Source organism: Lygodium microphyllum, chromosome 13 (genome assembly GCF_053477565.2).
Source record: "Lygodium microphyllum isolate KBCC chromosome 13, Lygodium_microphyllum_v1.1.10, whole genome shotgun sequence".
NCBI lineage: Eukaryota > Viridiplantae > Streptophyta > Polypodiopsida > Schizaeales > Lygodiaceae > Lygodium > Lygodium microphyllum.
In genome coordinates this window covers 43,676,463-43,748,551 of record NC_141147.1, presented here as the reverse complement: position 1 = coordinate 43,748,551, position 72,089 = coordinate 43,676,463, and the positions used below count along the sequence as shown (strand labels likewise).

Sequence of the window (72,089 nt, the reverse complement as noted above, 5' to 3'; positions counted from 1 at the left end):
CAACTCTCTTGATATTGTGGGCATTGGTGATGTTAGGCTACAGTTTCCTTCTAGCAACAGTTTTTTTATGTAGGATGTACGTCATGTATCTGCTTTGACACACAGTCTCATGTCAGCTGGACAGCTTGATGACGCATGATATCATGTATGTTTTGGAGACTCTACATGGAAGATCACTCGTGGCAGACTTGTAATTGCAAGAGGTGCCAAGGCTGGCAGTCTCTATTTCTTGATTGTATCAGCTTCTTCCCTTGATCATGTTTTGTCTGTGGTTTCTATCCCACATATATCTCTTTGGCATGCTCGTTTGAGCCATATGTCTTTGAAGGGAATGAAAATGCTTTCTGGTTTGTAGTACTTACCGCCCCTTGATTATGCATGTTTTGATTCATGTGAGCATTGTCTTTATGGCAGGCAGCTAGGTCTACGCATAAGAAGTCTGGAAGGTCACACATGAGTGAGCCCTTGGCATTGGTACATTTGGATGTCTGTGGGCCCATGCCTTGTCAGTCTGTGGGGGTGGTGCAAAGTATTTTGTTACATTCATAGATGATTTTTCACGGAAAGTTTGAGCTATCCCATTAAGTTGAAATCCGATGTCTTGGATGTGTTTGAGAGATGGCTTACATTGGTTGAGAACCAATCTGGGTATAGGCTAAAATGCCTAAGGACAGATAATGGGGGTGAGTATGTCTCACGTGCTTTTGAGTAGTTATGTGATAAGAGGGGTATTAAGCATCAGTTGACCGCCCCCCCTATACCCCCCCAGAATGGTTTGGCTAAGCAGATAAATAGAATCATCCAGGAGTGTGTACGTAGTATGCTTAGCCATGCAGGCCTACCACATAGCTTTTGGGCTGAGGCAGTTAGTATAGCTATGCATGTCATAAACAGATCACCCTCTAGTGGTTTGGATTTCTAGGTTGTAGAGGAGGTATGGACTGGAAAACCTCCCTCTTATGTGCATCTCCGCGTCTTTGGATGTGAGGCATTTTGCCATGTGCCCAGGGACAAGAGAAGTAAGCTGGATCCCAAGAGTGTCAAATGCATTTTCCTTGGTTATGGGGATGCAGGCAAGATGGGTTACCGTCTCTAGGATCCGCAGGCACGGAAAGTCATCCGCAGTCATGATGTAGTCTTCCATGAAGACAAAATGCATAGGCATCCTGAGAGAGTTGTTGAGATCTGCAGGGTCATATTTCAGGAGGAGTCGAGAGCTTCCGCACAGCCAGTTGGACAGCCTACAGCTGCAATAGATGCTCATGGTCAGGGTGTTGGACAGGCAGCTGGGCAAGCAGCAGAGCCTGCCGTGAGACGGTCTACTAAAGACAGACGTCCACCTGATAGATTTCAGCCCTTGATGCATTATGTCTTGGTTAAAGATGCAAGATAGCCTTTCACCTATGATGAGGCTATGTGCAAGGGTGATAGTCACTCGTGGGAGAGGGCTATGTAGTCTGAGATAGACTCCCTACATAAGAATGACACTTGGGATTTGGTTTCCTTGCCTACAGGCAAGAAGGCTTTGCCATGAAAGTGGGTGTACAAGCTAAAAAGTACCCCTGGACACCCCAAGCCGACATACAAGGCTAGATTGGTAGCAAAGGGTTTTAAGCAGGAGCATGGTGTGGACTTAGACGAGGTCTTTTCTCCTGTGGTTAAGATGACCTTTGGTTGCTCAGCTTGACTTGGATTTATACTAGACGGATGTCAAGACGGCTTTCTTACATGGGGACTTGCATGATGAGATTTATATGGAGCAGCCTAAGGGCTTTGCAGAACTTGGCAAGCAGCACCTAGTGTGCAAATTGAAGAAAAGTCTTTATGGCTTGAAACAGGCACCTAGGGAGTGGTATCATAATTTTGATGCCTTTATGCAGTCACAACGTTACAGCCGGAGTGCTATGGATCCATGTCTTTACACGAAGAAAGCCCGTGATGGTTCTTTATTGATTTTGGTACTCTATGTGGATGATATGCTGATAGTAGGGAAAGCTCATGATGAGCTAGATGCTCTTAAGGCTCAGCTCAAGAAGAGCTTTGAGATGAAAGATTTGGGACAGGCCGCTCACATACTTGGTATGCGCATTAGACGTGACAGGCATCAAGGACTCCTCTACTTGTCACAGAGGGAGCACATTCATAAAGTCCTTGAGCACTTCAGCATGCAAAACGTAAAGCCAATTGGCTATCCATTGCCTTCTTATGTGAAGATATCACAGGCTGATTGTCCACAGAGAGATGAGCAGAGAGCCGAGATGGCCAAGATTCCCTATGCATCTGCAGTGGGCAGTCTTATGTATGCCATGATAGCCACTTGTCGAGAGATTTCCTTTGCAGTTGGTGTTGTGGCACGGTATATGGCTACACCTGGCAAGAAGCATTGGGATGCCGTGAAGGGTATCATGAGGTACCTGAAGGGCACTATAGATATGTCCATATGCTATGGGAGCCAGGATACAGGAGTTGTGGGGTACATTGACTCTGATTATGCAGGACATGCAGATAATAGGAAGTCCACTTTCGGCTATGTATTCACCTATGCTGGGGGTGCTGTTTCTTGGATGTCTAGGGTGCAAAAATGCATGGCCCTTTCTACTACAGAGGCCGAGTATGTTGCAGCTATTGAGGCTTGCAAGGAGGTCATTTGGTTGGGTCATTTAGTTGCTGACCTTGGTATTGATGCTATCCCTACACTGCATTCAGATTCTATGAGTGCTATTCAATTAGCCAAGAATCCGGTCTTCCATGCGAAGACGAAACACATTGAGGTGAGGTATCACTTCATACGTGGGGTCGTTGAGGACAAGTCTGTTGATCTTGTCAAGATCTCGACTGACCAGAATCCTGCAGATCTGCTCACGAAAAGCCTCTCTATAGAGCGCTTTGCCTTCCTCAGGAGGTTGATGGGCGTGGGATGAGATGGCGTCTTTCCTCATTCTATTGTACATGTGTACATGTTGTACTGTTTTTTTTCTTTTTCTTTTCACTCCTCACTGGGGCAGATTCGCCTTTAAGTGGGAGGTTGTTGGGGGTAAAGGTGCCTCTGCCTAGCCGCCTGTGTATTACTACACTGACAGTCACCGCCACTGCACACTGCAGGTGGCGGGTGCCCGTCATCGTCACCTTATTCTTTATTCTTTTACTGACTATTTGAATAAAAGGAAGGCTCGGTCACACATTGTGACTATTGGAGTTCCCATTTCTAGTCTCTCCCTTTCTTGCTCTTGCTCTCCTGCCATAGCTCTCGATTCCAACCTTCGATCCGTTGCTCCCTTTCAGCACACATTAAATTAACATGACACCTGAAAAGGATAGGCATCCCTGCCAACTTCTTGCACAAGGAATCCATCTTGTGTACGAGCCGCGGCAAATAAATATAGTTTTAGGAATCCATCGCAAAACCCCACGAAATCCACCGTGGAATAAAAACTCACGGGGAATCCACCGTGGAACATGCCTCATGACATCATACCCCCGGGGTGGGATAGCAATTGTCCTCAATTGCTATGAGCTCAATGTGTGGAGCTAGTAGTGAGGGGTAAGCACTTAGATCATGAGCGTGCATCCATTGGGCCTCTTCAACATGATGATTTTTAAACTTAACCAAATATCTAGAGTATCTATGGCCAGCTCTAGTGGTCAAAAAGTTAATGTCTAGAATAGTTTCGTGTTCAAGGATTTCAGTTTCTTCTTCTAACAAAAGAGGGTTTTCATAGAGATGGTGAATAGATAATTGGCCTCTAAAAGATCGTAACAAACTGATATTAAAAGTATTGTGGATTTTCTAGTATTGGGGTAATTGTAATTTAAATGCATTGTCATTGATTTTGTGAATGATTTTGAAAGGTCCATAAAATCTAGGGGCTAACTTAACAACAGGGTGTTTCTCAACACTTTGTAATCTTCTCTTTTCAATGCGTAACCAAACATAATCATCAACTTTGAAACTCATAGCTTTTCTTTTCTTGTTAGCTTGTTTAGTGTATGATTGTTGGGCTTTCGCAATCATGTCATTGACTTCAACAAAAATTATAGCATGCATATTGGCAATATTATCAGCAGCTTTAACTTTGTTTGACAATGATGTAACAGGTGTAGGCAATCTATTTCCATAAATGATTTTAAAAGGTGCTTTCTGTGTAGCTGTATGTGGTGTATTATTGTATGCGAACTGAAGTAAATGCAAGTGTGTATCCCATGTTTGTGGTTTTGAAATTGTGTATGCATGCAAAAGATCTACAATTGTACTATTAGTAGCTTCTCTTTGCCTATTTGTTTCGGGATGAAATGCATATGAAAAATCAACCTCTCTACCTAAATTAGCGAAAAAATTAGTCAAAAAATTATTACAAAATCTAGAATCACGGTAAAAAATAATACTTTTTGGCAAACCATGGTTAACGAAAACAATTTTCAAAAACAATTGAGTAGCTTGAGATGCAATTAATGTTTTCTTGCATGGAATGATATATGCTTGTTTTCTAAATCGATCTACAATAGTCCAAATCATATCATGATTAGCTTGGGTGTTAGGCAATGGGTGTTAGGCAAACCGGTAATAAAATCCTTTAAAATATGTTCCCATGGTCGTTCAGGAATCGGTAAGGGCATTAATAAACCATATTGCTTACCATGGTGTCGCTTAACTCTTTGAAAAATTAAACACTTAGATACAAAGTTAGAAACATCAAATTCCATCTATGGCCTGTAAAAATCTTCAACCAATGTACGCAAAGTAGAAATAATACCTCTACGACCTTGATATGGGGGACAATGAATTTCATGCAATACAAATGATCTAAATGGAACAGTTACACACAACCTTTTCTCATAAAACATAAATCCGTCAGAATAAGACAATGAATCTATTGGAATCCAGTTATTTGCATCTAATTTATTCCAATTATCTTGAAAATTGGGGTCTTGATCATAGGTATCTTTCATAGGAATAAGGGAATCAAAAGATATAACAGAGATATTATGGATAATTGGTCTTCTACTCAAGGTATCGGCAACAACATTCTCTTTTTCGGGTTGATATTGAATAAGTGGATGAAAACTTTGAATAAAAGTAGTCCATTTAATATGATAGTCAGAGATTTGTGGCTGACTAAGGAGATGTTTGATACTTTGTTGGTAAGTTTTGATCATGAATTCAGATCCCATTAAATAGTGTTTCCATTGGTGTAGAGATTATACTACAGCTAGCAATTCCTTGTCATAGGTAGACTACTTGAGTTCAGATGGTTTAAGTTTGCAGCTAGAGTAGGCTATGGGATGTGAATCTTGCATAAGGATAGCTCCTATTCCAAATCCACTAGCATCAGTAACTACTAGAAAGAATGGTCTATTAAAGTTAGGTAATTTCAATACAGGGGTATGTGTTAAGGCATGTTTTAATAAATCAAAAGACATTTGCTAATTATCAGACCGATGATACACAATACCTTTCTTTAATAATTTTGTCAAAGGCAATGTAAGCAATGAAAAATTTCTCACAAATTTTCTGTAAAAGCTAGCAAGACCTAAGAAAGAATGTAGTTCATGCACATTTTTAGGTATCGACCAATTCAGAATTGCTTCTATCTTTTTAGTATCAACTTTAATACCGTCAGATGAAACAATATATCCTAAGTATTCAATGTGGATTTAAAAAAAATCATTGTTTTTAGGATTAGCATATAATTGATTTTCTTTCAATAATTTGAAAACCAAAGATAAATGTTCATATATGTGGCAGGTGCATTAGTTAAACCAAGTTAAACCAAAAGGCATAACAAGGAATTCATAATGACCAAATTGAGTTCTAAATGTAGTTTTTAAAATAGTAGGTTTATCCAGTCGTACTTAATGATATCCAGATTTAAGATCTATCTTGCTAAATATTGTGTCCCCTTATAGCTTATCCATGAGGTCATCTACCCTAGGAATCTGATATCTATTCTTGACAGTGATCTTGTTTGGGGCACAATAATCAATACACATCCTATATGTGTTATTTTTCTTTTTAACTAATAGGACAAGTGCACCAAAAGGAGAACTACTGGGCCTAATGAGTCCTCGGGTTAATAATTCTTCAACTTGGGTTTATTTTTTTTTTTCTTTTCAATTTGATTATGTCGATAAGGTGCTTTACATGGTGGTTGTGAACTTGGAATTAAGTCTATTTTATGATCTTTAGGACATGTAGGTGTGTAAGCCAGGTAGTAAGTCAGCAGCAAAACAATCTTTAAATTATGAAAGGAATTGTGAGTGTCTAGGATGCATCTGATTTTTCTTATCTTCAATTTCATTCACCCATATTAAATAGGATTTGCTACCTTTTCTTAATGCACATTTAGCCTGTGTGTGACTAAGCAAAATGGAAAATTATCTAAAGTGTGCGAACCATGTAATGTGATTTGTTCCCATTAGAATGAATTTTCATTGAATGTGTGGAATAATCTATATCAGGATTATATTTATGACGCCAAGGCATTCCTAAAATAATGTCACTAGATGGCAAAGGCACAACTAAGAAATTTTTGTGCTCAACATAATCGCCAATTTTAATTTCTAAGCCATGAACTTCTTGTGTACCATTGTATCTAGTATCTAAGAATACAGCATTGATGTGATAATGAGTTGAAACAATATGTAAATTCAATTAGTTGACCAATTTTGCATAAATAAATCGTGTGTGCTCCCATCATCATGTAAACCAATCTTTTCTTTACCATGCACAAGACATTTCATCGTTAACAAAGAATGAGGATTTGGCATGCCTGGTAAAGTATCTAAAGTAATACCGATATCGTCATCGTCTTCCATGAAATCGAGCATTTCTTCATGGTCTTCATCTTCGGTTGCTCCCAAGTAATTGATGTGAACAATTGGCTTTTTCGATTGACAATTCACCGCTAGATGTCTAGGTTGATGGCACTTGTAGCAGACTATGGGTTTGGCTTTGGAAACATTATTGGTAATGGCTAGGAGTTTAGGTATGTTGGGATTTGGTTGGAAAGATGGCTTAGGATTTGTATTTGTGTTTGACGGTAAAGCAGGGGATCGTGTCCAAGATTTACAGAGAGAAGATGGAACAAAGAAATTTTGATTGAATCTTCAAAAGTTAGAATTGAATTGCTTTGTACCAAAGTTATCGTTAGTTGGGAAGTATTGTGGTCGCTTCTCTCGTCCTGGAATTTTGTCTTTAGCATCATGGGCCAAACAAATTGCATCCTCGAGGGTCGTTGGTTTGGACATGTTCACCTCCGCATAAAAGTGGCGAAGCAAACTAGACATAAACTAGCGCTTATGGATTGCCTAAGGTACATCTTCGAGTATTTGAAGTTGCAATAAGACATTCCAAAAATGCTCGGTATATTGTGAAATAGGATCGCGATCTCTTTGTTGCAGAAGATCCCATTGTTTGATTGCTTTTTCGTGGAATTAAGGTGGAAGAAAATTCTGTAAAATTTTCTTTTGAAAAGTCTCCCAAATAGTAGGAAAATCAATACTTTTGCGGATAACAATCCACCATAGCGATGCTCTGTCCACTAAATGGTTAGTGACAACTTGAGTTTGTATTTTTCAGCATACTGTTCGTCATGAAAATAATCATCAAACTAACTTATAAAAGTGAGAACAGTCTTTCCGTCATGTAACCCATTAAAAGTATAGAATTTGAAATTTCTTTTACTTATCTTAGCTTCTTTCCTGATAGATTGTGCTTTGAGTGTCGCATCGATTATACGTCGTATAACATCATTGGGTTGTGGTCCATCTTGTTTGACAGTAGATCGTTGAAGAGTGGCCAATTGAGCTTGCAAAGTTTAACGTGCCCTTCGTTTCTCTTGAAGTTGCATCATAATTAGGTCTAATTTTTGCTCCACCATTGGTTTTGGTAAATCACCTTCGGCCATAAAATCTTCCATATTTTGATCGGTCATCCTACAAAATTTCAAACAACCTTACACACTCGAAATCTTGTTAGTGAGATGAGCATAGTTCAAAGTTGGGTTTACAAGGCTTGCTTCTCTTTTTTAAGAAAAATGGCTTTTTGCGATCTTTCTTCTTTTTGCGGGTGCGTAAATTGATGAAGTCTTTCTTCCAACTAATATTTCGTTTGTGTAGACTGCGTATAGCAATCTGTTTACTGAAAATTGGCTCTGTCAGAGTGCATGTACAAACAAGGGCTTGCAGGGAGATAAGTTCGGGATTTAAAGACCTTACTTCCTCTATGTAGGAGATTTAAAGAGTAAGGTCTTTGAACATTAATAAATCTTAACCTTAACCTTAAGCTTTTTAGTAAAAATCTTTGACCTAACGAATTGGCTGCGACAGGACGTCAGGAGCTTTTTTATGTCGTCGTCAGCCTGCAGCATGTCCTCACACCGTAGTTGATGAGAATTGAAGAGCTTAAGTAAAGCTTAAGCTTTTATAAAGCTCTTAAGCTTATTCTTAATGAAATTTTTACTTTCTGTTACCTCTAAGAAGAAAAACGACTTTCAAAGAAACTTCTCGGGTGGTCGTCTGTCGACAGAGAGTGATCCTTCATGATCCAACATCATAGCAGGGGGTTCTTCACTGCCAGGAACACGCTGGTATTGACGAATCGTTGACTATAGAGCCCGTTCGTTCTAGAAGCTTCGCCTTCGTGCAAGATGGTAAACCATTGGAAGCCCTTGATCTCAGCTTTGCTCTAATACCATTGGTGTGCAAATCGGATGTTGGATGCATATGTAGCGAGCACCGGAAGGTCCCCAAGAACAAAGAACTCTACTTTAAGCTAAAAAAACAAGAGGATAAACTTGCACGCCATGATGCAAAAAGACCAATTGGGTATAATCTCCCCCCATGTCTTGTGTGAGCGCTTCACAAGGCATGTATTTATAAATTTATTCATCTCAAAGCTAAAAAATAGCCCAATTTTACAATAAGCATGCTTTAGGTTTTGTGTTTGCTTTTGTCTAAATAAAGAATAAAGCAGTTGGGTAGCCCAAGAGTCGGGATGTACCCAAATACAATGTCCAATAATAAAATATTTAAACAGTGTGCCTATGCATATACAAAATAATAAATATTTATCAAGCACTTCAATAAATAAGCGCGCCTAAATAAATATTAGTGCCACGCCTTTAATGATAAGATGCACGTCCATAAAAAATGATAATTCCTTCTAGATAATTTAAATACACGTTATCGTCGCCCATTGCTTTCCAATGCCACTGCCGCCTGCTCTACACATCAATTGAAGCATTTACAATTGTTAGAAAATAATAAAATTAAATTGACAAAAGTGAATACCTAGTAGTCTTTTATAGTTGCAAAATAAATAAATAGGTTGGAACTCTGTCCTAACCTTAATTTAATATGAGTGCACTATAAACTCATAAACGTCAATTAATTTAAATATGTATTTTGTGGAATCAACCACTGTGGAGTCACCCACATGCACATTAAATTAACATGACACCTGAAAAGGACAAGCGTCCCCGTCAACTTCTTGCACAAGGAATACATCTTGTGTATGAGCCCTAGCAAATAAATATAGTTTTACGAAATCCATCACAAAACCTCAAAAATGATACGCTCCCCCTTCAACTCTTTATCCAGAAGAAGCGGATCTGACACTTTAGCAAGGTCACCTAATGTAACAAGCACACACATTGCTCCACCATGTGTTGGTCAAACAAGTAAAGAAGCTTTGATTGCTTGATTAGCACCACCTTCTCTAAGCTAGATGTCACAGGTATTGCTCGAAAAATTCCACAAAGCTCGAATTTTCATGACTATTTCTTGATCTCATGGTGAGCAGTTCTTATGAAAGACCACCAGGTCTACAATAAGGTTTCCAATGTAGTCCTTCAGAGTTGAATTCTTTTGTCGATCCGCATGCCTAGCTCCTCCTTGCCTTGATGCAAACTCATCTATATATAGTATGTCCTGAATGACAAAGTCAAATCAAATAATATATTTAGCAACTAACCTAGAGTTATTAGAAAGCGACGAAACTTGATGGTAGGGTATGTTGGGTCCCCCAGAGTCCACTACTGAAACCTTGGTAAAAAATGATGCGTACAGCTACCCTATCCGAAGTCTAGTGTCTAGGGCCACTTTTTGGAAAATCTTGGCAAAAAATGATGCGTGCAGATAGCTGCCCTAAAGTCAAGCATCTAGGGCCACTTTTTGGTCCAAAAAGTGGCCCAGACACTTGACTTCGGACAGGGTAATTGCAGGCATCATTTTTTGTCAACATTTCTAGCGGTGGACTCCGGGGGACCGGACGTACCCTACCGTCAAGTTTTGTTGCATAAAAATATATGGTAGTTAGAAATCTCACCTTCTCCAGATCATCTTGTATCTTCATTTCCTTGTGTGTTAGCGAGGCACCTCTTTGGGTAGAGGGATCTACAAACTCCTTGGTAGGAAGTTGGGGCCTTGGTTCGAATAGATCATGCTACAGTGCTTCAAATTTGGCATCTGACACAAGGTAATATTCTTAAACCGAGGTAATATACTCCTGTGCTGCTATGATGGCACTCACTGTATCTAAGCTTGTGCCATCATATCTTCCAATCTCTACCATTGTCGGATGCATATCCATGTAATCATAATCGATCAGGTCTTCCATCGAATCCCTGACTAGGATGGAAAACATCTATTCTTCCTTTATTTCCAAGTATTGTAGCACACCTAATAGAAGCAAGTATTGTACACCATCTACTTCAATGGGCATCAAGGAGACAAGGTTGGGTTTGTCGACTTGTGGTTGATCTGAAGAAGATGGCACTGTGAGACCCAACCCTTGCTCTACCACCACCCCATGTTTCTCTTCAACATTTATGAGCTCTTCAATTGGTTCTTCTCCCGTGTATCTGATAGCAACAACCTGTGGAGTTGTATCTTCATCGCTCTCCTCCTCTAGGGGTATATCCAATGCAAGGAGGTAAATTGCCAATGCACAATCACACTCCATGAGATCCAAAGGTGCTCTATCTGGTGCATTGTCCATGGGAATAGTGCATACTCTGTGTAAAGGATCCACGTGGGCTAGACACCTATTCACCACTTTTTGGTTATTCTTCCTTGCCTGAAATACCATGACTGTTCTAGAGGCACCCAAGTCATGTCGTATCCCTCGATGGAGTATGTACAGGTAGCAATGGTGCTCACAAAGTCTTCCAAAACTTGAAGGGGGGGATCTAGGGATGAGAGCATGTTAACCGGTAGACGAACAAGGTGGAAAATATAGAAAAGCTAAAGCAGAAGACAAAGGCCAAGGCAAAGTGAAACAGAAGACAAAGGCGCACAAGGAAAATCTAAAAACACAAGAAGCGCAGAAAAGTCCTAAATAAGGGAGAAAGGCGCACAAGGAAAAGCGCAAGTCAACACTTTTGTAAAAGAGCGCAAGCGCATCATGATTTAATTTAAGGAGTGCCGGGCTCTCACCTGTGCAATTTGTAAAGGTAGATGGGTGGTAGGAAGAAAGCTAGGAAGATAGGAGGACAATCGGAAAAAGAGCCTAGGTCATGACCGGTCATGTAAAAAGGGGATAAGGGAATGACTGCCTAAAAGGGATTTAGGGTTTTGTATATAAAGTTGAAAAGTGAATGAGAAGGTCATTCTTGTGTGTGGCCAAAAGTGGGTCTCCTCTTCTTCTTCTTCTTCTTCTTGCTTGCTTGAGCTTGTGCTTGAGAGAGGGAGTGTGAGTGTGTGAGGGAGTGAGTGTGTGAGGGTGAGGAACCGAGGAGGAGAAGCTCTCCATCTTCCCCTCTTCTCTTCTCTTCTCTTCTCTTCTCTTCTCTTCTCTTCTCTTGCTCGCGGCAATGGAGCTTGGAGCGTGGAGCTTGAGGATGGAGCTTGCTTGAAGCTTGCACTTGGATCGTGGAGCTATCGGAGTGCGCGGGAGAGGAGGTAACTCGATCGGCATGGAAGTAAGCTCACTACACCTGTAGATATGAATGGCGCATCGGCTATGTGAGAGGTAGCCATTAGTGCTCGGCTTGGAACGCTTGAAGCAATAAGTGGTTTGTGGGTCTTGGCGGTTGAGCGAAAGCTCCCACATTTTGGTTTCGTTGCCGGGACAATGGATTCAAGCCTTGAGCACTTGCCACTTCGAATCAAGCATTGAAGTAGGGCTTTCCCCAAACTGGTGCTTGAGGTAGATAGGTAGGAAGTGAGGGAGTTTGAAGAGGTATTTGATCTCCGTAGCAAGTAGGATTTTGTTATTTTGGACTTGGGAAAGCATGATGGAGTAGTGTAGGTATTTTCCTTATAGTTTTTTCTTGCAGTTGGAAAGGATAGGAGAAAAATGTTGGAGCAAACAGTATGGTTTTCTGTTGCTGTATAACAGGTTGAAACAGGAAAAAGAAGGGCAAGAAATGAAATTTTGGGTTAAATGTTAGTAAGGGAAGCAAGATTAAGGTGAGTGCAGGCCTAGACAAGGTGATAAGGGGCCAAGAGTGGCAAGAAAGGCCACATTGTGCATTGCAGGGCCTCAGGAGAGCAGGAGAGAGGAAGAAAGCTTCGTTGAGTGGATCCACTTCGATCTGGCCATCCGAAAGTTATTTGCCCAGCCTATGTAATTCCACACCTTCCACTGCATGATTAGGTTGGATCTGGAGCTACTCGACCAGTAGGACGGTCTCCATCGCTTGGCGCGATGAATTTTTTGAAGTTCGACGAAAAAACGCGTCGCGTTTGGCCCGTCCAAGTAACCACTGATTTTGGGCTAGGTCCCAGAATCGGCCCTCGAACTACTTGGCCATTCGGCCCTCGGCCCTGCCGACTCGACCCACCTGACTCAGCCCACCTGACTCGACTCTCGGCCCACTTGGCCACTCAGCCCTTAGACAACCAAACTCGGACTGGCCGAATTTGACATTCGAACCAATTACATTCAGCCCCTTCAGATGGGCCGAATCGGGTAGTCGGCCCCTGCAATTCGGACCTGTTGGGCCGAATTTAGATTTTTTAAAATTTTAACGTGAAGACAGTGAAACTGACCAAGAGACCATATAGAGCCAAAATCATATCATAGATCGATCATTGGGCTGAAACTTAGAGCAAGTAGTTCAACATTTGGCTATAAACAGTCTTTCAAATCATGTATGGCATTTACCGTAATGGCTCTACCCCCTCCACACCTCCCCCAAGTAGATTGGAGAGAAAACGCGCGTTGTGACAGGTTCTCCAAATTAGACCCTAGTGTAGTAATGGCTCTACACGAGCATGGATTCTCACTTGTAAAAGAGCAACCAAAAGCCCATACCCAAACAGAAACAAGCAGAGACCCTAGAACCTCAAGGGGCCAATCTAGCCAACAATGGCAAAAAGGCCACACTACAAAAACACGTATGTGTTGCATTCAAATCGCATCTAGTCAAAGCGAAAATCAACAACATCAAGCTACAACTGCGAGGATGACTAGATATGATAGCCCTAACGATAGATACACCTTGAATAGCACTACACAGACGATCCAAGACATCAATGGAGAATCCACATCTGGTCATGCAGTTGGGGACCCAAGGGCATTTGTTAGAAGGATTAAATTTATAAGCCAAGACCCAGAAGATGAAGACATAGTACTACCTACTTATCTTAGGGTCAAACTCACTGCAAAAAGAGAGCACACTATCGATGCTCTGATTGATGAAGAAGCAAATTTTAATATCTTGACCTATGAAGCATGGACCCTACTAGGCCAACCAGAGCTCACACTGACTAATGCAACTCTTAGCCCTTACGAGGGACACCCACAAGCACTCATAGGGAAGTGCAAAATCCTTGCGATAATTGAAACTGAAAGCTTGCCTATCCTATTTCATGTTCCTCCAAATAGTGTTAATTGCGAGAAGGAAACCCTCCTAGGAAGACCCTTCAAAAGGGCGACCAAGTGTGAGGCCGACTATGTAGCACAGAGGATACACTTGATACTACCGGGTGTGAGGATAGTCACAACCTTTAGCAAGGGTGACCTCATCAAACCTTGAGGGAAAGGTAAGGAAGGTGTTGACATAACAGTCAAGCCTGCACGAGAGCAAGGACTTGTTGGAAGAGTTGATACAAGCACAGGTCGAACAATGAGAACTAGTGAGTGAGGCCATACTTGAAACAAGAAGGTCAAGAGACAATGCCAAGGACGGCCTTTGGACTTACAAATATCGTAGAAGACCCCAAAAGAAGCCCAAGCCTTATAGACGAAGGCATCGATGGAGGGTCAGCACAACACCGTGATGGATATCCAAAGCGTTGCTACATGCTCAAGGGTATTACGCAGGTAACTAATGGATTTGGGTGCCAAAACCCCCTGCTAAACCTCCTATGTCGATTGAAGGCCAGATCATATCAAGAGCAAAGAAGCATAGGAGGAGACCTAAATGAAAGACTAAGTCTCAAATCAAAAACATTGGAGTGACGGAGCCCCTCACCGTCGAAATCAAGAAACCAAACGGGACTAATCAGAGGGTAGATCCTCAGCCTAGCGTGCTTGACAAGCAGATATCAAATGTAATCGTTGAGGATACACAAAAGCCACTAGTGCCCAAGGAGCCTTTGATTCCCCAAGAGGATAATGAGCACTAGAGGCACAACGCTGCTCGTGAGAACAGCCAATGCCAAATCCACCTAAGAGTCCTAGATCTCCTACACCCTCTTTTCCCAAACGGATATAGGAAGCACAACAGCAGTCGTCAAGGGTGGCTACTCAATCCCAATCTCTATCTCCATCTAAGCTTCCAAATGTCCAAGAGGTGGGACATGACACCATCCGTAGCTCTCGGCCCAAGGATACCTGTGCAATCTAATGTGACTAGATCAACTCATGCTCGATCTACACAGGTGAATGCTCAAAGGGCAACAAAAGACACGACCACTTCCGATCGCCCTAGGGACTTGACACTGCAATCCACCAAGAGTAGCCAGCCCACTGGACTAGTCGCTACTACTTCCAATCAAGGATCATAGCAGTCACAACCCTTGGCCGTGACAATGCCCCTTGCGGAACATGTCCTTAGCAGTTCACCTGGGTAGGAGGTGCCGCAACCAGTATCCTTGACAACTCCAGCACTTCCAAAGCACCTAAAGCCTAGGCTTGAGGAGAGACCTCTCAAAGATGTGGCCAAGGAGATGGCACATCTGATCAATCAACCTAGCAAGGTTGTCCAGCAGGGTGCAGCTACGTCCCATGAGGATACACCAGAGAAGGGGAAAGCTCAGGCCTAACCAAGCACATCGATGGCTAACCTAGTTCAAGGTCCTGAGTCGTTAAGTTAAGCACCTTCACTGACCAAGAAAAAGACAAGAAAACAACAAAAACAACAACAGTTACAGGTGGTTGTGGACCCCAAGAACATTGAGACCAAGAGTGCTAGAGAGTTGAGGAATAAAGCATTGAGTCCATCCACCAATGAACCCATTGATGTCTCTCCTAATAGTGGTGAAACCTCAGACATATTCGTGTGCTCTGAAAAATCAAAGCAGCCGTTACCATCAACGATTGCTTTCAACACTCAATCCACCGACAACAGAAATCGCATTGACCAATCAAGAGTGGATACAACGCTATCACATCAGGGTGACAAATTTATACCAGTCACATCCAAGGAGAACCATGACGCAATAACAAAGCCTCAAGAGAAACATGGCAACCCCAAGAGCATAAGCAACCCTAGCATTGACCAATCTTGCTCATCTAGGGCCCGAGTCCCCCAGTTATGCTAAAGCCTAGGGAAAATCCTAGAACCTTGCATGACATAGCAATTGAGCAAGCCCTCGTTGAATATAGAAGTGTCGCAGAATGCTTAACTGAGTTGGATGCTAAGCTCAAAGTATTCGCATGTATCTATGTCCCAGACATGGGCGCATTCCCTAAGGAGCAGCTTGAAGAATACTTGCCATTTCTCTTATCCTGGGAAGAGCAAGAACATCTTGACGAGCACTATAACAAGCTCCTGCATGAACGCATGCGACTCACCTCTAACGAGGAAGCCGATGAACTACGCTTAATTGTAACATTCAATGATGTGCTCTGCCAACCAAATTTCTTAGGAATAGAGCAACTAAAGTGACAATTGGAGGGTCAAAGTCAATTTGAGAAACGTTGGTTTGAAAACCGTGTTGCAATGGGGCCGAACTAGGAGCCCAAATCATGACAGTCTCAAAAGAGCGATTGGCCAAATGGCGGTCTCAAAGAGACTCAACCTATGTGGCACCAACTTCTTTTCGAGTGCTAACTGCCATTCGGGGTACGCACTTAGCTGGAACTATCCAAGAGAACTCTTTGGCTAAGAAGGTTCTCACTGAGGAGGAGCTACATGTTGCAAGTAGACTCAGACAAGGTACCATGATACTTGACGTTGCAAAATACCTGATGTTATTAAGAAGGCTACCATGAGTACTAGATGCATGTGCCACACTCCAGTACAATCCTGAGTTCTACAATTGGTTTTTATCCTCGTGAAGTGACATGGATTCGTAAACATGTAGATAAATAAAAAATGAATTTTGTGACCTTGTATAGATAATATCAACACATACAAGCAATGATAGTCAAGCATGGGGAGAAGAGTTGGGTTTGACAGACTAAGCTCCTTAGGTCCTCCTCTCACCACACATTTAGAAGTCGTGTGACCATTCTTGCCTCCAATTGGAGGGCATCCAACCCTCATTATTGCCATAGGAAGCCTTGACAAACATCTTTGATGGTGTAGATGGGGCACCGTCCCTTTCTATACACCTTTTCCCTTTTTCGATCTATCCTTCTAGGGATGAGCCCTACTCCACTCCATGACAACCACTCTGTGCAACTTAGCATAAGCCAAGATCTAGTAATGGTTGGAGGCAAAACGAACATCAACAAGGGACTGCCCCTCTACAACAAACGCTGCATGCCTCACCTCACCCCTCCTCATCATATAAGCTTGATAACCCACTGTATAATCCCTTCCATGCGAATATTTTTATCTTGCCTCAAGGCCTAATCCTTGGTTCGCATCTTGTAGGCCCCCCTAAAGAGCATAAGGCACTAGCGCCCTGTCCAGAACGCTACGTGTCTAATCTAAAGAGGTGCGCACCGAAAAGAGGCCCCAAATGACACCGCCCAGGATGCAGGCCAAAAACCCCCTAAGCCAAGAGGACGAGGACTCAAGGGAGCACATGGGGTGTGGCAACACCAACCGTGCAGGCTCCGACCAGACGCTCGGACACCAGGTGCTTGAAAGAGGAGAGGGTAGCTCGAGACAAGCAGGAATTTGATACATTGTTTAAAAACATTCTAGGAACAGTTGTGGCCAGGGACTACACTATCCGGGTCGCGGCCGACATCTTCCCCACCCAGCCTCACTGGAGCCCCTCACCGACAGAGCCTCAATCACTCGACCACCCAAACTCGCCACGCCTCGTGCAAATAGAGTAGCCCCTGTGATATATAAGTAACTTAACAAAGGCCCTCCTGCCATAAATTTTTGTCTTTAAATGGTTAAAGGGGCAGGCTTCCCACCCGTATACACTTTCCTTACCTATTGCTAATATATGCCATGTCTTTAACAAGCACCAGAATATGCAGCGCAATCAGCATCATAGGATTTTGATCAAGTAATATCTTGACATGATTGCATTTTTTCATTGTACTTGATACATGCGACTTGCATATACTCTCATGAAGTGACAAGTGGATGTAGGATGACACATGTCTTTGTACAAATGTGTTCAATGCCCAAGTCACCGCAAGACCACCAACCTCACAAAGAACCTCAAAAGCAAAAATCACCCTTGCGAGTGTCCACGTCGCATGGCCCAAAGCATAATCTCAACCACTTCCTCTTTCTAGGTTACACTCTACCCCGGGCACTCACGGCAGTTGTTACCCCAATTGTACCAACATCGCACATTCCAAAGAGGGTTGCAATATCTCAAGTGTATCCCCCAATCTCAACGACTGCTTCTCTAACAATGAGGCTAGGGCACAATCATCCTTGTAATATCCATTTCCTGAGCCTTCGAAGCTTGACATTTTCCAACCCATTAAAAGGCTGATAGCCTCAACATATTACAATGGTTGTACTCAAGCAAGTCCAAAAAAGAAGAAGAAGAAGAAGAAGAAGAAGAAGAAGAAGAAGAAGAAGAAGAAGAAGAAGAAGAAGAAGAAGAAGAAGAAGAAGAAGAAGAAGAAGAAGAAGAAGAAGAAGAAGAAGAAGAAGAAGAAGAAGAAGAAGAAGAAGAAGAAGAAAGAAAGAAAGATAGATAGAAAGAAAAAAGAACGAGAAAAGGAAACGAAAAAAAAATGGAAAAGGAAAAAAGTAAAGTAAAGTAAAAATATCATAGATATAGAAGCAGAAACATTTGCTTCAAAGACTGTGGAAAAAGTGAGTGCCAAGGTCAGGAGTACCTTAACCGAAAGTGCTAGCTTGAAGCCATATATAAGGTCAAGGAGTGGGTAAGAGAAGCCCAAGAGCACTTGAAGCATGTTGAGCCCATCCTAGAAGATGAAACCGATGAGCTTTCTTCTAGTGTGAGCATGCTGGTTTCACCTACACAACTGAAGTCAAGAGACGCATTTGCACCTCAAGCAATATCACATAGACAAAGCTTAAGTGCCACGGGCCAGCAAAGTAGCCAGGTCCATTAGCCAAGAAGCATAGAATTAGGAGCGAAGCAAGCAAGTGTAGCAACCTTCTCATGACATTAATGACAACCCCTGTGACTTTGTGCTTATGAGACCTGCTTAGGTAACTCCCAACATTGTGGAAAGAGTTGAAGCAGTGGGTGGAATGACCAATTGAGTAAGGGGTAGTTGACTTCTCATTAACTTACATGACCACGATGTAGTGATTCAGATACCTAGCTTGACACTACACTTAGTGCCTAAGCCTTTACACGTTAATGCCTTCTAGGAAGGCAAAGAGATGCATGCAATCTTGCCAATCTTAGCACTAGGAGATGCTACCAGGAAAGGGATTGTGCACACGGGATTTGGAGTTAGTGTACTTAGTCATGTAGTGCTCTAGGCTTGGGGTAACCCGCATGTCAAGAGAACACTAGTTTTAATGTCACACTAGCCAATGGGAAGAAAGTTAGGCCATTCAGAGTGTTGAAGAATTGGCCATTGAAGATTGTAGGAATCTAGTTCTTAGTGGACTTCATCGTCGTGAAGGGTGTCAACTACGGCGTTCTACTAGGCCGACCCTATGGATGTGGAACACACGAGTTATAGAAGATTGGGACAACAGTCTGATCTTCTTGAGCAACCAAACGAAAGTAGTGAGAGTAGAGATGGACACCTGGAAGACAGTGCCAATCAACCTAAACGCCATCTCTTATGTTGAAGGGTGATGCTCAAGTTAGGAAATCTTACGGGCTGCTAACAAAATATATCCCTATCCGTGAGGATGAATGAGATTGGATGCACAAGCTAACCACCATCCATTTGCCATTCTCAGATAACAGAGGAGGAATACAAGCAAGCTATTAAGATAGTCAATGAGCCCACAAATAAGCCCTCTGTAGTACCACTATGTATGTTGGCCAGAAGCGCTTGTAGTCAAACACACTCCTATCACATTTCATGTCCCAAACAACAAGCTAGAGCTCCACGAGATCTTAGAGTACTAAATGGACAAGCTGGCTAGCAACCCATCGGCTAACCTTAAACTCCTCAGGGATCTCATGGATGAAACTAAGTGGAAGTGGACCAAGGTACATAATCTGAACCTGATGTACAATTGGGCCTTAGTCATAGATGAGAAAGAAGAGGAGCATAGAAACCTAGGAGCTGATGAGTAATTGGATGAGGATGATTCGGATGATAAGTACAAAGACTGATGTTCCCTCAATGAAGAGAGCAAAGAAGAGATTGACAGAATAGAGTACGACATTAGGGGGACACGTGATTGAGCAAATACGAGTAGATTCAAAATCGCAGAAGGGGAATACCTTTAAAATCAAGAGAGGAATCATGTGAATGGAATGCGATTGCATGTGGTTGGAACACTTAGGCGCAATTGATTACAAACAAGTAGGGGTTACCCAACCAAGTGTCGTACCACTATTTAAAACAAAATCTCCTTCAGAGCTATGACCTCCAGGAGAGACTCCCTCTTCTAGAGAAGATGGAGAACTCAATTCTAAGTCAAAAGTAAGCTTAGATAGTGATTGTAAAATACCCCAACCACCTAAGACCAAACACACCAAGGGAGACCTACCAATCCACCTAAGGTGTGGATGGCTGTTGAGGGAGGAGAGAAAGAGACAACCTAGGGAGTTGAAAGGTAAGGAGCAAAAAAATCTGCAAGATCTACCAAAGCAATTCACAAAATTCAAGAAGGTTGATAAAGTAGTGATCTTGCTAGGTGCCGAGAGGCAGGGACAAGCAAAAGAACCCATAGAAGGGCTTGCCAAAGTCAAGGAGGTTGACTTGGGGAAGGGGAGAATCCCTCACCTATCTTCATAGCTAGCACCTTGATCGAGCAAGAAGAAGAAAATCTCATCACACTCCCACAAGAGTACATAGATATATTTGCTTGGTCCCTCAGCAAGTTGAAAGGGGTAGATCTGAGTGTAGTGACTCATAGTATTCCCATGACACCAGAGCAACGCCAGTCAAGCAGTGACCATATCCCATAACACCAGAGCAACGCCGGTCAAGCAGTGACCATATCCGATGAATCCCAAGCATGCTTATGTAGTTAAGGAGGAGATAAACAAGCTATTAAGAGATGGATTCATCTATGAGATTGAGCATATGGACTGGGTTTCTCCCATCGTAATTGTCTTGAAGAAGAATGAAAAATCAGAATGTGCATCAATTATAAGAAAGTCAATGATGCTACAAAGAGAGACAACTATCCACTACTATACACTGAGCATATGCTCGATAGAGTGGTTGGCAAAGAAGCCTACAATTTCTTAGATGGCTTCTCAGGTTACAATCAGGTGCAAGTTCATCCTGATGATGACAGGCATAAGACTGAATTTGCTACCGGTGAGGCTTTTCTGGTTACAATTAGGTGCAAGTGCATCCCGATGAGACATGCATAAGATCGCATTTGCTACCGATGAGGTGTCCTTGCCTACATAGTCATGCCCTTCAGGCTAACAAACACACCAATCATGTTCCAACGGCTCATGTGTGCCATCTTCAAGAACATGCTTAGGCGTGAGCTAAAAGTGTTCATTGACGATCTGTGTGTGGACATGAATGACAGCCAATTTACTAGGTGTAGTCATCCATTTTTGTCAACAACTCCTTTGAATGTACGCATGAACCTAAAAGACTATATGCAAAGTAGAAACTTCCTTAGTAAATCGCGTAAGCCCCCAGCCTCCTCCTCTCACAATCTGGAATCCAAGGATTAACTCCTTGCGCACATTCAAAAAAAAATGGTGAGAAAGAGAATAAAATCAAAAAAAGAGAAAAAGTAAAAAAAAGTAAAATAATAAGGAAACAAAAAAAAAAGAGAATGAAAAGAGGAAAAAGAAAGACAAGAGCAAGAAGGGTTTCATGAACACTAATCTAGCTCTGTAACTTTTCTTAACTACTCACGTTTAAATCTGTTAGTGTGAATACACCTCTAATGTTGCGAGTTCCCAAAAGGCATCATGATGTTTCCTATCATGCATGCTAGAAGTTATAAAACTTATGTAACAGCACCAATAATATAAAATCAATCGCCTCTCTCCAATCATATTTGTTTTATGTTTTGTAAGAAAAGGGAGCCAATTGAAACAGGTGTCAAAAAGCAAACACTTTGGGGCTAGTGATGTTACAAAAAGAGAGGAATATACTTAGATTCTTACTTACGTGTCACTCATTGATTTGCCAAAAAATGTTACACAACTAGCTCTCAAGTGTATCCTTATCGCTTAAATTTATATTTTTAAAATTACATAAAATATTTTAAGAATAAAAATTTTCAATATTGGACTCATTCAATTCCTCTTCATATCCCCTACATGCTCATCTATTCAAATCTCAAAAAAACTACAAAATGTGAAATCCCCCCCCCAAAAAAATCTTTTCTCTTAGGTGTTCTATAGTTTGCTCCCTTATCCTACTGTTCTGTTTCTTCTTTTCTTGATTCATTCATGCTTTCCATGCTTTACTCTGACAACGCACATTGTATGAGAGACCTCACTATGGCCTGGGACCTTTTCCCCACCACTCATACAGAGGAAGATGATGCAAGGATGCCTGCAGATCTGGATGGGATTCCTGTAGCAGATGACAACACCCTCTCAAACGTTAACACATCAAGGGTGCCTACTCAAGGTGTTTAAAAAGTTTTCTACAAGGAGTATGGGTTTAGGATCCCCACACAAGGTCTTGAACTATGCTTTACTATGATGCACAAGTATGGGTTTAGGATCTCCACACAAGGTCTTTAATTATATTTTACTTATTTATGAGTAAAGTATGCACAATTACTCAAAATTCGGGGATGTTTGCTGCGACATACAAAAGTAAACCCATCCCAGTTTTATAAATGCAACGCCAGTCGTTGAAATTGATTGCATGGGCTGGCAGTACTTGACCTCATTTGGTGTGAGCTCATCCACATCCCATAGCTCTTGCCCTTAAGTTTGCTACCTTATCTCAAAAATTTTATTTTACTACTAAGCCCACAAAAAGCAAGGGTAACTTCATGCTCCCCTTGCTTATGGATCTCTTATGTCTTAGGGACATAGAAAAAGCCACACAATGAGAGAGGGAGGGAGGGAGGGAGGGGGAGAAATATGCATAAAAGAGGTTTTTGTGTTTAATAGCCACTATTTAAAGGGTATCAACTCAAAGTTGTTAAAACGAAATGTAAAGCTAAAGGGCAATTCAGATTATTGTTACTAAAACATCCAAAGCGAAGCATAATGAATCAAACAGTGTTTTGAATCCAATAAATAATCCACTAGTAATAGAGAAGTTTCTTTACTTGCATGTGGAATTTTGGAAGGTTGCATAAGCATGGGTCAAGGTGAATAATAGCTAGAAGAGCTATACCTTATGTCACTTATTTTTTCTTTTGTAAATTTTTTAATTAAAAAAACATTTTTGAGTCTTGCCGATCAAATTAAAACATTTAGACATCATCATATTAGGAAAAAGTATATGAAATTGTTTTCTTTCTCTCTATTTTTTGTTAGGATTGGCAAAAGGAAAGGGGAAGGGGGGAGGGGGTATGGTTTTATGTATGACGAACACTATCTTTTATGTACTCACTAAAGCTACATCTCTAAAGAAGATTGCATTATTGCACATTTAGGATGCCCCCTAGATAGATGGAATGAAGAAAAACAACAAGAACCATATGATCAAAATCACCAAGGACATTCAAAGCCATACGAGTTAGAAACCAAATTAAGGCCAGATCTAGAAGAAAAAGGATTCAAATGGAAGACACCATGGAAAATCGCTAAGGAAATAATCAAGCAACTTTGGATTTTGAAAACATGGCAAATGAAATAATAAAGTAACCAATATGATTGAGGACGACCAAAATACAAATCATAAATAAACTTATGCCAGCATAACTAGGAGCATGACAAGTGAAATCACCTGATGGAAACGATTAAAAAGGAGGCAAATTGGCATATCAAGGCGACAAAGCCATTATAGAGAAGTTTAGAAAGCCTAAGCATTAATTTACTTTAGGTTCATAATTCATTTAGCAACTTGTATAGCTTTTGTAATTAGTTTTTTTTTTTTTCTAGTGGTATCTCAAAGTGCATTTCTCAAAGTGCATTTCCATTTATATCATTAACAATCCAAAGTGAATTGTAACTAAAACCCTGATGTTCTCTTTGTCCTATACATATTTAAGGCATCTAAAAGCTCTCTCTCTCTCTCTCTCTCTCTCTCTCTCTCTCTCTCTCTCTCTCTCTCTCTCTCTCTCTCTCTCTCTCTCTCTCTCTCTCTCTCTCTCTCTCTCTCTCTCTCTCTCTCTCTCTCTCTCTCTCTCTCTCCCTCCCTCCTCTCCCTCCCTCCCTCCCTCCCTCCCTCCCTCTCTCTCTCTCTCTCTCTCTCTCTCTCTCTCTCTCTCTCTCTCTCTCTCTCTCTCTCTCTCTCTCTCTCTCTCTCTCTCTCTCTCTCTAGAAATAGGTGAGACAAGAAGAGAGCATGGGAGATGTTTCAAGAAAGGTAGTCGAGCACCACAATCACACCATGAGAGGCATGGTACATGCAAAGAACCTTTATGATGATGTGCAAGTCCAATCCCCTATATCCCCCTCGCAAGGGCCCCATCCATCTTGTAGTTCATACTTTACTATAGGGATGATGATAGATGCAATTCATAGATTGGACACTAGAGAGGCAAAGGTCATGATGGCCTTGTTGGGGAATATTTTATACATGCATGTGAAGTTCTTGCTCCCTTAATGATGCACAGTTTCAATCAAGCCATGTGTGAAGGCTTTCCGACGAGTTGGATAGAGCATATCATTTACCACTCTTTAAGAGCGAGGACTCTATGGTACCAAAGAATTCTAAGACAATACTGATCGGTACTACTTGGCCAAGATATATGGCTACATATTAGAGCATGAGCTTAGCACATGGGTATAGAGCACAAGGGTGGGCAAGCCTCAAGAGAGAGTTCACTATGCTTGATCCTATATTGACCTTCCTAGCTATTATAGAGGAATGTAGGGCACATGGAAGAGGATTGTTGCTACTTCATGAATTTTTGCAAAGCATTTAACACTATGCCCCAAGCCAGGATCATGTAGTGACTACAAGATATTGGCACTTAAGTCTACAATGAGGGATTTATGCCTTCTATGAGTCACTTACAAGGAGGGTGCATGCTCTAGGAAGACTTTCAGATATAATGGATAGTACCATCAGGATGAAGCATGGATGCCCACTTTCACCTACTCTCTTTGGTGCTCATGTTCATGAGCTCTTAGATTGTGTGGATAGATTAGGACTAGGCACGAGCTTGGAAGGCATATTGATACCCATCTTGTTGCATGCGGATGATGTAGTATCGATTGTGGATTCCCTCAAGGGCTTGCATTTAAGGCACATGGATGCATTGCAGCATTTTGCATGGATGGAGGATAAACATTGAACATTCGGAAGAGTAAGGTGATGGCATTTAATTCTACACAAGCTTGGGTCACCAAAGTAGGATATTAGTTTACTCTTGGTGGATATATGGTTGAGTACGCTAGATCTTATGTATCTAGGAGTAACATTTACAATACCTACATTTTCATTATGAGATGCAAGAGTTGCTACATTGGATGGAGGTTATCCAGCACTTGGAGTACTTGAAGAAAAATGTGCATATGCTCAATTCTAGAAGCGTGAGACTAAATTATGGCTATTTGATACATTTTTTTGCCCCATCCTTGTTATATGGATCCTCTAAATATGGGGGACCAAGTATTTGCAAAAAGACAATGGAAGAGTATTGAGAGGCCACAGTGATGACAATCCAAAATGACAATAAACCAATAGAAGAACAAAGATTTAATGTACAAGTGGTGATTGGCAACAACCTCAATTTGGATGAGGAGAAAATTGTTCCACCTGCTTACCTCAGGATTACATTGATTACTGCCAAGGAAGTCAAGGATGACATTGATGAAGGCTCTAATTTCATCACCTTGACTTATGGATGTTGGAATTAGTTAGGGAAACCAACATTTATGCCAATTGATACAAAAAATTAACCCCTACAAAGAAAGGCAAATGCAAGCTCATGGTAGCAATTGAAACCAAAATCATCCTTGTAGTATTTTATGTCCTACCAAATAGAGAGGATGTTGGTTACGTGTTTCTACCATGCCAATTGTTCAAATATCAAGCATAATGTAATGTTTCTTATGTCAAGCAATGTATCCACTTGACACTTCCAAGAGCCAAGATAATATCTAGTTTCTATATACCTACTAGGATCCTGACCTCTCATCCCAAATATACAATACTTTACCATCACCCCATGTCCCATTGCAACATTGTAGATCATGTCTACCTTCATTTTAGCACCACTTGTAAATATGATTGGATCCCACCATGGAGATACTCTCAACGATTCCCTAGGTATCATTTTGCCCTTGATCCATTTACAATTTTTTCTGCATCATCTTGATCCTTCTTTGCAATTGTTGCCCATGTGTTGATTTCCTTCTCCATGTACATCTTCTGCTCATTAAATTCTATTTGCATCTTTTGGAAACTTCTTCATGATCTCCCCTTCCTCTTTAAAAAATAGGTCAAGTTGGTTTTTGTGTATTTACTTTGTGTTTAAGCTCCTCAATCACCATATTTCTCTCTCGATGACATGTATTGATGTCTTCCTTCCACGAGGTGAAAATGTGCTTTTATCTCCTCATATATTCCATTCTTAGATTCTTCAATTTTATGAGCATTTCCTCCCTTAATTGTTGCATTGCTTTATCACACACAATTTTCATAATTTCTCACACATTTTCCAAGTCATGGTCTTGGTTATCTACACATCTCAAATTTCTTCCACACTTTTATGCATGTGGACATCTTTAATTTTGTCAAGGAAACTTCAAATAGTAGCATATTTCTCTCTCTTCTCCACTTGTGCGTGGCTTCGAGCTGGTGGTGATGTCTTACTAATTTTGGTTGATCCCAACATGACTCGATTTTTGTTGGTCTCTATTGGTTCTACTTTAGAGAGAGAGAGAGAGAGAGAGAGAGAGAGAGAGGCACAAAACTAACCCTAAAAATTACATTGCAATTAAATGACTCAACCCTAGCAAAAGAGACCCTTCTCTTAGGGGGTCCTTGAAACTTTTGAATGAGAGTCTTGCCTATCCACTTGGCTTTGGATGATCTCTTTTGGCTTCTTGAGCTCAATTCTCGATGTGAGTTTATTTGTAGCCCACAACTTGGTGCCCTTGAGTTTGTTAACTTGTCTCAAAAGGTTGATTTTACTATTGAGCCCAACGAAAACAAGGGTGGGCTTGATGCTCCTTGGTTTAGGAATGCCTGTGGCTTTGAGATGTACAAAAAACTATACTTCTTGAAGGTATTGTCAAGCTTGGCATTGAGGTGCTAAGCTCTCACAAATTTCTCATCATGCTTGGTATCTACAAGCTCCTCTACAAGAAGGTCTTCAACTCAAATATGTAATTTGATTTGTTTTTGGGTCCCATGTTCATTGATTCATACCTTAGAATTCAAAAATATTAGTGAGGATATATGTTTTTCAAAGCTCTCATAGCATCTTGGTTATAGTTTTGATAACTCCCACTTTTTTCATGGTGCTTCAACCATACCATCTTGGGCTATGCCATTGTTGACTATTTTTTGTTTAATTACCTGCTAGATGATGACATACTTTATTTGTTGAGAGAGAGAGAGAGAGAGAGAGATGTGTATATATCTTCAAAAAGCTAAACTAGCCTATGAGACAAAGAATGAGCACATTTGACCATGTCTTCCCAATTGAGAACAACAATGAAAATGCAAATGACTATTTACTACTATTGCAAGTATAGGATACCACTATGTACAAAATGATCTCTTGACGATCCTTTAGCTAACCTATAGGATCCCACCCTGATCAATACAACTTTCTAGAAACAATATATCCTCTGCAAGGCAAGAATATTAGTCATGGGGTGGTCCAAGACATTGAGCCCACTAAGGGGAGGCACTAGTCTCTCATGGGGCAAGTGACGATGGCTCAAAATCGTTGGAGGTAAGGATGTCGGGTACAACCACAAGGTGGTGGGCATTGTGCTCTACAAAGTGTGGTTTCTTGCTTTACTATGATGCCTCTAACTCGTGAATGGTGTGGTGGCACTGCTATAGTGGTAGCATCTCTAATAGTAGTATGCAGTGAGCTAGCTCTAGAGCTAGTACTACAACACTTTGTAAAAATCCACTTGCCTATTGACTTCGCCTCTATTTTTGTCTCGCTCCTCAAAAGATTCTCTCAGTATGTTCGGATATTCAATAAGAACAGTCCTATGCATCATCAATAAGAACAGTCCTAGGCAACTTTGGTCCTCATACTACACCATCTTGTGGAGAGGCCCAAAACGCTCCTAAAAAAGCTAATGAAATCTCCCTTTGATCTCATAATATATGATACATCTACAAATAAAGGGCTCCTCAAACTCAACATCTTGGTAGCATAACCGGTAGATGCGTGCATTCTTAAACATGTGTATATCGTCTTGTCTTAATCTAGAGTTGGTGTGATGATGTTCATATTTGTCCAAATTCCATGGGGAAGAGGTGGATATCCATGTACACTAATGTGAAAATGAATCCCTGTGGCAACACATGTAGGAAATGACACTCATATTGTGCCATCTGCATATGAAGGGGCTCTAGGGGATGCTTCCATGTACAATCTATAACAATCTTCACAATATTTATCCTAATAACTTGATTTCATTTAGCCTTGTGTGGGATCTAAGTATAGGCAATCTAAACTATATTAGAGTGGTGGAAGTGCATCCATCTCTAATCCATGTATCCTAAACCATGATTGCATCTTTGTATACTATCAATGTGTATACCCACTCTCTACTAGCTATTTGGAGAAAGTCAATGCCAATCATAAATATCTATATCTAGCTCCATATTCTTTGCATGCTTACGTGGAAAGCATTTGAGAACATCTAATCTTGGCCATCTACCCAATCCATCAAAACTCGGAAAGGTGACAACACCACCTAGAATGGCCACAAGAAGCTCCTGTGCAGCAAAGACTCCCTCCAAGCACTTCGTCCAACCTGTGTGATGCAATCACTAAGACAGAAAACCATTAAACGTACCTACACCAAACAGACATTTGGCCCTATTGGCGTAAAGAGAGATAACATTTCACAAAAGAAATGGCCCTCTTGGCATAAAATAAATCATTTTGTTCTAACCAAATATGGTCTACTTGGCATGTAAATTGTATCTTGTCAAACCAAGCTAAACCAAAGTCACAAGTCCAAGCCTTCCTACTAGATAAGCAATACTCTATTCTCATAGTCAAATGTAGGGAAGCTCCACCTCATTACATTTGTACGCCAAAGGAGCATGTCTATGTAAATTATCTACTAAGAAGGTTTCAATCAAAACCCATACAAACTTCCTTCACTGCATATTTGATGCCTATATATAAGAATAATCATGGGGAGATTGTTCCAAGGCCAAGGGCATTAGTGAAAGAGAAGAAAATAGATAATTATTACTACTACATCTTGGGCGGCAAGCACTCTATGTAGCAAGAATACTTATTAAAATGATGCATGAAAATGAGAGCATTGAGCAACACTACGTTAGGCAAATTGCACGCATTATTGTGGATGCCCCTCCAAAGGTATTGATGCCCTATCCATCTTGTCTAACAAAGAAATGCAGGAGCACCTAGAGAAACAAGCCTATAAGAGTACCTTAGAGCACTTGAGATCCTAGTGGACAACCTATGGAGGACCTTTGAAACTTGCACCAAGTGTGACCAAGTCCACTAAAAGTTGCCAACAATGGAATGTACGTATGTCTAATCAACTATTCTCTCCACTAGTTTCATTGATCTATAGTTGCTTTTTTATCTAGCTTTTTGTAAAAAGTAAATTGATCCTTGTACTTATGTCAATGCAAAAATTGTTTGCATTTTTTAAATAAGCATTGGCCAAGGCTTTTAGCAAAGGTTTTCCCATATGATTATGTGTGAAGAAAATATAGTGCCACAAGTCAAGCTCATGCAAAGGTTACAAGAGTTGTAGATTCCTACTTTGAGATGCAAGGGGGTATAATGGCATTGTCTCACTAGACATGTGCAAGCCCTAAGAGGGACGTAAGAGGAGATCATCAACACTATTGGAGTATTGATACCTCTATTGCTATATGCATATTGTATTGTGCTTATCTTAGACACCCTAGAAGGGTTGCAATGCCACCTAGATGCACTACATGCCTTTTGCCGCTAGAGAGACCTCACAATGAACTTTGGAAAGACCAAGGTTATGATATTTAGCACCTCCACCAGTGGATCAAACAATTGGTACCTCAATTGACGTGAGGTGGGGAGATCGCACAGCAAGTCTAGAGATACATCTAGGGATTACTTTCATAGGTCTAATATCCATTGCGAGGAGAGCAACAAAGGATAAAGTGACTCAATGGTATGCAACATTAGAACCCATGGAGAACAAATGTGACTACATGGGCTACATATGGATCACATTCCATCCCTAGAGTACCACCTAAACTCCCCTTTCTTAAGAGTTAGAACCCCCTAAGGCAAAGACTCTAGACTCACTTTAGATTCTAGCACTTCCAGGTGATACAAAGTATTGATAGACAAACACATGGTTGCAACTACATGGGCTACATATGGATCACATTCCATCCCTAAAGTACCACCTAGACTCACCTTTTTTAGAGCTTACTTGAGAGGAACTCAACACAATCATCACAATGAATATGATTTGACTATATATAGCCAAGACTTGGTTGTCACCTACCCAATATGTAGAAACAAATAATGTATTTCCACTAAAAACATCATCTACAAGTATCCCCTAATGGTTTTGTGATATAAGATACATGGACACACCTATCCAATGGAGTGTGGTGTACCATTGGTCGACTTTGCACATCCTTACACCAATTACAAATACCAACTAGCCACTATGGAGCAAACTCCCTTCTCCCAAAGAGTTGGATCTACAAGCTTTACCCACTTGAGCCAAAGACTAAGGAGCACTACTTATGTAAGTGCCCAATGTATTATGAGATCAAAGGGCACTTCAAGTATCTATTTTGAAAGGGGTTCAAACCACTATTCAAGGCACTATTGGGGGTAAAGGCGCCTCCGCCTAGCCACCCGTGTATTACTACACTGACAGTCACCGCCACTGCACACTGCAGGTGGCGGGCGCCCGTCACCATCACTTTATTCTTTATTCTTTTAGTGACAGTTTGAATAAAGGAAGGCCCGGTCACACATTGTGACTGTTGGAATTCCCATTTCTTGTCTCTCTCTTCCTTGTTCTTGCTCTCCCGCCATAGCTCTCGAGTGTAAGCTTTGATCATTCTCACCTTTTAACTGGTATCAGAGCACGGCTTCCCGACACTTAAGCTTGGCTCGTGGCATTCTCAGCTTCCCATCAACTCCCCACTTGCATTGGGTCTCCTTCCCGGCAGCCATAGCTCATTCTCTTGAGCTCCCGTCACTCCCCGACTTCCCGAGCTTCTTCCCGGCCTATTGAGGCACCATCAAGGCATTGACATTGAGATATTGCTTTATTATTTCAGAGATTTATCTCAGTCCACATGTCTAGGTAAACAGGGTTTTCACAGGTTGTGGGCAGCCATAGCTCACACCTCTTGGAGCTTCCTTCACCTGGATCTTGCTTCCAGCCTATCAAGGCTTGTTGAGGCTTGGTGTAGGCCTTCTTTGGCCCCCATTTGTGCCCCATTTGGGCCTCATTGTTGACACGTGGGACAGCAGACCCCCCAACTAGCTTACGTTTTTTTTGCGCTTGTTTCAAAATCTGCCCCAAAAATCACTCTTTTTGCCATATCTCGGGCATTCAAAACCCAATTCAGGCAAGGTAAGAGTCTAAGTTGGGGTTTTGACACGCTCCAGACACGATGGCGATGTCAAATTTGCCAAATTCTGATGACAGAATATTCTGCAATAGATTTCAGGTCTGAGACAGCATATATTTGTATGCCTATGGTTTATATGATGCTTCTACTGATGTCTATTGATACCAGATCACTTGTGGATGTTATGCCTCTTATGTGAGATGCATTTGGAGCTGATTTAGCTCAGCCATTGACTGTTTTGAACAATCCCAAATCTGTCCAAAACAGGAAAGCCACCTGTTACTTTAATTTTATGCTTACAGGTCTTAGCATTTGATGCCCGATTATGCCCAATTGGTACCTATACATACAGGAATGTATGCCTATGGTTTGCCTATGGATTTGAGCTTGGATTAAGCACTTATTTGCTCAATTTACAGAGGTTATATGCTACTGAAAACTTCAAGTCTGAAGTTATTTATGCTACAGTCGGGTTATGCCTATTGGTCACGGGGTGCTCCCGGCTACTCGGCATTATGTCATGATGTATTTGGACTATGCTACATGTCTTGTTTATGCTCCGGAATGCTTTTGAGCTGAGATTAGAACTCGATTTGGGTTTGACTGTCACTTCTTTGCAGCTGGAATTTCATCTATGACATGGTTTATGCCTAGGCTACCCAGTACGAGTTATGATGTCTTGGTGAATGCTTTATGCTTTGGCTATGGATGGCAGTTGTTTGAGCTTGTCTCGACATTCATTTGAGCATTCCCTTGAGCAGTTGGACATTGACTTGGATTTTTCCGTTACGACTTGGCTTTTTCCTTTACGACCTTGGATGCTATTGAGGCATTGTCTTGGTTACCTGTCTTTGGTACTTTGACTTGGTTTGCTTGAGTTGTTGAGCTTGTTTATCCACCTTTTGAGCTAGTAGGAGCATCTTGTATGCTTAACCGACATTGAGCAGGAGGTTTATGCTATTTGAGCATTTTGCAAATACTTGAGACTTTGGGATCTCTTACACTTACATGTTGCATGGTTCATGCACTGATATCTTGAAAGTGCTTTTGACCTGAGCTTGGGCTTTGCACTCTAGTGAGCATATACCTATTGGTATCAGGTCTTGCCAGTGTTATGTATACTTTGCCCTACTGTCCAAGGAGTATGCCTACTCACTGACGGATGCTTTGGTGACATGTTTGGGTGTTTGCTCAGGGTCTTGATAACTGTTTGATGCTGATTTATGCCCATTTATGGCTGGTCATGTCTTGGCTATCATTTATTGACTTGGTGCAGTGATTTGATCAGCAATTGACTCTCACAATACCCTGTTGTCATTTATTACAACAAGCATATAACTCCGGAGTGACATGGATTTTTCATGCTGAAATATTCTGAAATGATGTACTTTCACTAGTACTTGGTAGACAACAGCTTTGGTTACACTTTTCTCACCATTTTCTCTCGCTTTTTGTGAATTTTTTATCATTTTCTACAGTAAACAAGCAGTTTTGAACTGTTTGTAGTCTTCCAGCCTACATTATGGCGAGTTCGTCCACTGATCATGCTATTTTCAACATCACTAAGCTTGATGGTACGAATTACTCTTATTGGAAGAGCCAGATTTGACAGGTATTAGTGTAGAAATCGCAGATCAAACCATTGAGGTTCAACGGGCAGCCGCCTACAACTATGCCAAATGAGAAATGGTTTGAGCTTGATGAGTTATGCAAGTCCACTATTGTATTATCTCTCACAAAACAGGTCCATTACAATGTATTTGAGGAAGAACATAGTGTATGGCACTTGTGGGATAAAATCAAGAATCTCTATGACAAGTAAAGTCTAGCGAGTCAGATGTATTGGCTAAAGTAGCTTATGGATCTGCGCATGAAAGAGAATGTGACTATATCTACTCACTTAAGCTAGTTCCATGCTATACTCAAGAACTTGACTTCGTAGAACATCACTTTTGCAGAGAATGTCACTCCTCTTTTCTTGCTTGGTACTCTTAATGTCATGGGATGTATTCCGCATTGCATTATGTACCTCTACTACTACCTTGAAATTATCTTATGTTGAGAGTGCTCTTCTGCAGGAAGAGGTTAACCGTAAGCATTTGGATGCCTCTCGTGTGTCACATGCTATGACAGTTAGAGGCATGAATGATGGATATGGAAAGCATGGCAATGGTAGTGGCCGTGGACGGGATTCTCAGAAATCTCGATCCAAGTCTCGTGGGAAGTCACGTAGCAAATCGCATGGCAAGGATGCATATGTTACTTATCACCATTGTGGAAAAAAGTGCCATATTAGGCCACAATGCCATGAACTGCGCAATAAAAGGCGCAAATATAAGGGGAAAGACAAAGTGCAAAATAAGTCTTCTGATCGCAGCATAGTGCTTGCAAAGTCCTGTGTTAAAATTGAAGAGATCAATGTTATGCAGCCTGAGGATGTTGATGATGATTATATCCTTGCAGCTTCTTCTAGTGCTTCGCAAATAACAGAGATACACTCTATGTATGCACAGTGTTGGCTCTTGGACTCAGGTGCGTCCTTTCATGTGACACCTTGTCGAGAGTGATTTCATTCATACCGTACTGTTTTGGATTCTGTGTGCTTGGATGATGACAGCTCTCTTGATATTGTGGGCATTAGTGATGTTAGGCTACAGTTTCCTTCTGACAGTAGTTTTGTTATGCATGATGTATGTCATATACCTACTTTGATACACAATCTCATGTCAGCTGGACAGGTTGTTGATGACGCAAGTTATCATGTATCTTTTGGAGACTCTACATGGAAGATCACTCGTGGCAGACTTATGATTGCGAGAGGTGTCAAGGCTGGCAGCCTCTATCCCTTGATTGTATCCGCTTCTTCCCTTGATCATGTTTTGTCCGTGGGTTCTATCCCACATGTATCTCTTTAGCATGCCCGTTTGGGCCATATGTCTTTGAAGGGAATGAAAATGCTTTCTGGTTTGCAGTACTTACCACCCCTTGATTATACATGTTTTGATTCATGTAAGCATTGTCTTTATGGCAGGCAGACTAGGTCTACGCATAAAAAGTCTGATAGGCTACGCATGAGTGAGTCCTTGGCATTGGTACATTCAGATGTCTGTGAGCCCATGCCTTGTCAGTCTATGGGTGGTGCAAAGTATTTTGTTACATTCATAGATGATTTTTCACGAAAAGTTTGGGCTTATCCCATTAAGCTGAAATCCAATGTCTTGGCTGTATTTCAGAGATGGCTTGCATTGGTTAAGAACCAGTCTGGGTATAGGCTAAAATGCCTAAGAACAGATAATGGGGGTAAGTATGTCTCACGTGCTTTTGAGCAGCTATGTGATGAGGAGTATTAAGCGTTAGTTGATTGCCCCCTACACACTCCCCAGAATGGTTTGGCTGAGCAGATGAATAGAACTATCCAAGAGCATGGATGCAGTATGCTTAGCTATGCAAGCCTACCACAGAGCTTTTGGGCTGAGGCAATTAGTACAGCTGTACATATCATAAACAGATCACCTTCTAGTGGTTTGGATTTCCAGGTTACAGAGGAGGTATGGACTGGAAAACCTCCCTCTTATGCGCATCTCCGTGTCTTTGGATGTGAGGCATTTTGCCATGTGCCCAAGAACAAGAGAAGTAAGTTGGATCCTAAGAGTGTCAAATGCATTTTCCTTGGTTATGGGGATGTAGGTGAGATGGATTATCGTCTCTAGGATCCGCAGGCGCAGAAAGTCATCCGCAGTCATGATGTAGTCTTCCATGAAGACAAGATGCATCGACAGTCTGAGAGAGTTATTGAGATCCGCAGGGTCATATTTCAAGAAGAGCCGAGAGCTCCCGCACAGCCAGTTGGACAGCCTACAACTGCAGCAGATACTCATAGTTAGGGTGTTGGATAGGCAACTGGGGGTAGACAGCAAAGCCTGCCGTGAGACGGTCTACTAGAGACAGACGTCCACCTGATAAATTTCAACCCTCGATGCATTATGTCTTGGTTACAGATGCAGGAGAGCCTTTCACTTATAATGAGGCTATACGCAAGGGTGACAGTCACTCTTGGGAGAGGGCTATGCAGTCTGAGATAGACTCCTCGCATAAGAATGAGACTTGGGATTTGGTTTTCTTGCCTAAGGGCAAGAAGGCTTTGCCATGCAAATGGGTGTACAAGCAGAAAAGTACCCCTGACACCCCAAGCCGGCATACAAGGCTAGATTGGTAACAAAAGGTTTTAAGCAAGAGCATGGTGTGGACTTTAATGAGCTATTTTCTCCTGTGGTTAAGATGACCACCCTACGCTTAGTCTTGGCTTTGGTTGCTCAACTTGACTTGGATTTATACTAGACGGATGTCAAGACGGCTTTTTTACATGGAGACTTGCATAATGAGATTTATATAGAGTAGCCTAAGGGCTTTGCAGAACCTGGCAGGGAGCACCTAGTGTGCAAATTGAAGAAAAGTCTTTATGGTTTGAAGCAAGCACCTAGGGAGTGGTATCATAAGTTTGATGCCTTTATGCAATCACAAGGCTACAGCAAGAGTGCTATGGATCCATGTCTTTACACGAAGAAAGCCCGTGATGGTTCTTTATTGATTTTGGCACTCTATGTGGATGATATGCTGATAGCAAGGAAAGCTCATGATGAGCTAGATGCTCTTAAGGCTCAGCTCAAAAAGAGCTTTGAGATGAAAGATCTGGGACAGGCCGCTCACATACTTGGTATGTGCATTAGACGCGATAAGCATCAGGGACTCCTCTACTTGTCACAAAGGGAGTACATTCATAAAGTCCTTGAGCGCTTTCGCATGCAAGACGTAAAGCCTATTGGCTGTCCATTGCCTTCTTATGTGAAGGTATCACAAGCTGATTGTCCACAAATAGATGAGCAGAGGGCCGAGATGGCCAAGATTCCCTATGCATCCGCAGTGGGCAGTCTTATGTATGCCATGATCGCCACTCGTCCAGATATTGCCTTTGCAGTTGGTGTTGTGACACCGTGAAGGGTATCATGAGGTACCTGAAAGACACTGCAGATATGTGCATATGCTATGGCAGCCAGGATACAGGAGTCGTGGGGTACACTGACTCTGATTTGCAGGACATGCAGATAGTAGGAAGTCCACTTCTGGCTATATATTCACTTATGCTGGAGGTGTTGTTTCTTGGATGTCCAAGGTGCAGAAATGCATGATCATTTCTACTACAGAGGCCGAGTATGTTGCAGCCACTGAGGCTTGCAAGGAGGCCATTTGGTTGGGTCGTTTGGTTGCTGACCTTGGTATTAATGATATCCCTACACTGCATTCGGATTCTATGAGTGCTATTCAGTTAGCCAAGAATCTGGTCTTCTATGCGAAGACGAAACGCATTGAAGTGAGGTATCACTTCATACGTGGAGTCGTTGAGGACAAGTCTGTTAATCTTATCAAGATCTCGACTGCCAGAATCCTACAGATCTGCTCACGAAAAGCCTCTCTACAGAGCGCTTTGCCTTCCTCAGGAGCTTGATGGACGTGCGATGAGATGACGTCTTTCCTCATCCTATTGTACATGTGTACATGTTGTACTGTCTTTTTTTCTTTTTCTTTTCACTCCTCACTAGGGCCAATTCGCCTTAGTGGAAGGTTGTTGGGGATGAAGGCGCCTCCGCCTAGCCGCCCGTGTATTACTACACTGTATTCGGATTCTATGAGTGCTATTCAGTTAGCTAAGAATCCGATCTTCCATGCAAAGATGAAACACATTGAGGTGAGATCACTTCATACGTGGGGTCGTTGAGGACAAGTCTATTGATCTTGTCAAGATCTCGACTGACCAGAATCTTGCAGATCTGCTCACAAAAAGCCTCTCTACAGAGCGCTTTGCCTTCCTCAGGAGGTTGATGGACGTGGGATGAGATGACGTCTTTCCTCATCCTGTTGTACATGTGTACATGTTGTACTGTCTTATTTCTTTTCTTTTCACTCCTCACTAGGGCCGATTCGTCTTTAAGTAGAAGATTGTTGAGAGTGAAAGCGCCTCCGTCTAGCCGCTCGTGTATTACTACACTGCCAGTCACCGCCACTGCACACTGCAGGTGACGGACGCCCTTTATCGTCACTTTATTTTTTATTCTTTTAGTGACAATTTGAATAAAGGAAGGCCCGATCACACATTGTGACTGTTGGAATTCCCATTTCTTGTCTCTCTTCCTTGCTCTTGCTCTCCCGCCATAGCTCTCAAGTGCAAGCTTCGATCCTTCTCACCTTTCAGACACCACATGAGGATACAAGTGATACTAGTATGTCATCAAGCATCTCTACCTCAAGGCTTCAACATATCCATGTTAGATAGACCCATGAGAGATGTTGAACTAACCTATAAGAGATCTTAAGATAATACTGATACCCATATCAATGCAGGCTTCAATCCTTCTCACCTTTCAGGCACCACATGAGGATACAAGCGATACTAGTATGTCATCAAACATCTCTACCTCAAGGCTTCAACATATCCATGTTAGATAGACCCATGAGAGATGTTGGACTGACCTATAAGAGATCTTAAGATAATACTAATACCCATATCAATTCCACATTGTATTAGACTCCTACTTTTAGTTGCTTGTTTCCTAGCCAGATGTTTCTTTTAGATTATGGTTGTTTTTTTATAGTCAAGAAACATGAGAGTTCCTTGAGCTTCAAATGTATCTATTTTTGTCTCATAAATCGATTTGGCCTTTTCTAGAGTTCTCTCTCTCTCTCTCTCTCTCTCTCTCTCTCTCTCTCTCTCTCTCTCTCTCTCGCCACTATCCAAGACAATGGATTTCCCAGATCAACATTGCCTTGGACTCTTTGTTTAACAACTGAATCAACATAGAGATAACCTCTTACAATCCCAAGGGAGGTGTCTTGAGACTCCAAACAACGTGCCCTTACTAACTTTTTCAAAGTTGTAACTACACCTAATGCCTCAAAGTATAACCCAACCCAGCTAACAATTCCACTATCACAAGTCACCTTAGACAAATCCATTGAGAGAAGCAAAGCACGCAACCCATGCCCTATCAATTCACATCCTTATTCAAGGCACCACCGAAGGATACAAACACACACCATCAAGCATCTTTACCTCAACACTTCAACCTATCCATGTTGGATAGGCCTATGAGAAAGAGCTTCAAATGATATAAATCCCCATATCAGTTCCACATTGTATTAGATCCCTACTGCCTTATTTTGTATTTTCAGCTATTTATTCTCTCTCTGTCTCTCTCTCTCTCTCTCTCTCTCTCTCTCTCTCTCTCTCTCTCTCTCTCTCTCTCTCTCTCATATTAAGCACATTGCCTTTCTTTTTGGCTTGCCTTCCATAGTCTTAGTATTTACCTTCTACTTTGTGCTGGGAATTTTTGAAACTTTTAATAACTTTTAGACTCTTTTGTAAAACTTTTTGCGACTCTGATTTGTTAAGTAAGAACATTGAATATGAGGATACTATTATACCAAGGATGGAAAAAAAGACGTCATTTTTTGGTGCCACTAATTGTACATGCTACGGCTTTTAATCTCTCTCATATATATGCAGGTATTAATCAGTTCATGCCTTTCTTGCATACCCACATACAAAAAAGTAGGTAAAGTTCAGTATAACTGCTGCATTCCACAAAATCTGCATGCTCAATATCATATTGTGCATGGACCACCCTCCGAAATAAAGATCAATAGGGGACTGTTTTTTCATGACTCAATTATACACCTTTCCTAAGTGATGAACTTGAATATATCAAAATACTTTTAGTCATTCACACCTGGCATTGTAAAGCATTGAAGGGGAGAATCTTCACACCTCCATTCCAGACTCTTCAAGCCACTAAACCTTGTAATATTACTGTATCCTGTTTTCGCAGCATGCTTGCCTATGTGCTAACATAGACATATCGTAAAACATATCCAAGCATTTTCATGACAAGTAATACAATATTGCATCATGACAACTCAAACCTCACGACAATTATACATGAAGATGTATATCAAGTTAAAATTCGATCAGACCGATCAAAGGTAAAACAGAAGTAGGTACTGCATTGACATGGTACTATGTAACATGTAGTCTAGCCCTGGATTGAGTCTTTACTGTCCATGCAGCAGCCCCAGGCAGTTTGCCAGCAAAATTTACTAGCACAATCAGAAAAGAATAAACAATACAGGAGGATGCTATTTCTAGTGCAAAATCTGACACCTCTGCCACTTGTCAAACAAGCAACTCCAACAAGCAAAAGATAGTATCCTAGACCATTCTCTTTTCCCTTCAGATTTTCACAATGGCATATGCTTGCCAGTTTTGAATGTCCTCAAGTTTAGATGACAGTATCTGCGCATCATCACTGCAAGCCAACCACGATCAGCCAACATAACATCTTGACTTTCAGAGAACATACAAGATGGATTATGTTAGCGGTTAAGAGAAGAAAGTTAAGCACATCTTAACAAGTTTCTGATCTCCTTCTATAGATATCACATATCAAGTCTCAACAGATAAAATGATAGAAAGCTAACCGGAAAAAGGGATGCACAGTGCCACAAAACACCATTACTCTTGTCGCTCCAGCTCAGCCATTCTCTCAATTATTGCCTGTAAACCATCTCATAAAAGTTAATGATGTTCAGACGTCATTATGCATTTACTTCATGGCATTCTGCCAAAAAGGAGCCACTCTGCCTGTGCAGGATGAAGGAATCTGAATATTGGATGCTCCTTTATTGAGTCCTCAACCACATATTGTGACGGATCTAGTTCTTTGGGATGACAGTGTCTATGTGTCCTAGTGGATTGGTCTTTGTCTTGATGGGCTAAACAGTTATATCAGACCAATCTCATGCACTACCGAGTATTACACATTCAGTGGCCTATCATTGGCCTTAACATCCCTCTCTACTGCATTAGCAAGTGTACCACTTGGCAAATGAAGAGAGAACATGCCATGCAAAGCTCAGCACCTGTGCCAGTCAGTTTTGGAAGATGGAATCAAAGAGGAGCTGTGTGAGCAAGCAATTGCAGTTCTAGGGTTTGTAGCAGCGACAATGCAGCCATCTGGAGCAGGTGATAGCAGATCGCATGCATGACAAGATAGGGGTAGCAGTTTTCTTCTCCACCTCAGTGAGAGGCAGTGGCAGAAAAGGAGGGCTTCCCAGCTGCACTAGGGTTGTTGGCAAAGTGCTGACACCTGAGGGCCTTTCAACACCTGTGTACTCCACCATTGGGATGAAGTAGGGACGCCCTCTCCCACGTTATTTGCCTATACATTGATGGGACTGCTAATTACATATCTCAAGGAGGAGATAGAAGAGCTCCACTAGCTAACATGTGGATACCTCTCCTGTTATATACAGACAACAATGTGCTAATAGTTGATTCTCCATAGGGACTACAGAGCATAGCAACATGGAATGGCCAGTTCTGGGTCCCCTGTCCCCATTCCATGCCTATTCCATGTGACTATATAGCCACATGGAATGGCAAATCATGACGTTTCCCGTTCTCATTCCCCATTCCCATTCCATGTTGCTATGCTACAGAGACATTTGGATGCACTATACTCTTATGCATTAGACAGTGTGCTCTCAATGAACCTTGGGAAAACCAAGGTGATGGTGTTTACACCTCACTAGATTAGGAGATCGCCACCTAAATTCACATATGGGCAGGAGAAGTTGGAGTATGTGGCCATACATATCTAGGAGTACTATCTACAAGTCTCAATTTCTCTACGAAAGAGAGAATAAACACCAACCTGACCTGAAGATACACAACCTTAGGTGGTTTGGAGAGAACGTGCTCACAAGAATAGTTTTAGGAATCTCGCATTGAGATGTGGCTCTTTGATATATTGGTCACGTCCACATTACTCTATGGTGTATAGGTATGGGGACCTAGTCTTGATCACTATAGTCGATCAAGTCACACTTATAAGAATGAAGTCAATTAAAAGACCACTTGTTTTAGGAACCTCCACTTGTTTTAGGAACCTCACATTGAGATGTGGCTCTTTGATATATTGGTCACGTCCACATTACTCTATGGTGTATAGGTATGGGGACCTAATCTTGATCACCGTAGTCGATCAAGTCACACTTATAAGAATGAAGTCAATGAAGAAACTACTTGTATCCATGATCTCTAGGATAATCAAATGTAAGGACTCAATCCCACTTGAGATCATCATAGTTGAGTTAGCGGCCACTCCGATTGAGGAAGAGATCCTCACCTGATCAATTACATACACACACAACTTATGATATCTACCTAGATGTTGATATGCACAACTGGCTCTTGAGTCCTCTCAACAGCTTGATGAAGAGAGTGATACATCATGTTGGTATGCACAAATGTCAGCTTGGTTTGAGTTACACGGCTTTAGCATGGACAAGCTACCCCACTTCCAATACTCCCTTGATGCACCATCTCCTACTTTGAGCCGCTTAGAGATTGGCAAGGTTATCAAGATGGATCTCACCTAGCTAGACACGAGGAACGAATATGGCTTTCTATAGAGAGCACCTTCTCTTACAACAGATGATGGATTTATTGTCTGCCTAAGATACATGGGCACCCATCTCTCACATGGGATTACAAGTGCTATTAGTCACCTACATACCTCGTCCCACAAACTAGAGATTGAGAATAGCAAATATAGATCCATATCACTAGAGGAGGGCATATGCCAAATATGTCAACTAGAGCCAGAGACATAGGAGCACTATATTTGCCGATGCCTAACATACTACAAGATCCAAGGTCGTTTCCACTGTGTATTTAGAGATAGGTTTGGACCACTATCTAGAGTCATGGATTTCACTGATCAACGGTGCCTTGGCCTCTTCCTCCTCAAGATAGGACGACTTCAAAACCCACTCCTCAAGAGTGTGGCGACTCCAAGACATCAAGGCCCTACCTAGAGGTAGCTTACAAGTTTCTTTGCAAGGGAGATTCAAGAGGTTTCAACACAATCACAACCTCAATCATCTACACCCACACAATGGATATTGATCGATCAAGCCATCCAACTTGGCCGATCCAGATGCCCTAAACCTCGACACAAGCATCTGTGGTACTTCCATAGACAGATACATGAGATTATTGCTTGAGCTAGAGCTAGGCCCTCTACATCTTCATGAGATTGTATTATTAGCTAGAGCTCTCTATTTGTCAACTAGAGTTCTCATTACTTATAGATTTTCGTTGTTTTGTACTATTCATTACATTTCCATTTACCTTTCTTTCCAAACAATTGTACCGTCATACAAATGATTGTAACTCATGGTCTCATAGGTCATTTTGGCCATTTGCAGACCTTAATATATCATTTCATTTCTCTCTCTCAAAATCAAACAAGGCAATATAGTACATTCCTTACTAGTACAATATGGTCTTGACAATGATCCTTTTAGAAGTCTTGGTATAGTTGTTAGGCATTTATTACTGAATGATGAAAAATTTGTAAGTTTACCTATCTTTTATATCCATCCTTGGAATGGCTCCTCCCTATTCCTATGTTGTTCCCCGTTCCTATGATTTACTTTGAGGGCAACTAGTGTGGCTGACAAAGACAGCATGGTACCTTGGATTTAGGACGTCAAAATGTCAATGTATTTGTGAATGGGTGGGTGTGGGCATGCCCCAGTATTCTCTCTTTGTAACTGCAACCAGCTGTGACCCCTCACAACTTTTTGCCTAAGCATTATGGATTATGATAGCAAACACCAATTCAAAATAAAAGATACATATATTTAGCATGCCCTGATCCATTCATCACCTTTGTGATGCACAAAGTCATATGCCACTTTTTATCCGCACTTCATGTATATCAGAACTTTCTCGTGCACTAAAGATACTTCAATGCACGATATGAAAAACTGGTCAAATTAACAACAAGAAAGCTGACCCTTATTTACATTAAAGAACAAACAAGAAATCAATTTTCTGACATAAGATGAGAACTTTTCAAACTACCTTTTTACTGGTTTCTTGCAGTTCCCCAGCAAGAATAAACTCATCCAAAATCAGATAAACCTGCAGAAAAACACTTTTTAAAACTTCATCACAACATATACAAACATCAACATTTGAGAGATATTCAGCAGAGTTTTCATAAGTTTGAAAAATGGCAAAGAAGCAAACAGCACCAAACCACTCAGGGTCAGCAGCCATGAACTGGTTCCAACCTATAATACAATGAAATGACCAAAACAGGTCTACTATTGGATAACTAAGGAATCAGGATGATCTAAACCAAGCAAAACTTCACTGGGAGGTTTAAATTGAAAATTAATTTGAGCCTTAACACATTTCAACCACTTCAGTCAGTCTTAATAGTCAAAGTTTCCAATTGAATTCAAATAAGCATTATTGTCTTACTTTGTGAAAATTGAAAACCAAGTCCAGTTCACAAACATTGCTGAAGAAGTGATCCAAAATTTCAACAAACAAGTGAATGCTTTCCAAATATGCTAGTTCATTGTCTGTGATATCGACACACATGGAAAAGAAGAGACCCGCATATCGCCGATATATAACCTTGTGTGTCCGGAACTGCATTGCAAAGAAGTCACTTAGTCACTTTAATCTCCCTCCCTCCCTCCCTCCCTCCCTCCCTCCCTATGTGTGTGTGTGTGTGCACACGCACATGCGAGTGTTTGCATGCCCTGCGCATGTGTGTACATATGCATGTGGGTGCACGCGTGTGCATATTTCTGCAATCCAGCCTTACAACTCTTTGATTAGAAACCAACCTCATGCCCAATGCCAGAGACAAGCAAGCATGTCAGCTCCTCCCCTATATGGGAGACCTCAAAGACACTTGATGCCATCTGCATGAAGCTCGACAAGATAACCAAAAACAAAAAACACTCCAATATTGTACTCACCAAGTGCATCCAAGACGGAAAGTCTTGGGACTCCAAGAGAAGATCTCTCTCTCTCTCTCTCTCTCTCTCTCTCTCTCTCTCTCTCTCTCAGCCTGCCTCATACTCTGCATATTTTTGCAATTCAGACTTACATCCCTTCGATTAGAAACCACTCTCATGCAACATGCCCAATGCCGGAGACAAGTAAGATAGCAAGCTCCTCCCCTATATGAGCAGCATATCCTCCATGGTTTGATTTTTCCGTTCAATCTATCTATCGATTTCAGGATGTTTCAAGGATGACACGGACAATCAAGTTTCCAATTTTTGGAAAACCATTTGCCAAAAATAGCTAGAGAACATAGGATCCCAATCACTAACTGTTTCATCGAGCAAACCATAAAGTCTATAAAGATGTTCAACAACAAGACCACCCTGTTGAGGTAAAAATGCATTAGCTTCACTTAAACAACCCCAAAACATGCTTATTTAAGGAAGAAACCTTGTTTATTTAAAAGAAATGCATTCCTAGAGAGTGTCTGTGCCTCATAAGCACAAACCCACTTGAGAGGGCTCAAACTTTCTATAAACAGGTATGTTGCTCTCCATTTAGTCTTGATCTCGTTTTTGCAAGTTTCAGGTGTTTTCAGCTTGCTGCCCACACCCCGTTCGCAAAGGACATCACAATCCAAGCTGTCCATTGCAGTCTTCACTCATCTGGCACTTGTTTCTAGCCCTTCGTCATCAGTTTGCTGCTGTTTCCAGCCAGGCGATTGCTGCTCTTCACCAATCCAGCTGTCGTACAGCCCGCCACATCAGCATACTGCTGCATTGCAAGCCCCAGATGCCGCCCTACAGATTTTCTCTCTCCTCCAGTTCTCGCCATCCCTCAGCCTCTATCACTGCTGTTTTCTCTCTCCTGCAGCCTGCATTTTTAATCTCTCTCCTCACCTGTGTTATTACTCGTTCTCTCTCCTGCACTACCGTCTATATTAGATCCAGCCTTCCTTGGCTGCGTTTGCTGGTGTTCAACATCCGGATGCTGCCTTGCTACGATTAAAGATCCGTTCAAAGTACGACGCACTCTCCAACTCATTGCCCCCGCCCTGATCCTTGAGATACAAGAGTTCAAGGTAGAATATTCATTCATTGCATAGTGTGTTTGTTGCATGAGCACTGTATATTCAATAGTCATAACACTTCATTCATTCTCTGTGTTCATTGTCTTTGAGTCACCCTAACCCTAACTGTGTTCTTCTATCAATCTGTGCTTTGTCGTACAATAATATTTATGTTTTTTTATTAGGGTATTTTCTTCACATGATATTAGAGCCGAGTACTCTAAAAGAAACCTAGGCCTTGATCGGAAAGCTCTACACAAGAAACAAGAACAACAAAAGTACAGATGACTTCGAACACCACTTCCACACCACTTCTCACATCTAAGCTAAATCCATCGAGGAACAAGTTGAAGTGGACCTCACAGCTATTCTCTCAAGTGCCAGGTATGTCTACCATTTCAAATTCTATTAAAGATGATTCCCCTTCTTCTATTAGTATGGATGATTTTCATGACGAAGGATGTATACAAAACAATTTTTGGTTTATGCATAATGAGGAAAACAAATATTTCTTTATGAACTGAAGCCTACGTAACCAGTTGAAACAAGAAATTGTAACTACTCCTTCCCCTTCTTTGACTTCAAGCAATTTTGTTTTCAAAGGTCAAAATGAAGTAGATGCATGTTCATCATCATCATTTCAATTTAATGCATTTAATGAACAAAAGGAACCCACATTATTTCCCACATCTACACCTATCACAAATCCATTTAATGTCCCTCCCATCCCACCCTCTTATTCTACTGCCACATCCTTTCAACCTCCATTAAGTGCACTGCATATTGCATCTCATGTAGGATCACATGTGTTTTCATTCATCACACCGAGGGGTTCTTCAAACTTAGTCACAGCCGTTAGAACCTCATCTCTTCCTCAGCCGAGTGGTGTTCCAACTTTTCCTCACACACTTTCGGGATCATTGCAGCTTGGGTATCCCCCCAGTCTCTCCCGAGTGTGGATTAGTTGGTGCCACAATTTGCCTCCATGGCATTACCTAGTGGATCCTCTAGTCATTATGTTGTCCCAACCAATATTTGGGCAGAGCTTATGAGTCCCATTGCCTCCACCTCCAACGGCACCTTATGGAAACATTTATGTTCCAATGCCTCCGTATCAATCGGCACTCATTAGATACTCACAGCCTATTTCTGCCTACTCACCTCTTCCCCATCCTCCTTATCAGACACCTCCACCACCACCACCACCATCTTATTCTCCACATCCATCTTACCCCACATTCTATCACCAGGTGGTGATACTTTTTACAGTTGCTTTTCTTATTTACTTATATAAATATTTTATTTTTCTTTTCTTTTGTTGCTGTTGCTTTTTATCCCCAGAGCTCTCTTGGAATAAGTGGGATCTTTGCATGGCTAGAAGAGACAGCCATTGGGACAAATTGGACTAACGGTTTGTCTGAGCCTTAGAACCAATTTCATATTGAATGGGCACTAAAAAATAGAATGCCAGTGGTTTGGGACTGTGTGCTTATCCACTAGAGATGGTGCAGGACAATGAGCCTAGACAAGATAGAAGATGCACATGTGAGAATACTCACGGAATAAAAGTCACTGTAGCTGAGCCACATTACACTTTTTATGTGGTCGGAATGATAAAAGTTGCACAGAACAACTTGAGGAATGCAGGGGTCACCATCCCTAAAATTTAGGGAGTTACTATTTTTGGATCCCAAAATCTGTTCACATCATGGTCTTCGTTATTACACAATGATTAATTCTCTGGTTTGTACCGAGGTCATATTTTGCACCAATCATGGAGAATTTTAGACCGGAAGGTTTAAACGGGAAAATTGTTAAATGTATGCCATATGGCACAAATTCCCAAAAGAGAGAGAGAGAGAGAGAGAGAGAGAGTATTAAAAAACCCGTAATAGGCATAAGGGGCAGATGGGAGAATGAATTTTGGAGAAGCTGAGGGCAGATTGCTGCAAGAAAACCAGCCATGGAGAGTACTTCTACGTCTCTGACTTAAGCACGAAGGTAGAGCTTGCTCCCTCTGATCACCTCTCTCTATTCTCAAAAGAAATGCTTTGCATGATGGATTGATTCCATCGAAGGTACAATTCTGTGTTTTCTCTGCTCATGCTGAATCGCAAGAACAGTAAACTCTGCTCATGTTGAATAAGAACAATGAACTCTGTAAATGCTGAATCGTAAGAACAGTAAACTCTGCTCATGCTGAACAGTAAAAACAATATGCTAGACAGTAAGAACAGTGAATTTTGCACATGCTAGATAGTAAGAACAGTGAATTCTGCACATGCTGGACAGTAAGGGATGTTGATCTGGACATGTTGTACTATTCCTATGCAACTGGGATTTACTTGGAAGAGATGAAAACCACTGTTCACAGGTTATGTATTTTGGAACATTTACCATTTTTGTAATTTTCTATCTTTTAATTGATAAAGAAATACCGACAGAGGCGCCGGGGGCCAATCTGGTGGACATGATCAACTCGGTCACACTCGCATCGCTCCACTCGTATTTTTCTTGCATACTTAAAAGTACAAGCAGTGTCTTTAGATTGTGCAGAGCTTGGGGAAAGATCAGAGATTCCACAGTGCTTATTTTCTTTGATCCTGGAGCTCGTGCAAACTTTATCTCACCAGCATTGGCAACTAAATTGGATATACGTCCTGAGGAAATGGGACAAGTTGGACAGGCTGATTTGGCATGCCCAGGACATATTGAACCTGTCACCCCCATTCTTGGCAAACTTCTATGCATATTCAGAGCTATGTGGACACAAAGGAGTTCCATATTATGCCTCTAGAGGGCTGTGATGTTCTGTTGGATATCCCATGGTGCCACAGCAAGCATGCTATCTTGGATACTTACAATAGAACGATTACTCTTGTACATAGGAGCAAGACTCATGTGTTAGATATGATGCTTAAAAGGAGAGTCTATCCTAGTTGTTTTTGCTTCTACAATTACTTCGGTAATGAAAAATCATATTTTTGCGTACTTGGTTTTTGCACAGCAAGTTAATGAAGTTGACAGTAATGTGTCTGTACTAGATGAAAGTAGAAGGGCTTTCTTGGATAAATTCAATGATTGTTTCTCAGATTCGTTACCAGGAGAGTTACCCCCTGAGAGGCATGAAGATTATACCATAGATCTTATTCCAAGGACTAGTCCGCCCAATAGGCCACCGTACAGGGTCAATGCAACGCAGCAGAAAGAGATTATGACACAGATTAATGAGCTTTTAGAGAAAGGACTAATTCAGCCCAATAGTTCTCTGTTTTGTTCACCTGTGTAGCTAGTTCAGAAAAAGGACGGCTCTTGACGAATGTGTATTGACTACAGAGCTTTGAATAAGAACACGATCAAGAATAGATTTCCGATTCCGAGGATAGATAACATTCTTGATCGATTAAAGGGAATAGAAATGTTTAGCAGCCTGTGTTGCTAGTTCAGAAAAAGGACGGCTCTTGGCGAATGTATATTGACTACAAAGCCTTGAATAAGAACACGATCAAGAATGGGATTCCGATTCCGAGAATAGATGACATTCTTGATCAATTACAGGAAGTAGGAATGTTCAGCAGGATAGATTTAAAAAGTGGATACCATCAGATCAGAATCAAGCCAGAGGATATCCATAAAGCTGCTTTTAGAACAACATTTGGTCTCTATGAATTTTTAGTCATGCCGTTGGATTGACCAATGCTCCTACTACGTTTAACAGGATGATGGATAGAATTTTCCGCCCTTGTCAAAGTTTCGTTGGCAAATTCTTTGATGATATGATTATCATTTCAAAGAATGAAGAGCATAGAAAACACCTAGTTGTAGTCTTTAATGAGCTTAAGCATAATAGATTGCTCATTAATGGTAAGAAGAGTGAATTCTTTTTGGAAGAGATTCACTTCCTTGGGCACATAGTTTCTAAAGATGGTGTGAAGATGGATCCTGCAAAGATAGAAGCAATTGTCTCTTGGCCAGACTTAAAAATTGTTCATGATGTCCGCAGTTTCCTTGACCTATGCTCTTACTATAGAAGATTTGTAAGACACTTTGCAGAGATTGCTTCTCCTTTACATACGCTTGAAAAGAAGGATGTCAAATGGCAATGGACTGACAAAGAGAAATCAGCATTTAGATGTTTGAAGGGAAAAATGACTACAAATCCAGTACTTATTTTGCCAGATCTGTCTAAGCCATTTGTAGTGCAGTGTGATGCATGTGGAAACAGCATTGGTGTTGTATTAATGCAGAATGGCCGAGTTGTGGCATACGAGAGTAGAGTACTTTCTGTCGTTGAAAGGATTTACTAAATTTATGAGAAAGAATTATCAGCTGTGATCCATGCACTCTCTAGTTGGAAGCACTATTTGCTTGGTGCTGATTTTGTAGTGCAAACGGATCATCAAAGTTTCAAACACTTAGATACTTTCTCACACAGGCTAAATTGTCAGAGAAACAAGTGTTGGGCAAATTTCCTATCTATGTTTCATTTTCAAATAGTGCATGTGGAAGGCAAGAAGAATGTAGTTGCAGATGCTTTATCTCGCAAACCACAGGTGTCAGCTGTTTCAATTCCTTATCACCATGAATTGCATGATATGAAAGAGCAGTATGCTGATGATGAAGATTTCTCTGAAATCTATGAACAGTTGATCAATGGCCAACATCATGATCATTATGTGTTCAAAGAAGGCTTTATCATGATGCATAGAAGACTATGCGTTACAAAACAGCTAAGGCCAAAAGTTTTACTAGAAAGTCATGCTCCACCGTATGCAGGACATCATGGTATTGATGCTACAGTCAAAGTGGTAGAGACTTTCTTCTATTGGCCAGGCTTGAGATCTAATATTGATACATATGTCAAATCTTGCCTTGTATGTCAAAAGGTTAAATTTGATAGACAAAAGGCACCAGGGTTATTGCAACCATTGCCTGTTCCAGAAAGGCCATGGGAAAGTATTGCCATGGATTTCATTTTTGATCTTCCAACAACTTCTTCGGGGAATGATGGAATCTGGACTATCATTTGCAGATGCAGCAAACAGGCACATTTCATTCCTGTAAGGAAAAAGGTTAAGTCACAACACATGGTAAAGATATTTATCCAAAATATCTTCAAGTACCATGGAATGCCACGGTCAATTGTCAATGATAGAGACCCGAGAATGACTAGCTTGTTTTGGAAAGCATTGTTTGAAAACATGGGCACTACGCTGAAATTTTCATATTCTTTCCATCCACAAACTGATGGACAGTCTAAAGAAACAAATTCGACTGTTTTAGATTTACTGAAGTGTTATGGTTCAGATCATAAGACTTCTTGGGAACACTACTTGCCATTGGTTGAGTATTCATACAATAATATAGTGCACTCATCTACTGGCAAAGCACCTTTGAGATTGTGGAAGGTGGAAAGAAATTACCTCCCATTTTGCAGACAAAATATAACATCTTTGAAGCAGATCGTTATGTAAAAGATTGGGAAGAAGCATATAAAAAGGTCAAGTATGCCCTAGAAAAGTCACAAGCTAAACAGAAAAGAGATGGTGATAGTCATCATCGAGAGCTTTTGTTCAAAAAGGATGATTGGGTCTTATTGCATTTTAAAAAGGCACGCTTGAGAAAACAGAATAGCAAGGAACGTTTGTTTCCAAAGTTGAGTATGCATTATTATGGCCCTTTTCAAGTCTCAGAGAAGATCAATGACGTAGCATATAGGCTGAAATTGCCAGAGAATTGGAAAATTCATAATGCATTCCATGTGAACCTATTGAGGCCTTTTATTGGTGAACTGCCAGAAGATTGGGTTCAAGAGGAACAGCTTGAAGTAGAGGAATTAGATGAGATTCTAGTTCCTGAGCAGATCCTGGCACATAAGGATAGGAAAGTGAAAGGTAGAGTTATAAGAAGATTTTTGGTGAAGTTCATGAACTATTCACCAATGGATGCCAAATGGATGGAAGCGGCTGAATTGGCAGATTCGCCTCAATTATTGCAACTTTACCAAGAAGCTTTCTTACTGGAATCCACAGTGACTTAGAATGCTTTTTGAAGCAATGTGCATTCTCTATTGTACAATTGAATATTGTATCTCATTGAATAATGCATAATGTATGGCTTACATTTAGCATTGACATGTCACAACAAATATTAACATGTGCTTTGAAGTTGTATTTGTTATACTTCAGTTGAACGAATATGCATGTTGTGATACTAATAGTTCATGCATACGTGCTATCGCCCTGTGTTGCATTCGGAAGCATGTATATTAGAAAGACTCCTAATAATCATAGTTGGATACAAAATGTAATCCTCCATCTATGTGAGACTTGAACTTGCGATGACACAAATGGTAGTGGGACACTCCTACCATCGCCCCATGTCATCTGTTAGCAAGTGATACATGTGATGGCACTAATAACATGGTGAATCTTGTTATTGCCCTGTGTCATCCGTTAGCATGTGTGGCATGCAATCGAGGTCGCTTGCTTCTTTCAAGAGCGGGGTATGTCACCAGGTGGTGATACTTTTTACAATTGCTTTTCTTATTTACTTATATAAATATTTTATTTTTCTTTTCTTTTGTTGTTGTTGCTTTTTACCCCCAGAGTTCTCTTGGAATAAGCGGGATCTTTGAATGGCCAGAAGAGGCATGCAAAGATCCGTTAGCATGTGTGGCCAGAAGAGGCATGCAAAGATCCGTTAGCATGTGTGGCATGCAATCGAGGTCGCTTGCTTCTTTCAAGAGGGGGGTATGTCACCAGATGGTGATACTTTTTACAATTGCTTTTCTTATTTACTTATATAAATATTTTATTTTTCTTTTCTTTTGTTGTTGTTCCTTTTTACCCCCAAAGTTCTCTTGGAATAAGCGGGATCTTTGCATGGCCAGAAGAGGCATGCAAAGATCCATTAGCATGTGTGGCATGCAATCGAGGTCGCTTGCTTCTTTCAAGAGGGGGGTATGTTACCAGATGGTGATACTTTTTACAATTGCTTTTCTTATTTACTTATATAAATATTTTATTTTTCTTTTCTTTTGTTGTTGTTGCTTTTTACCCCCAGAGTTCTCTTGGAATAAGCGGGATCTTTGCATGGCCAAAAGAGGCAGCTATTGGGAATTGGACTAATGGTTTGTCTGAGCCTTAGGACCAGTTCCATATTGAATGGGCACTGAAGAATAGAATGCCAGTGGTTTGGGACTGTGTGCTTAGCCACTGGAGATGGTGTAGGACAATGAGCTTGACCAAGATAGAAGATGCACATGTGAGAATGCTCACGGAATAAAAGTCATTGTAACTAAGCCACATTACACTTTTGATGTGGTCGGAATGATAAAAGTTACACATAACAACTTAAGGAATGCAGGGGTCACCATCCCTAAAATTTAGGGAGTTACTATTTTTGGACCCCAGAATCTGTTTGCATCATTGTCTTCATTTTTACACAAGGATTAATTCTCTGGTCTATGCCGAGGTCAAATTTTGCACTGATCGTGGAGAATTTTAGACCGGAAGGTTTAAACGGAAAAATTGTTACATGTATGCCCTGTGGCACAAATTCCCAAAAGAGAGAGAGAGAGAGAGAGAGAGAGAGAGAGAGAGCATAAAAAAACCCGTAATAGGCATAAGGGGCAGATGGGAGAATGAAGTTTGGAGGAGCTAAGGGCAGATTACTGCAAGAAAACTAGCCATGGAGAGTACTTCTAAGTCTCTGCCTCAAGCACAGAGGTAGAGCTTGCTCCCTCTAATCACCTCTCTCTCTATTTTCAGAAGAAATGCTTTGCATGATGGATTGATTCCATCGAAGGTACAATTCTGTGTTTTCTCTGCTCATGCTGAATTGTAAAAACAGTGAACTCTGCACATGCTGAATAAGAACAGTGAACTCTGCTCATGTTGAATAGGAACAGTGAACTCTGCACATGCTGAATCGTAAGAACAGTGAACTCTCCTCATGCTGAATAAGGACAGTGAACTCTGCATACGCGGAACAATAAGAACAGTGTGTTGGATAGTATGAACAGTGAATTCTGCACATGCTAGACAATAAGGGATGTTGATCTGGACATGTTGTACTGTTCCTATGCAGTTGGGATTTACTTAGAAGAGATGAAAACCAACTGTTCACAGGTTATGTATTTTAAAACATTACCATTTTTGTAATTTTTTATCTTTTAATTGATAAAGAAATACCGAGAGGGGCGCCGGTCTTCGGGGCCAATCTGGTGTTGAGCGAGGGAGAGAGGTCTCTGTTTATGTGTGTGTATGTAAAGTCCAGGTGTTAATTGAAGGAACTACCGCTTTATGTGAGTCATAGACCAGTTCCACATTCCCGACGCCTCATAGTTCTACCTCATCTTTCGCCAAGCATGCATTCAATAACAAGACTCGTTTTAACATGTCAAACTTTACAACTTGGTTGAACTTGATGAGACATGTCCTTGATCCACAGAACCTAAGCGATCTTGTGCAAGGGTTGAAACCCCAACCCGATCCCACACTTGTTTCATACGAGATCGTTTGCTCATGAAAGGCTAGGAATGCCGCCACTATTGTCGAGTTAATACAAGGCTTATTACATGAGTTTTATTCTCAACTTCAACATTTTGACTTAGCGTCAAAGCAATGGGCACACTTGACTGACGGCTATGCAGCTTGAGATAGGACCCGTCGAATAAATCTTGACCATGAGCTTCAAAATTTCAAAATCTCTAATTGGGATGACTTGAAAGTCAAGTTGGCTGAGTATCAGCGTCTCCTTGTCGAATTCTCCACTTTAGGGACTTCTATGTTCTCCAACAATCACGTCACATTATTTCTTAACAAGCTGCCGCATGCAGCAAGTGGTTTCTCTACCCAATTTACCCACATTCTATAAGTTTGAGCGTCATCTATTGCATTATGCACCTGTTTGGATTGTGGACAGTGAAGCTACGCCTCACATCACTCCTATAGAGGACATCTTCCGTACTTGAACCCCTGCAGCTAAGCGTATCCACCTAGGAAACAACTCCTCGGTCAAGATCCAAGCTCAAGGTTGTGTCAATTTTGCCTCTGACAAGGGTCTGGATCTGGCTTCGCTGGACAATGTATACTATGTCCCTCAACTTGGGGTGAACTTGTGATCTGTTCAACAGCTTTGCCAATTGGGGCAAGCAGTTTTCTTTACAGCAACCACAGTCGAGGTTCTTGACTCTCAAAATGGTTTAGTGATTGCTCGCGATGAGGCGCAACCTAATGGCATTTACCACATAACCCATTTTCTTATCGAGCTAACAGGCAAGGGCTCTGTGTTCCATAGCTTCCAAGCATTAGCCACATCTCGAGAGCCTACGAACAATAAGCGTCTTTGGCATTTCTGCCTAGGGCATCTTGGCTATGACTCTCTTTATGAGTTGTCTCGCCGTGTGATGGTTGAGGGCCTTCCTTGCCTAAAGCTAGCTTGATATGTCTGTAAAGCATGTCAACTCGAGAAGCAACACCGTACCCCATTCCCTCAGCAATCCACACATAGAGCTGAGGCGCCTATTAGATTGATTCACGTTGATCTTTGTGTGCCAATATCCATTGCGAACTTGAACAGCGCGTTGTACTTCTTTTTGATAGTGGATGATCATTCGAGATACATGTGGGTGTATTTCCTCAAGTATAAGTTTGATGCTTTCATATATTTCTCTGCTTGGGTACTATTGGTTCATAACTAGACGGATCATCATGTTGATTGCATAAGTGATAGCAAGTGATAGCAATGGTGAGTTCATCTCCCACGAGTTCTCTGAGTTTCTACAACAGCACGGTATCTCTTGCTATAGCTTCTTGAGAACTAAATGCACCTAATGCTCATACTCTTTTTTATTCTTGGAAAATATTAGAATGACATTCAAATAAATTACCCCAAAGTCATCCAGATACTCACGGAAGATGCCATTCATTACATATTGAAAATTTTGTTGGAGGATTTATAAGACCAAACAACATGAGTTGATATTCAAATTCTTGATATAGACTTAGCTCTTGGAGTTCTTGGAATTGATTTTGAAGGTCTTGGATAGCTAACCCAAAAGCTTGGGGCTTCTCTGCTTGTAGTCGTACATTACTCTCACGAAGTTCTTGAATATCTTGTTAAGTGATAATGATCATATCCATCACAACTAGGTAATATCAAATCCTTTTGTAATAAGAAAATAAGTTATTCTTATTCTCAAGTTATTCTCCTATAAGGTGTGAAGCAATAATCCTTAGCCTTGCCAAGCTCTGTCACCCTCATAACAATTTGGCAAGACAAAAGGGCTTGTAGCCCAAGACTCCTACTTATATTAGAGTTGAGGAGATTAAGAGAAAGCTTTTAGATGATGACATCATTGATGATATAGGTATCATTGATATAAGCAATAATATAACCAATGCTAATGTAAGTATTAATGCAAGCACTCTTTATAACCTTCCAAAGAATCTTCCAAAATCTTAGAATCTTCTAAAACTTTCTCAAAATTTCTAAAAGTTTCTTTTTTAATGTCCATGACAAAAGCTTTGGATAGGCTCAAATAGTTTAAAGCAACTTATTCAAGAGAGAACTATACTGAGTGACTCTAGCCAAATGGAATGCTCAAAAATGGTAAAAATATTTTGGTTTAGGAAAAAGCATTTAAAAATTGGCTATCCTTCTAGCAAGAGTCTTGCAACTTGTGGCTTACTAGCACCTTTAAGGGGGAGGTGGAGACAGCATGGAATCAATTGAGGGCATCAAATTGCAAAGACATGGAGGAATACAACCAAAAGTTTTGGGAGGCTTTGTTGCTTGTTTGTTCTTCTAGAAAGGCTACCATTGAAGAACAACTAGAGAAGTACAATTGAGGGCTGCCTACAGGTATGTCACTATTGTACAAGTACCAAAGTGCACAGCATTTTCAACTGATAGAGAATGATCTTGTGGCTGAAGAGTTGCTGCACAAAACAGTTGACCAGCAAACTATTGGCTGAAAAGAGATCCTAGATATCTTGGAGGAGAGGCATACACTAAGGATGCACATGAGCTCCAACTTGACACAAAAGCTTAGAATTAAAATTCAAGACATCATTCCTGCTATTTGAATTCGTAATGTCCTTTGATCTCAACCAAATTCATCCACTTCAAGTTTGATATGTTTGAAACAGTTTATTCAGGAGGGAACTATATTGACTGATCCAAGGTGTGGCATCTACTCTGGCCAAATGGAATGCTCCACAATGCTAAATAAATCTTTTGGTTTAGGGAAAAGCACTAAAAGATTGGCTATCCTCCTAGCAAGAGTTTTGCAACATGTGGCTGACTAGCACCTTTCCAGTGGACATGGAGACTGCATAAAATCAGTTGAGGGCATCAGATTGCCGAGACTTGGAGGAATTCAACCAAAAGTTTTGGAAGGCTTTGCTCCTTGTTTGTTCTTCTAGCGAGTTTACCATTGACTGAAAAGAAATCCTAGATATCTTGGAGGAGGGACATATTGTAAGGATGCACGTGAGCTCCAAGTTAGACTCAAATTCACACAAAAACCTAAAATCAAAATTCAAGACATCATTCCTGGTAGTTGAACTCATAGTAGTGTCCTTTGACCTCGACCAAATTCATCCACTTCAATAAGGAGCAGTATGGTGACCACCGCTTTGTATGAAGGCTTCCATGTCTTATTAAGTGAATTACATTGTATCAATAGTTCTCAGACAATTCAACGGACCACACATGCATTCAGCCCAGCAAATATCAAGATTCTGTTCTTCCATGGAAGGAGGGCAAACCTCAACGAAGTTGGTGAATTTGGGATCTCTATTGACCACCAACCTGTGGACCTGCAAGAAATCAGAGAAAATAAGCTTCAGAAGTGAGATTCTGGCGGCAAGGGTCTCAAATGCTCCATTGCCATCCCTCTTCAGTAAAGATTGGAACAAATCAATGATTACCAAAACTGCAAGAACTCCTTCACAATGACGAAACAGTTTCCATAGCAACAATATACCGTTCTATCAAACAAACAGTAAAATAGCACTGTGGCGAAGCCAGCTTGGAGAATCTAACCTCGTACTCTAGCTTGTGTTTCTCGGAATCTTCAAGAGGTATGTAGTACTTGGCTAGGCGCGTCTTGCCTTGACGGTTCTGAAGTAATATAAATCGAATCTAACAAGCAAATCAAGCATGATCAGAATGAACGTTACAAGCTGGATCAAAAAGAACGTGAAATGAACCAAAACCAAAAGAGATCCAACAGAGACACGGACACGCCGAGAAGAGAGAGAGAGAGAGAGAGAGAGAGAGAGAGAGAGAGAGAGTCACCATGGTTGCGGATCCACGCTCTGTCCGAAGAAGCTCCCTGCTCTTCTGTTTTTACGTGGTCGTTGGTCTTCACGAAGACTAAAACAAAATGAATACTGTGAAGGGCCCCGAGCAGGCTACATTGGTCACGCATGACCAAGCAAACTTTTGGAAGTAGGCTATATATCAACATTCTTTAACAATGGACTCAAGAGCAAGAGTGGGTGATGTCCAGTTGTAGTTGTCAGAAAGTTGGTCTCATCAAATACCAAGCTATTCATGTGTGCCCAAACTTTGAGTCTTCTTGTTGTTGCTTTCTTTTTGTATGATTATGAGAGAGTAGAGAAGAGGAAGAGAGTGAGAGTGAGAGTGAGAGGGAGTGAGTAATTAGGAAGGTGAAGCTCCATGTCTTCTTCTTTATTTTTATCCATCCCTTCTTGGTGAGAGATGAAGTAGAGGGTGTGCATGAGGTTGAGTGAGACCAAGTAAGGAGCTAGAATGAAGCTCTTTTTGCCCATCTTCTTCCCTTCTTCTCCATATTCTCCTCTCCACATGCACATGAAGTTGGTGGCAAGAGGTTGGATGACACAAGGAGCAACGCTTGGATTGTGACAAGCCTTACGGCAAGACTACAACAACGAGGCAAGTTGTCATTACTCCCTACAATAGATATCAATTTGCATCTATCTTTTCTTGAATAGAAATGGCAGGTACTAGATTGGTTTCGAATACAACACATGTAGTTGTTATGTGAGAGATAGCTACTAACACATGTGTATTGAAGCTCTTGAAGGAGTAAGAGTATGTCCCTAAATCCCACATGTGTGCATGAAGCACGAGATTTTGGTTTCATTGCCCTTGCTAGGACCAAGGATCATTCGACCACATGGTCACTTGCGCTCTCACTGCATAGCAAAATAGGAGGTTTCAATACATGCAACTCCAAAATGCCTGACTAGACAGGTGTAGGTTTGTGTATCATAAAAAACTTTGTTTAGATTTGGGGATCAAGAAAGAAATATTATTATTTTCAATTGGAATAAATGCAAGGAAGGAATAACATCAGATTGGAAAAAAATCACAACAAATATTAAAAACATTAAAGAGCCTAAAAATTTCTCAAACCCAAAAAATTATAAACTTTTTTACCACTAGATTTACCACAGGGATGGATGATTGGTTTAAAGGGGTTAGCATTTCAAAAACCTTTTTGGTTGTGATTGAAAAAAAAAAAGGGAGGAGGAATAGCATTGCTAGTAGCTTGAGGAATTAGAAGGCTTATAATGCTTCCATATTCTATGACAAACAAAAAGAATCGAGGTTGACAAAATGTAGACATAGAAAACCCTTAAGGCCAAGATTAAGACCATGAAGGGAGAAGAGTATTGTATTGTTTCATGAGAGAGAGGAGGGTATTGTGCAACCAAAAAGTGGCTCGTGGATCAGCACTACCATTAGGATTGAAGAATTGTCAACCTCTTAGCATTGTCCTTATCATTAGAAATCACAATCATGTACTCTTCAAGCTTGTTGCCATGGCATTGTGCTTTTCAAAGGAATATCGTGCTTCTTAAAAATGACTAAATGGCCTCATGTGATGCATGATAACGTGCTTACATAGTCATTTGAAGAAAAAGTCATGTGCAAATCATTAAAGCATGTCATAGCATATGATAATTGGCACATACAGTAGCTCACATATCACAAACACACAATCACAAGTACACAAGCATATGCCCACATGAGCACATAGGTGTACATGAACATGTGACTACACTTTCACATGCACGCACTCTTGCACTTCCACATATAAACATCACTACACTCTTAGGTGATCATGTACCCTTCTCACGTAGGTAGCTAAGGTGACACATCTTCATCCTGCTTAAGACCCTTACCAGTTCCTAGGCTACACCATAACTCCTAACAAATCCACCACCTAAGCAAATTATGCATTAAGTTGGCATAAGCACAAGCCTTCTCATCACATAGTTCACTTAGAATCTTAGTATTCTAGGTTACTACCACAACATCATCTTGAGTAGAATACCACCACACTCACACACACTCACCATAATGCACCTTTTAAAGAACCACATAACCTACTAGATTCCCTTTGGGCTAAAGCAAGACCAGTCACTCACCTACCCCTAAGATTGAGGACACACACTCAAGGATCCAACATTAATTAGATTTGTAGCCCTAAGTGCATTAAATCACATAAGCATTGAGCACAAGATCATCCACTTTAGTGTATAAAGAATTAGAGGTTAAGGTTATAGATAGAAGCCCACCCATGTAAGAGAATCAAAGACCGAGCAAAGGAAACCCAAAAACTAAAACCCTCACATGAAGATTACATTGCATGAATTGAAAATCTTGATTGAATATCACACATTGTCTTGAAATATGAAAGCCTGGTTGTGCACTACTCCACCTTCAAGCATTGTTATACATATGTTTATCATAAAGCGGAAAATGTTAATTGAGCACAAGGATTGCCATTGCACATAGAATGTCATTGAGGAGAAACTATTTGATTATAATAATTGAGTAAAAATTGGCCAAATACTAAGGCCGAATAATAAGAACAAACAAAAAGTCTCAACAAACTCATCCAACCAAGATGATAACAAACCTAAACTAATGGCAAATCCTTGAGAGCATGAACCTGCCATGACCTATTTGACTAATCAAGAGCCTAGAGAGCCACATAAGGACATGCATTTGCAAAGTGGTCTTGAGATCCCAACTTCTACAAGAAGCAAAAATCCTAGCCCTAACATACCAATAGAAACACCCAATATTGAGAATACCCCATTTTTGAATTTAATTGATAGGGTCATTGAACCAGTCAATAAACAAACCACGAGTGTCCCACATAGAACCATGTCTAGAACTCGACATTTAAGGATGGCATTTGTGGATGCCTCCCACAATACTGTGGAATTTGAAATTGCAACCATGATACCTAAGGCTATGGAGTGGAAACTCGCAAAGCTAAAGAAGCGAGGTACAAGAACCCTCAATAAACTTGCCCATACCAGCAAAAACACATGGTAATAGCTTACCAACATCTAGGCAAAGATGGATAGTAGTAGGAGAATGCTACTAAATGTAGATGCCACATAGTCATCTTGAAACACGATCTTATATTTAGTGTGCAAAGAAGACTCTTTGATGATCAAGACATACTTCAAGTTGAAACACAAATACCTCAAACTCTACTCACAAAAAATGGATAACACCTTAGCTAAAGCTAAGGTTCCCCTTGGAGCTAAGCAACTCGATAGCCACCAGATTGAGGATGATTCACCTTCTTAGGATAAATCAAGTAAGTACGTGAGGTTGACGCTATTGCAAAGCAAGTGCAACCCTATGATCATGCCTAAGTAAAAATAGGCCTAGATGCCACCAAGTAGTCATACTTTGTAGCTCTCAAGGACCTCTTCATTAGGCAATTTGTCGAAACTAGACAGGGAGACAATTCCATTAACTAGTTGACACACGTTCAACAATAGGATGAGAAAGACACACTATTAGAATGTGAGAGTACCAAAGGCTATAAGGTTGCCTCCATTGGATATGAGGGCGCCCTCAACTTTGAATGAGAGACTATTGGCTCCTCAAATTATTGGAATTCAAAAGAAGGACTCACACTCAAAAACATGGAAACCCTTGTCTAACTTCATAAAGATATGGTCAAAATGCAACTCAAAATATACAATATATAACAAATTTAGAAGGATAGTAGAAGATGCAAATGTTTTCACAAATTGTGACTCCAAAAGCCATCTACCACATGGCCACACGAACTTAAAACTTGTTGTCATTAATAAGGCCACGTGACTTGCTACTATCCAAAAGGACAAGAATCTACCCAACCCAATGCAAATGATCCCCAATGCATTAAGTTCAACTTCACTCACATGTATTAAGGTAGTCTTGAATGCAAGGCATCTAGTGTCAAAGTTTAGTGAATGTGGAAGTGTATGGACAATATTGAAATTCGATGAACATGAGAGAAGAGGGAGAGAGAAAACTTATAGTAGTCTACAGAATGAATAAATGTTGAAATGAAGAAGGAAAATATACAAAGAGGCTATCCAAGTATCTCCTTGAGTTGATTTCTCTCTCCACCTAAAAACAAACAAGTGTGGTGACTTATGTAGGTTGCCTATAAATAAGCATAAAGAAATGCAATAAAATAATCAGGTCAACTAGTTTTAAATTGGCCAACTATTGTTGAATAAAATAATGAGAAAAATGTTGTATAGCACTATCGGCTACCACATGGTAGCTTGTGCAACATGTTGAGCCTACTCGACTACTCAGTGAAGTTGATAAAAACCTATAGATTGCATAGAGCTACCCAACCTTATAAAAAGAAAATGTGTAAATGTGCATGAGAGAACTAATTGTATAGTAGTATCCTTGACCATGCTTGTCCAAGGGATGAATTAATCTCTACCATCTCCTCTCAAATCCGAGACAAGGCATAAGGCTCAAGGATCTTGAGTGTTGTCAAAGAACAACCTAAGGAAGTACCTTCGTAAACAAATCTACCAAATTGCCCTTTGTCTTTAGTAGTAAACCACATCAATGGTCTCATCCAATATCTTCTCTTGAATGAAATGGTATTGTATCTCAATGTGCTTTGACCTGGCATGAAATATGAGATTTTGTGCCAAAGAAATACAACTCTCATTATCACAATGTACTGTAGTAGGACCTATCTGAGGGACAACTAATATCTCTTAACAATTGCTAAAGTCACACTATCTCACATGTGGTAGAAGATGTCGCTCGATACTCTGCCTTTTTAGATGATAGGGAAATAGTGAGTTGCTTCTTGCTACTCCAAGAGATATTACCTACACCCAAAGTGAAGTAATATCTTATTGTTGACCTCCTAGGTCAATGTCTCTACCCCAACCCTCCAATCCTATGGAACCAAGGTTGAATTTCCTATATGTGCTAGATAATAAATATCTACGTTTGAGGGTTCCACTCAAGAATTGCAAAATCCTCATAACAACCTACCAATGAACCGTTCACTCATGAAACTTGCAGCCTAACCTATAAGAAAACAAAAATCAATGTGTGACAAGGAGCCATATCAAAGATATAGTAGCGGGTAGCATCCACTACAGGTGAATTTGCATGGATTGTAGCCTTCTAGTTCATATCCATAGGAGTAGAAATTGCCTTATACCTCTCCATCTCAAACGTAGTCAAAAGTTATTGCACATGCCACTATTGGGTAGCAATCTAAGTTGTAAGTGCAATGGTGTCATGGAATGGAGCCCCAAGAGGAACACCAAGGAAAAGGGGATTCTACTGCAAGAAAATCTATCTTGTAACATCAACAAGCTTTTATTTCATTCTTTTGATGACCAAAACAAAGAAAACAACAAATCTTCACGCAGCATCATAGTAGATATCTCCCACGAATTTGATAGAATCAACCATAATCTTCAACATCTTCATAGAATACATAAATAGAACAAAGAACACAAAGGAATACACCATCTTTGAATGGAAATCAATCACATAGTATCCATCTTCAATGTCTTCATAGTTTTCTCTCTCAATCTCTCAAATACAGTTACACTATTTTGATAGAATTGGCTATCTCTAGCTCTCTCTTTCTCTCTCTCTCTCAATAGTGCATCATATCCTCACTATAATAATCCCATAATGACTCTCAATAATCCTTCTTAGGTCGTGGATACACCTCCCAAGAGGTATGGCTGATGTGAAGAGCCACCAAAGCCACTACAGTGTCTCTTCATAGCTCACTACTGTCACTGTCACTTTAGTCTTCTCTTCAGTCTTCAGCAGTTGCTTTTTCCATTTTTTTTAGCTCTTTTGAACTTAGATTCATCATTTCCAAAAGTTAGAAAACTTTTCCAAAGTCACACATACATTCTACAGAACACTTACAGAAGATCTATAGAACAGTACAGAACAGGAAAACAGAGCAGATACAAATGCTCTACATAAGGTCATCAAAGAACAGTAGATCCTCATAACTCATACTAAAACCATTCCAAACTATCAAAAACTATTCAATAAGATTTCAATATTCATCAATCATCAATCCATGCTTCATACATAAGAAAATCAGAACAAAATAGAAGCTATACAGAAGGTATTAGAACCAATCAGAACCTCAACAGAACCTATCAGAACATCACAGAGCTTCATATCTCCACTAAAGATCATCATGAACTTCCAAAACATAATCAATATCATCCAAAACACTCTCAAACACTTCCATTAACAACCATACATCACTCTAAATCCATCAAAAATCAATCATTTAGTCCTCAAAAACAATAAAAATCAGTAAAAAATTCAGTCTTTTTCCACTCTCAACATATCCCCACACTTAGAAAGGAAGCGTCCTTGCAACCTAAGGAAAAGAAGAATATAAGTTCATTAAAGAGCTCAATTTTGATCTTTTGTAGTATCTTCAATAATCTCGCCAAAGCACGATCCCAACTTATCACCTGTATCTCTAGAAAAATACTAGTAAAGGAAAACTTCGTTATTTATTAACACATCAGATAATCAATAAAAAGTCATAATAAATTTGTAAAGGATATAAGAGGTTCTTCTTCAGCTTTCCACCATAGGCGTTCCATCCACCATCAATAGTTGAAAAGAGAGCTCTTGAACAAATTATTCAACCAACACGAACTCATCACATACAAATTATTACAACACACACACAAACACTAACACAACCATCTGAATGACACCTCCAAAAAAAGAGATATATATTATTAAGAATCATCCAAAATACATTGCAAAGGCATCAATGAAGGTGATCCCTTTTGAAGGCTTGGTGGTTTCGAAAATGATCCATGGAGAAGGACTCATCCACAAATGTCTTTGGAGGATTTTGAAAGAATTGAAGGCAACACATCCTTTCTAACAAAACAAGGTATCTGCTAGGTAGACATAGAGCATGAAAATAGAGAACATCCAACTGTTGGGAATCAATGTTCACATTGACATTCATACAAAGCTTTGGAATGGCCTTTTGATCGTTATGGGAATGCTTATGCATACATGCTACGTACCAAGCAAAATGAGCTGTCAATCTCACTGAAGGATCTAGAGATTGTGAATATTGGTGAGCAAAATGGAGGTAATTTTGGTATGCTTGACTAGCAGTTGTCCAGTCCCCTGGAATTAATGGCCAGTTAATTTGTGGTCCCGTGAGAGAATCAATCGAGCTTGATCCTCTTCTTCTCGGAATCTCCTGATCAAATCCATCATACTTACTAACCAACTGAGGGGATTGAGAAATAGAAGTGGTAGGAGATGGAAGTGGAACAAGTAAAAGAGGATGAAGAGATAGGTAGGCAAAATCATAAAAGGAGGAATAAGCTAAAGAAGGAGTGACTGAAAATTTAAGTGAAAGTTAGGAAAGGTATCAATTGATAAGCAGGAAAAGTAGAAGGTATATGGATAGATGGAGAAGGGCATGGCGGAGAAGGGAAAAATACTCGATCTTCAATAAAAGAACAATAGGTAATTATAGGAATTTGAGGAAAACCCAGAGGTTGGAAAAGGAGAGGTAAGATAGCTGCGGAGTTGGTTTGATAAAGGGAAAGATAAGTATCATAGCGATGGGCCATTTGTTGGTAGTACAATAGGCTAGGAACATAGGGACCTAAAACAGATAGTCTCTGATAGGCATAAAAAAAAGATGAATCAAATGGATGGTTCTTGGAAAGATAAGCTAGGAGATCCACCCTCAGTTAGTTGGTGCTTTGCACATAAGTAGAAGTTGTATTCTAACGTTGATTCAGGACCACAGAATCAATCATTGAGCGCCATGAAGCATCAGGACAAGTAGCCACTTTAGAAGAATAACACTGGAGCATAACATCTATCCTCAACTCCAAATAGTTAACATATAAAACAGCTTGCAAAATCACATCTCCCACATACCAAGCCAGATCTACATCATTTGAAATCAACAGATCACCTCGTAGATACATGTAAGACAATAATATGGTATCCATTCATCAGAATCTTCAAAAACAATACGGACCACTTCTGTCAGCAAATCAGACAACCAAGCCCCACTCCAATTATCCTCTGGAAGAGGGAGATCCATCGTTGAAAGCTTCATATAGAATGCCAACTTTTGCAACTAATAGTGGACAAATAAAGAATGGTCTGGAGGAACATACTCCTGAAAGTGCTCAAATGTAGACCATAACAAATCCATCCTAGACTGCAATCTTTCCACTTTATCTTGAAATAATGGACACAATGTGGCCTCTCTCTAGAGAACTGCCAAGTCCTGCTGAGATATAGAAGGAATCATAGGAACATTGGGGCTTGGAGGAATGGACCGCGATTGCGCCATAGTTGGTCCTACAACTGCTTAATCTGGGATGCTTGTGATTCCACTATATTATGAGCAGTTTGCAAAGCTGACAGTTTTGCATCTAAAAGAGTCTGAAACTCTTGAGCTTCTTTGGACATTCTCTCTTTCTCTTCCGAGACTCTAGTGACCTCTGAGTGAGGTAATGCTAACTGAATTTTCAAAGAAGATATTTCTTCTCTCTGGGTCTCAATCATTTGGGTCTGTTGCTCCATCTGCTTAAACAGATCAGCGAGTGTGTCTTTAGCAGAGACTAACTCTGTAGTTGCCTTATGCAACTAGTCTTTGGATTGCATCAATTCTTCATAGAAAGAAGCATATAACTGTTGAACACAAGCTGTCTCACCGAGAGTTCAATCGAACTCTAGATGTCATTACAAAGGAATGGAATGGCATCTCCTGACACTAAACTTTTCAGTGAAGGAACTGATATTTCCAAAGAACCCTCTCGATGTGCCCTGAATAAATTGTTGCATGTAAGGTAGACAAGGAGGTCACTGCCAGATGTAGCAGGAACTGTGATTGAAGGAAGGACTGAAGGAGTTTTATCTGCCACACGCTTCAAGCGCTTCCACTGAATGACCAATGGAGGAGGGGAATCAATATCCTCTATGTCAATAGGTTCTGACACTTCTGAAGGTGGAGGGGGAGGTACTGAATCAGATGGAGGAGGTGGTAGCACACCCTTCTTAAGGCCTGAATATATCAAGAAAGCATATAAATAGGAACCATAAGTGACATTGGTGACATTTCATCCGGTTACTTTGACAAAATGTTGGTCCATCTTCGTAAGCAGGTAAGTACTCCAATTAATGGCCACCCCTTTTAACACCATCCTGAAAGCTGTGAAGAGTTCTTTGGACAAATAATGGGATGGTGTTTTGTTAGCTGTATTGGAGGAACTGACAGACTAATTTCCAAAGAGGAAAGAGGATCAGTGATCATGGAAAAAGATACTCCTGAAGTGTTAATCGCCTTCTTAACATCCAGAATCTCTTTGGTCTGCTTCTGTAACAGCTTGAGAATCTCATCATTGGAGAATAATTATCTAGCTGTAACAAAGGGCTCTCATTTGTAGGGAAGAGACAAAGCCTTCCCTAACCCTCGGGGTGTCAATACCATGAAAGCACCATGAACCAGGCCCAACTTCTTACTGTATGATACAAGAAACTCATTACACAAGGATGGATCATCTGGAATCAATGGGAGTGAAGCAGCCACGAAAGTTGCAAGTCCTGCTTTTGCTATAGGCTCAAAAGCCTGTAGGGAAGAATAATCCCTACTGATCAACGGGACATACTCGATAGGAAGAGGAGCATGAGGTGCCATTTAGATGGAAAACACACACACCACAAACACAGACAATCACAAAGAATGCCTGCAAAACAACCAAAATAGTTATAAAAAGGAAATCAATCAAAAGAAGTACACACACAAACATAACTAACCAATTTACCACCCCAAACAACCCACATCCTAGAAAAAATTCGGCATGACCTCTACACATATGCGATCGAAAACTTCATGCGATGTAACAAACAAGCACCCAAGACCCCGTATCAAGCAAAAAAGAAAGAAAAACTTCAAACCGCACCCATAATCGTAGCACATAAGCAAACCATAATACCATAAAAATCTAATCAGGACCTAACCATAACTTTGACCAATAATTTCAGCTAAGAGAACTTTACGTGCCCATTCCACGAAGCATGTTTATTAAAAAAGGGAGAAAAGGTGCAGTGAAGGCAAATGGTTTTAGTGAAGGGTTCATTTTAAGAAATTATTAACAATGGGTGATATTTTATTAGGTTATAAACCTTAATAAGAAAACAACAGTTCATTCTTAAAATTTTAATTACAATTTATTAGGGTGAAGCGGTGCTTTAACGAAACCCGGATTGCGATTCCCAGACTGGGGTCTCTAACTGGTTTATTTTTATTAAAAATTAAAGTGCCTCTGCAGTGCACGTAGCGCGTGCAAAGTGAACGGTTGGTTTATTTTTAATTATTAGAAAATTGTGTATTTAGCACGAGTGTGCGTGAAAAAGTGGGTGAATAAAGTTCATTTTAGCAATTAACTGTTATTCAAAAAATCATAAAAAATAAATACCTGGTAGGGGTGTGTATGCAATAGACTGAAGGCGCATTGAGTAGTCCCAAATGTAAGGAATCCAATAAAAAAAAACAAACACCACTGTGATTGAAAAAAAATAAAGCACCTTAGTGTGTTGGTTGTGTTATTTTGATTTTTTTATTTTTTATTTATTTGTTTTTATTTTTATTTTTTTAAAGTTTTATTTTAGGTGTGTTTGTATTATGTATAGTGTTTGATTTTGTTTGTTTGTTTTTATATTTTTATATTTTTATATTTTTTAAAAAATACTAATTAAAATGGCATACAAGACACATGAATATGTTGTGAAGTGTAAGAGTGGAATTTCAGCAATCCAACAAGTGTCAACAATGTGTTTGAATTTTTCCATGATTTTTCAGCTGATTTTTAGAATTTAAAATGAATTTTCACGAGATGAGGTATTAAAATTTAGGATTTTGGATTCAAATAATACTTTGACCATTTATGGAAGCATTTCCAATTGAGAAATTATTGGCAAAATGGGCAAGGGGATTTGTGAAAATTTTTGAACTTTTTTTGGAAATATTTTTGAATTTTTACCAAATTTTAATGAATTTTTCTCATTTTACATGTATTTTTAAAAGAATTTTGAAGTTTTGATTTTTTTTTTTTGCAATTTATTTTCTTGAATGCCCACTTTAGAAAATATTCCAAATGATTTTAGCAATGTTGGAAAATTTTAAGGAATTTTTTTGCAATTTATTTAAATTTTAAATGAATTTTAATGATTTTTTTAAGTTTTTTGGTGTTTTATGTGTTTTTATTTTTTAAATGTGATTTTCGGGTTTTAAAATGAAAAGGCGGTACCCGAGCTACGTGTGAACAACGGAGGATGACTGCGTGTGAACGACTGACTATAACACACCACCGCACATACAAGTCGAAGGCGCGTTCTCGCGCGTGAACGCTCACTAGCAGCTCACAAACACGTGCGCGCGTGACGAGGGAACAAAGGAGGAAGAGAGGCAAAGGGGCAGAAACGGGGGCTAACATGGGAAAACGATGGTTAGAAGAAGGAAATTAGGTTAGGATAGTAACCTAAGGTAATTAGGTTAGCGGAGTAACCTAAATGAATTAGGTTAAGTTAGTAAGTTAAGTAAATTAGGTTACATTAGTAACTTAAGTAAATTAGGTTACTTTAGTGAGTTAAGTAAATTAGGTTAAGTTAGTAAGCTAAGTAAATTAGGTTAAGTTAGTAACCTAAGTAAGGGGAAGTTAGTGAAGACTAACCAGGGGAGGAGGAAATTGAGGAAATGCGTGGTGGCGGCGGTGGAAGAGAGGAGGTGGAGGATTGTGGTGGAGGGGAAGGAAGAGGGGATGACAAGTGGTGGAGGAGGGGAAGGAGCAGGGGAGGCGACAGGTGGTGGAGGAGAGGCGGGGCGCTGGCAGGTAGAGCCGAAGGGAGGAGAGGCGGGGCGTTGGCAGGTGTCGAGGCGAAGGGAGGAGAGGCGGGCATTGGCAGATAGCGCTGGCGGGAGAGCAAGGAGGGGGGAGAAACTTTGATGAAGAGGAAGGAGGGAGCGAGGGGGCGTGAAGCAGGCAACCGTGTGTTGTTTTTAAAAAAAAATAAAAAATAAAAATGTTAGGTTCGAGTGTGTTTTGTTTTGCCTTTTTTTGTGTTAATGGGTGATTAATGTGTGGTGGTGTGTTTGGTTAGTGTGTGTTGCTGTTTTTTTTAAAATTATTTGAAGGGGTGTGTGTGTGCGTGTGTTTTTTTTTTTGTAAATAAATTGGTTATGGGTGTGAAAAAGGAGTGCACCCCCATCCTGCGCACATGCACGGGGCGGGAGTAAAAAAATTTACAATGGCGGGATCAGACGGGGCAGGGACATTGATGCATGAGGCACCGAGGCGACAGGGGCGTCCCGAGCCACATAAAACCAAAAACATATGCATTCACGCGTGAAACGAAAAATGCTGCCACACGGTAAAAAGGAAGAAAAATTAATAAGACTCAAGCCGTATGTTGGATCAAAAAACCATAAAAATGAAAAATGTGTCGGGAGACGAGGGAAGATGATAGAAAAATGGGGCATGGGTTATGGGGGCAAAATCAGGGTGTTCACATGAGAAAAACAAAAAAAATAAGCGCGAAAACACTTACATGTAATAATATCGAAAAATTTGCGTGTCGAAAATAACTGTAGAAATAAGGAAAAAGGTGAAGAATAATGTGTCCAACAACCTTATCATGTCAACACATGGTTTCGACCGAGAAAGGACGCGTTCACATGGAAAAAATCCCAAAAACGAACCTGAAAATGGACTCAGAAATTAATACAGGAAGAACCGTTCATCGGAATAGAGGACAATAAAAAAGAAAAATGTTCGAAAGAAAGGGATTCACAAGGATGGTGCATCAAAACTCAATTTGGGGAAATTAGGAGGGGTTCACATGGAAAAAATACAAAAAGCGCACTCGAAAATACTTGAAAAAATTAATAACTAAAAATCCAGCAGTCGAAAGAAGGGGAGGAAAAAGAAAAAAGTGGGGGAAAGGCTAGCAAGACACGGCTGTCAAATTAAATGGAAATTTCGGTGCAAATAGGGTAGGGTCACATGGAAAAATGTAAAAAATAAGCACGAAAAGGGCCCGAAAACCCGTGAAAATTAATAACGGATAAACCATGCATCGGAATGACAGGGAGTAAGAAGGAAAAATGTCAGAGGGAATAGGTAGGATAGGGGTGGCACATCAAATTAGTGTTCCGAAGCAATAAAGATACGTTCGCATGGAAAACTGTTCAATTTACGGGAATTGCTTCAAAAATTAATAACTCTAGAACCGTCTGTCGGAACAAGGGTTGGTAAAAAGGAAAAATGGACAGTTCAAAGGGACAAACATGGCTGCAAGGTTGGATGTGATTCTTAGTGAACATAGGGTGCATTCGTATGGAAAAATCACAAAACAAAGAATAAAGGCAAACGGTCAAGAAACAGCTCCGAGGAGAGAGTGAAATAGAACAGAAGAGTGGGAAAGGGATCCCATCAGGGTAAAATGAAGTCATGGCGTAGATGCATGATCATAGTAGGGTATATGCATAGGGGTATGCAACATAGACGCGCAGGGACACGTCCCCACACTTAAAACCTTCGTAGGAAGGGTAAACCGAACATCAAGGACCTAGTACCACACATCAGACCAACCACGAACGTCCCCCCACTTAAGACATGGCCGTCACTAAGAAACAGAAGGTGTAGAGTTAGGAAAACTTGGCCCATATTGCCGAGGAGTAATGTCGACTATTGAGGTTGCATCTTGTATCATTGTCGGCACTGCAGGAGGTAACAAGGTGTCTTCACAGCTCACGTCCTTCGGGGCAGGGACCATGTGGCAGTACCCAGGGAGGTAACTGCTGGAAGGAATCTCAGAAAATTTGTCGATGACAAGGGATATTGCACTCAACTCACAATCACTCAAATGGAATGAAAGAGCAGTCACTCACCCCATTACTAACATCACTCGAGGAAATAATAATGGAAACCCAGATCTCACACCCGGTTTAGAAATCGACAAGGGAACGGTGCAGAGAGAGTATGCCAGGGTGCACAATTGATGGTGCATCAGTGCGTCCAACCCCGTCTGGCATAGGTGCAAGCAGGAAGACCAGGGAGCCTTGCAGTGCAGTGTACTGAACAGAGTGACATGTCATGTGCTGATGGCAGAGACCCATCCCATGGGTTCAGAGAGAAACGGGAATGTACCTAACTCCTAATGGTCGTAACGTCCCTCAATCCTCA

The 72,089-nt window shown here is 40.7% G+C and overlaps 1 protein-coding gene across 2 annotated transcripts; it reads right to left on the bottom strand.

Moving 5' to 3' along the window:
* Nucleotides 1-39,503: 39,503 nt before the first annotated feature.
* Nucleotides 39,504-57,984, bottom strand: LOC148026564 (SNARE-like superfamily protein). Of its 2 annotated transcripts, XM_087691008.1 has the most exons (7): nt 57,826-57,983; nt 57,571-57,669; nt 57,294-57,344; nt 43,908-44,081; nt 43,503-43,562; nt 40,049-40,124; nt 39,504-39,876 (listed from the first exon to the last, which is right to left on the bottom strand). In XM_087691008.1, exons 1-6 carry the CDS (start codon nt 57,826-57,828, stop codon nt 40,083-40,085), a joined length of 429 nt encoding a protein of 142 aa, XP_087547134.1. In that variant the 5' UTR covers nt 57,829-57,983; the 3' UTR covers nt 39,504-39,876; nt 40,049-40,082. The 2 variants fall into 2 exon arrangements, with proteins under 2 accessions (XP_087547134.1, XP_087547135.1); XM_087691009.1 differs by lacking the exon at nt 43,908-44,081 and having other exon boundaries at nt 57,826-57,984.
* Between the last annotated feature and the right edge of the window lie 14,105 nt (nt 57,985-72,089).

What these genes read in the sequence shown, in the direction of transcription:
- LOC148026564 (XM_087691008.1), bottom strand. An exon ending in AACACAAGCTAGAGTACGAG is followed by an intron (nt 57,345 to 57,570) that starts GTTAGATTCTCC and finishes GATTTCTTGCAG; the next exon opens with GTCCACAGGTTGGTGGTCAA. An exon ending in AATTCACCAACTTCGTTGAG is followed by an intron (nt 44,082 to 57,293) that starts GTTTGCCCTCCT and finishes TTTGCAATGCAG; the next exon opens with TTCCGGACACACAAGGTTAT.